The sequence below is a fragment of the Juglans regia genome, chromosome 6 (genome assembly GCF_001411555.2).
Source record: "Juglans regia cultivar Chandler chromosome 6, Walnut 2.0, whole genome shotgun sequence".
Classification (NCBI taxonomy): Eukaryota; Viridiplantae; Streptophyta; class Magnoliopsida; order Fagales; family Juglandaceae; genus Juglans; species Juglans regia.
The window spans coordinates 16608276-16679753 of NC_049906.1; the positions used below are offsets into that span (position 1 = coordinate 16608276).

Below are 71478 nucleotides of genomic sequence, written 5' to 3' on the forward strand. Positions count from 1 at the left end.
AGGGGCCATGGAGATTGTCTCCACAAAACTCTTGAAAAAGTACAATTTAGAAACAAATGATTTAGAGTTTCTTCTTCAAAATCACACATCGGGCAGTTTAACTAATCATCATTCAATGAGATGCAGTTTTTCAGCAAGGATCTTATGGGAAGAATATTGTTAATGATTTTCCAGGTGAGCATCTTAAGCCTATCTTGGATTTTGAGTTTCCATATTTTTCCTCCAAGTTTCTGGACTGGTGGTGGGTTGATGATGATCAGAGAACAAGTTTAGAGCAGCATGAGCAAACTTAACCAAAAACTTTCCTGAAGCATGTTGGGTCCAAATCACCTTATTCCTCCTCGAATGGTAGTTATACTGGGCCAAAGTAATTTTTAAGATATCATTGGCAGTGTCCTGATGGAAGAGTGTTTGGAGTAGAAGGACATTCCATCTTCTGGATTCTTCTAGAGTCAACTCAGAAACCAAAAAGCCAGGATCTTTGTAAATAGATTCCATTTGAGGGGTGAGGAGGAAAGTACTTAGATTAGGGATCCAAGGGTCTCTCCACACTCTGGTATTGGTTCCATTGTTAATTTGGTGACATATGCTTCTCTTTATAAGGTTTCTTTGTTTTAGAATTCCTTTCCAAATCCAAGACTCATACATTTTAGGAGATTTTTCGAGGAAATAGAGGTTTTTTAGGTATTTATGCTCAATAATTGTTTACCAAATAGAATTGCTCCCATTTATCATCTGCCAACTTAGCTTGCAAAGGAGGGCTTTATTAAAGTTTGATGTCAACCTTAACCCAAGGCCTCCCATAGACTTTGGTTGGCAGATTGATTTCCAAGACTTTGATGTGAAATTGTGTGACTTGTTTGGATTGAAGCCCCACCAAAAATTCTTAAAGGATATGTCAATGTTTTTTAAAACTAATTGTGGGATCCATATGGTTGACATGAGGTATGAGGGTATGGCACTTGCATCAGATCTAATCAAGGTAGTTCTACCCGCTTGAAAAATGAGTTTTGCTTTCCACCCAGCAAGCTTTTGAGTGATCTTTTCTTGAATCTCATTAAAATAAGTCTTTTTTAAGGTGGTGAGTGTCAAATGGATTCCTAGATACTTTATTCTGGAATTGGAATATTTGAACCCCAACAAATCTTTGATGTTTCTATTTTCTTGTGGAGAATGTTTTGGCTAAATTGAATGGAAAATTTTCCAGTGTGGATTTTCTGACCAGGCTAGTTTGAGTATTTTTCAATGCATCTTTGGAAAATTTGCGCATTTTGCGTGGTGGCTTTACCAAACAAAATTAAGTCATCAACAAAGAGTAAGTGAGTAAGACTAGGGCCAGTTCTACTGATGTTTATACCATTAATGAGATGATGACTTTCTTCTCTAGCAATAAGTCTAGAGAGTGCCCATGATAAACAAGAAGGGTGATAGTGGCTCACCCTGTCTCAAACCTCTAGTGTAATAGTGGTTCACCCTGTCTCAGACCTCTTGAGGGAAGGAAGAGATGCATTCCTTTATCCAATTGATCCAAATAGAATGGAATCATAAACAGATGATAGTTTTAATGACAAAAACTCGTTCCATGAAATCAAAAGCATTTTCCATATCAATTTTAATAGCCATTAGACCTTGTTTTTCTTTTTTCCTTTTTAGGTGGTGGAAAACCTCTTGAACAACAATGGTATTCTCTTGAATCACCCTACCAAGAACAAAGCATGTTTGGTGAGGTGAGATGACCTTGGAAAGAATTGCTTTGAGTATGTTTGCTAGACTTTTTGAGATGATTTTGTAGCAAACATTTGAGAGATTGATGGGTCTGAATTGATGGACAATATTTGGATTGCTTGTCTTTGGGATAAGGGCTTTGTGGGTATGATTTATTTCCTTTAAAAGTTTCCCATCAGTGAAAAAGTTCCTTATACCAGAATTCACTTCGTCTTTAACAATGTTCCATAAATTCTTGTAGAGCAATCCAATGAAACCATCTGGACCAGGGGCTTTAAATTGGGAGTTTTCCTGACAGTATTTGAAATTTCTTCTTCACTTGTTGTGTCCGAGGTCCACTGATTGTTTGCCTATTTTCAAACTCTCAATCGAGTTCTTTTTCCTTTTCATGGTGGCAGTCATGTGGAAGAATTTTTTGTTGAGATCTATGGTGGTAAGCCATTAGAGTCTGGATTTCTAGTGCCAAAAGATCTCTTCCCTTTTTAATTGCTCATTTAAGTTACCTTTTAACTCATCTTCCAACAGAATGGACTGGCTAGTAAGATTTTTGGGTTGTATGAGATTGAGAGATTGGGTCATATTTTTTATTGAAGTTGGGATGTGTCGAAAGTAGCTTTTGTTCCAAGTTTTTAAAGCTTTTTTTAGCTCTTTTAATTTTTTTGTTAGAATTGTAGCACCCCGCCTAGTTACTCTTATAGATTAACTTTTAGACCAACACTAGAATTTAGAAGACTAGCTCATTAGAATAGTCCACGACCCTAAGAGCTTTAGAAAGAATCAAATTAAGTATAGAATTTTGGTTAAGAGCATTGATCGATTACCACACGATTAGTGATTTTGAAACCATGTTTTAAGCTTGATTTTTATTCTTATCATTTCTCATCCTTTTGTTCTAAAACTTCCTTGTTTGGGTATCCATTTCCATTATTCTTAGATCATATTAGAATTTTAGATAAACCCTTACACATGTCATTTAGGGTAATGACATGTCAAACTCGAAAATTGGCATCCATTTGTACTTTTGTGTGCAACGGACTAATGTGTCTCTAGCTTGAATATTTTTTTATACCAATTTTTATCAAGGACATTTCTGTCATTGGCCCCTCATTTATTCATAAAATTTTCCTACCAAGCTTAATTTCAAGAACCCTAGCCGAAATCCCAAAATTTGAACCAATCTGAATGCACCTTTGAGTATCTCAGCAACCACCTTAAAACACCTTATTTATTGGGCTGCCATTTTTTCATCATTCGACAACCATCCCCCACCATCTACCGCCTATGTAGGGCACTTAAGAGTGCCTTTAAGCTAGCCATAACAACCATAGAGATGTGTCCAAATGAATAAGACAAAAATAGTTGGCCTTAGGACTGCACCTTACCTGGCGGCATGATGGCTTGCCTTCATGCCATGCATTTACTTCTCCTCCCTTTTTCCACTCCCCCACGGCAACTCTCCCTCTTCCCCTAGTCATTTCAGCCCTACATAGATGCAATGATGATGAGAAATCAACCAACCACACATGGCAAGAGGTTTACAGGCGACATCATCACCCACTGCCCAAAACAACCAATGGCAAGCCTTCTTGGCTACGCCTCACCACCCCTTGGAGCCCTATATAAACTCATCTTTCCTTCACTAGTTCCTCATTTCATTTCCTCAAGTCTTCTTTAAGTGTTCTTGAGAGCGTCCCTTCCCTTGTTCTTTGAGTGTTCTTAAAGTTCTAAGTGAGTTCTTGAGTTTGAGTGAGAAGCTTAGGTGGGCCACGAAATCATTGTAAGTCTTTCTCCCTAGATCTTAATTTATGTGTTAAGTTGTGTTTTTGAGTGTTAGTATTAATCTTGGGTGAGTATAGCATGAGATACCATGTTTAGCTAGAAGCTGAAATATTGGTGGATAAGTTTAGTGTTTAAATTATTTTTGGTAAAGATATTAGTTATGGCATGCCTTGATAATTCTTGATATGATTCGAGTATGTCTTAGAATAATTTCTGAAGGTTTAGTTTGAGGTTAGAAACATGTCATAATAGGTTTTAATTTCTATCTTGTATTGACCACAAAGCATGTATAGTTTGACTTTTAATCATGCTTCATTTGAGGAAATTAGCTTATTTTACTTAGGCTCGAAATATGAGCATTTTAGAAAGCCTCCTGATTGGGATAAGAAGAATGCATTATTTAATTCTCGCATATCATTGATAGAGATGTCATATCATGCATCATTTGAGGTTTAGTTAAAATTTAAAGATTTTAATAGGCATGATTAAGTGTTGGGATAAACTTGCTCAATGTTAAGCTTTTATTTCTTCATTAAGGATTTCTAGTGATCATCTTTTTATTGGATGAATTTTTCATGCATGCATAAGGATCAATAGTCAAGATTTCATATAGGCATCAACAATGCCACGATTGAGAATGAATAGGCTAAGATCCTTTTGATTTTTAAGGCATAAACAATCTTAGAACGTGCAAAATATAAGGGCTATGGATTCTAGTTAAGGTTGGAGAGCATTTGCATTTGTAGTAGTATTTGGAAGTTAGGGGTATTTTCATAATTTCCCTTTATCTAGAAGATTTTATTCTTCTTTGAAGTTTAGATTCTAACTTAGTCCAATTTTTATCATAACCACTACCTCACTTCCAACTTCGACAGTCAATAAGTTGGCCTCTAACTTATCCTTTGATGATTATTTTTAATTTATTGATAAATATCGCATTTATTTTATAACTGTCATTTTGAGCATGAAATGTCATATCTAATGTTCCATTTTTGTCATTTCAAAGACAACTATCATTTTTTAACTGTGCCACATACATGCATATCATGAAAAATCATTTTAAAAAAAAAAAAACATTGCATGAAAAAACATTTTTATCATGACCCTAAAGGTTAGGATGGGAAAGTATCCTGGTGGAACTCTTTTGTTCACTCTAAAGTGACTAAATATGGAGTGATAAGCTCTGGATTGATGAAAAACAGTCAACAAGTTTCAAATGGGTTCATTTTAAAAATGTTTGCAACGCATATTCATTTTAGAAGTCCTAAATTCTTAAATATAGAAAATCTTAAAATCTTAAATTTTTCTAATACACACACAAATACATATATGATATACACCTACATACACATTTTTTTTTATTAATTATCAATTTATATATATATAGCTAATCTCGAAATGGTACATTGTAACACACCAATACCTAAATTTTTCATTCTAGTACTTGTATAGGAATGATCACCAAAACAAAACTTAAAATATTGGTTGCAAGCCCTCAACCTCAATGGTACCCAATTCTTGGTCATGCACAACTACCTCACGTACAAGCACCCACTTCCTCCATGCATTAGGGTTGTTGCAAGTGTCATTGTGCCTTTCGCTTGTTCACTCCAAACCAAAGGAGTCTGTCTTCTTGGTACCATAAATCCCAATGCACCTGACAACCACCAACAATTAGGGATAAAGTCATGATTATAAGTTAGGAGGGACCACGTACTTTTAGATTTGGAATAATTAGTTGAATTAGAATTTTTTAAGAATACCTAAAAAACAAGTAAGAAATAAAAAAGGAAAAAAGAAATCAAACTTGCATTCTTCCATAGATACTAGTAATTTTACATCTAAGCTTTTCTTACGTTGCAATTAAGAGAATGGTTAAACTATGAAAACGATCAAAGAATTATAAAAATAGGTAATATATAAACTACAAACTAAGTTTTTTATTTTACTGAATAATATATAGTAGTAACGTCATATATTTAAAAGTTTTAAAGTAGCGTAATTACATTCCGCATAGTCATCTATCTAAAACGTGAGTTTTTTGTTAAATATGTTTCACCTAGATAATTAAAAACTTTAAAAGAGAATAATCTAATATGAATATTATATTTTAATTTAATTTCTCGAAATAAAACAAGAAAAGAAAAAAATATATATAATTACCATAAACTTTAAGTGAGACCAAATTCTAATTTGAAGTATGTAAGAAAGACCTATTAAGAAATTGTTGATTATTTGCAAGGTACCCCTTAAGATTGACCATTTAGGAGCATTAGCCAGGCTAGTTATGAGTTGTCGATGAGAGCAAAAATAAAAGTATTGTCAAGAATTAAGGGAGATATATAAACTGCCAAGAACGACGCCTCATGACCTTCAACAGCAGCCCCTTGGTTCTCTTCCTCACCAGTAAACTGATACACAGCTTTGAGCACCTCCCTCCTCTACAAACAACCTCCAGCTAACTGCAACCATTTGAATAGTGAGCTGAGATTAGATGAGTTGAAATGGTTTGTAAATAATAGTGAGATTATTAGTTGAGATTAGATGAGATGAGGTGAGGTTCATCTCACCTCTGTATCCAAATGTGCCCTTAATGTCTAGAAACCTTTTGGGACAAGTGATGGTTTCATAGAGTGAACCGAAGGTGGCTTATGTGCAAACTCAGAGGGATGAAGGAGAAACGGTATGTGCAAGCTTGCTGGGCAGTTCTGGCTCAGCTTGTGGCTAATGGTGGCTTGAGGCTGACCAGAAGGGAGTAGCAGAATAGAGGGGTGAGAGAGGCAGCGATTGTTGTCGTGCATTGGTGATGATGCTCTACTCTTGGTTGTAGAAAACATGGGGCTTCCAATGCACATGTGGTGGTGCTTGGGATGGTGTTCGCTTGAAGGCTTGCAGTGGAGCAGCATTGTTGTTGGTGTAATGGAGTGGACTTCACGCTGAAGGTGTGGAGAGGCAAACACAGGGGCTGCCGGAAAGCCTTGGTGGCTTACGATGCTAGGCTTTCGTGGTTTTTAACTTTCACCACCCCAAACCCCATATCTTATGAAAAACACTCTTATATCCTATGAAACATTACCCATATACCCTATGAAAAAACTATAGGTGTGGGATATATGAGTTAATAGTGGCTGATGCATAGTAAATCCCTAGTGCTGAAATACATATTTTGGCCGAAATTTTGGAAACCGGCCGAAACACCCAAAATAAACTAAAATAGACCGAAATTTAAGACAAAACGAAATATCAAGATGCCTTGTATCGGTTGTCGTTCTGGTATGATAAATTTTAGTTATATCGGTAGGTATAGAGCGATTTTAAAAATATTGATTTTTACACTATCTAATGAGTTACAAGTGCCATAATGATTCTAAAAGAGCCTTTGGATGAAACTGGAGAAAGTCTCTTTATAGTCAATGTATTTCTTTTTAGTAAGGCCTTTTACCACTAGAAGTATTTTATAACTCTTGACATTGCCTTTAGAGTCTCGCTTGGCTTTCAAGACTCATTTACAACCAAATGTTTCAATACCCTTAGGCAATTTGGCAAGGTACAAAACCTCATTGTCCTTCATAAAATTTTACTTTGTTTGGCTTGATTGAAAAAAATTGGACCATCTTTCCAACCCTATATCAAACTCATGCTCTTGGAGATAAACAATGTAATTATCCAGAATTTCTTATCACATTTCCCTATTTGGTCTCCTTACTGGAATTTCTTGCTGAGATTGTTCAGGTTCTTCCATATTAGTAAGAGGCAACTTAAGAATGATTTGGTGACTTGCATCCATGTACTATGACAAGTTTGACCACCTCGCCATTCACAGTATTTATCAAAGGAATTTCAATTCGTTTATCTTCAAATACAAGATCCTTGGGTTGCCCACTATCCTGAACATCCTCTATGAATTTGGTATTATCCGTATCAAATATAGTATTACATGAAGGGCATCTAAACTTGAAACTCTCGATCTCTCAAGTATCCAACAAAGTATTCGTTAATTGTTCTTGAGTCAAGTTTCCTTTCATTGGGCCTATAGTGCCTAGCCTTAACTAGACAGCCTTATAAATGAAAAGGCCTAACACTATGTCTTTTTCCAGTCCACAACTCATAGGAGATCTTAGCTACTGCTCTACTAGGTACTCGATTAAAGATGTAAAGTGCGTTTTTATGGCCTTCTTGACAATGACGTTAGTAAATAAGAATGAGTCATCATACCCCTAACTATATTCTTTAGGGTTCGATTCCGTGTCTCAACTACACCATTTTGGCTTAGAATTCCTGACGGGATGTATTAAGGAACGATATCATATTCTTCTATATACCTCACAAATGGTCAATGACGTTGTTCACCTGAATATCTCAAATAAATAATGTCTATAATAGAGATATTTAAAAAATGAAAAGAATTATTTTTTAAAATATTATTAATTGGTTGAACAGGGTCAGAATCTTGAGTTTGGGTCAAATCGATCATCCCAGTCAACTTGGCGATCAGACCCAGTTGACTATAGACTTTAATACCAAATGGGTCAGTCAAACCGATTAGGGTCAACTGATATATTTGGGTATGGGTGTTAGGTTAGATGTGGCCAAATGAACTTAAACCTAATGGAGTTGAAAGTGGGATCCAAAATTGGCCTGACCAATACTAAAAGCCTGGCCAACCTAGCACCATTTTCAGTGCATCCTAGTGAGGGGACGCCAGTGAGGAGATTTTCGGCCTCCTCCCGATACCTCTGGTGGTTTTTTTAAAATGTCAAGAAATTTATTTTGGGCATCATAAGCGGCGGTTATGGAAAAACTATGTGAAATACACATCAGCGACCACAACAACAAATTGAGAAACGACTTTCCAGTCATCTCAATCACTCAAAAACCAAATCAAGATAATTTGAGTGGTAAAACGTAACATACAAATAACAAATCGTATTTTCATATAATAGAAACCTGTATTTTATAAATACGAAACTGTATTTCTACAATGATTTGACAAGGAGGCTCTAAAAGCACATGTTGAATTTGAATATGAATATTGCCAAGATCACATGTTAAACTATTGTAGGAATTTGGTAGAGAGAGCGTACTTGTATCCATTAGAGAGAAGAGTGTAGCAGTTCGGTCTTCCACGTCTAATATTTACTCTGTATAAACTCACATCGATGAGATGTAGAGTCGAGAATCAATCTGGAGTGGAGATCATAATTTATATATTACCTGAGTTTTAATTTTGATCATCATAAAATAATAGAATTCCATGGATTGTTAACGAGTTTCTACACATGAATTGAGCACATACCACTTTAATGTTCATGATCTGACTAATTAATATGATTAACTTCTAGAGATAAGTCTTTAGCGCCCCATTATTTCACTAATTTATTGATCACACTAAATAGGCCTTACAAACATTATCCAAACCTTATACTTGGCAATCGCATAATGTATGATTGATAATCTATGAAGGTCCACTAATTAAAATACTTCTAACAGTCTCTCAATTGGACCACATAGGTCATTGAAAAAATCAAACATAGTAAACTATATAAACTTAAATTGTAACTGCCAAATTTTATGGATGACATTTCAAAACAATTTAGTTCATTGAATAATATTATAAATATAGGATCTTAGTAGTCGTCACATTTATCATGACTGGTCCCGTCCATGGTCACAAATACTTATATCATAAATAATAAAGATCAAGTACTACATATGTACGTATAGGATGGGAATTTCATGTATTAATGTGATCCTAGCTTTGAAGCCAGGGTCCTGCATTCAATTAACCATTAGCTTGTCTCGGCAAACAATCAGCTACCGCATGATTGCATGTGTGAATGAGACGTTATAGCTGTGCGTTTGAGTCAAAATTCTTATGTTTCAAAGTTTACTTTACTTCCTTTATTTGCCCGCCATTTCCCTAGACTTCCTGTTTAGTCATAGATTGAAAATAAGATATGAAAGTAGTGGAAGACTCCATGCATGCAGTCAGTCAAGATGAAAAAATCCAATTTGACAAGCAACCCAAAAATAAATGGAAAATGCTTGTCATCCCTCCATTTTACCATCATTTGACCACTTTATTTTATTTTTTTTCAATTTTTTACTTTTCTAAAGAGGGCGCCTAGGAGCCGGATGTGGTGAGTATGGTGGTTTTAAATCAATCAATAAATTCAAATTGGTGTTACACGTCTGGGTTTTAACAAATGGAAAATAGAATTGCTTGTAGGGATTGATATATAATTAATTCATTACAATAAAATTATTTATTTGCGACCAGTTAATTCTAACGAAATGACTACTTGTAATTAAAATTAGTTGTGAATAATCTTTTAGTTGCAATACAAAAGCCTATTTTTCTTGTAGCAGAATGAAATCATGTATACTCCCGTTTCTCCCCTCTCTCTCATCACCCCATTGATCTCTCTTTCTCCACTCTCTCTCTCCCCTCCAAATTCGAAGGTTTCTCACCCCACCCACTCTCTTATCTCTTATTTGGTTTTTCTCAAGAAATGCATATACTATAGTAGAAAAAAATGCATATAGATGGATGGGTTTGAAACTCAACAACAAATGATTTTTCCTTGAACCTTAAACTACAAATACATGAATCCGAAAGCATAACAATAAATGAATAACAATGAATAACTTGAATATCTTACGTGTTAGTTTTCTATTGAATAGTGTAAATTGCAACTTTAATTTACACTAAGTAAGCTTTTCTTTTTTCTAAATTGTTCATGAATAAAAAAGAGTAGTCAAGTTGTATATATAATAAATTAGTGAGGCGAGTATTCAAAACCTAAATGATGAAAATGCTCTCTCTTGACTGAAGGGAGAGCATTTTGGAAGATCCCAAAGTAAAACAGTAATCTTTTTTGCCTGCCACTTCCATAGCTATAATTAACTTTCAAAGTTGCATCTAGAAAATTTAGATAGTCATAGCCTTCTGAATTCCATGTCCACTTTGAAAAGGGAATCATTCGTTTCAAACATCTTTGGTGTCGTGGACTTCCGCTTTGCCGAGCTACGTGTTTAATGGGTTCTGACAACTTTTTTGGCTCTGATCTAAAAGAGATAAGGTTGAGACTTGAGGGGGATTTCGCAGTAGTTAAGATCAATTGTCAAACAAAAAATAGTGTTTACATTGATTTGTATAACCATCGAGACATTGACTAACTCTCTCTCTCTCTCTCTCTCTCTCTCTCTTATAGATATATATATATATATATAGGATGCTTTTCGTGCGTGTGCTGAATATTGTAGCTGCTAGAATAATGGCGATTGAGGGAGAGAAGAACGTGTACGAAGTAGAAATAGAAGCGTCGAGTCTGGTAAAGGAGATTAGGGAGAGCTATGCCACGGGTAAGACACGAAGCTACGAGTGGAGAATGTCGCAGTTGCAGCGACTTGTGCAGATGTTGGAGCATCACGAGCAAGAGATTGCTGAGGCAATTGTCGCTGACCTCTCCAAGCCTATGTTTGAAGCCTTAGCATACGAGGTTCCTCTCTCTCTCTCTCTCTCTCCCCATCAATCTTAAACCTTTTTATATTTTTCATTTCAAACTGTTAACACGAATATATACAGAAAGAAACGTGCATGTCTACAGATTAAGCTTACACAAAAACGTTCATACGTTGGTAACCTAATTTAATATAATCCATCAATATTGAAAAACTCTGTAAAGTATATATAGCGTATTATATTAGAAATGAGGTATTCTCAGATATTTTATGAATAGTAATAAAAAAAATAATAAAATATTAAATAATAGTGAAAAATAATAATAAAATAATAAATAATAATGAGATAATTTTAAAATATCTAAGATATTCTCAATATCCAAACTAGGCAAATTTACGTCAACGTATAAACTTTCTTATATGAGATTTATGTGTAGATCTAACACTTTATAAAAATATATATATATATATATTATAAATATTATAAACTGCACTATCCATTACCATTCATACTTTCCATCCATTATAATAGTTCAAATAAATAAAAATACTATTTTTAATCCTTGATGAGTATATGGTTTGTGGCTTTAGCAAGGGCTTACAATGAAAGCCTGTACTTAATTAAAATCCTAACCAGCCTGACCCAAACTTGGAGATGTAGCCAATATTTAAAAAGTGGGCTTACTGAATTCCTCGGCAAATAGTAGTCTAAGTCGAACGCATGACCAATTGCCTTGTTCAGTGGCGCCTCGGTCAGCACCTTTATACTGCATATACCTAGAAATATGGCCTCAATATGCAGGCTGCCAGTACTAAAACGAAGGCTACTAGTTTGATTCGTGGGTACCGTACCGTGTCTCCACTCCTCTCAGTGCCTTGCTCATGTAGTATTCTGGCCATTGACTCCTGCCTTCGTCCCTTACTAGTGCAACACTGATTACCTCGATCGTATGCGACTGATAGGTTGTACGGTGTTTCACAAGGTTGGGTTTGTCTGACGAGAGGTGGGCTAGACAAGCAAGTCTTTAGGTTCTCAGATGTTTCTAATTTGCATCCGTCGGCTCGTCACGTTATCTCTCTTGGAAACCCATGTATCATCATATTAGCTGTGAAAGTTTCTAGATCATGTTTTCCACAGGGTCTTTGAAAGTTGGTGTATAACTGTTCGATTCTAAAAAATGTCTAAAATTAGATTGAATCGAACCGGTTACATCCCTAACTGGGTTAATCCGTTTAAGTTTTCTTACATTTTCGAGAACCTCATATCCCCTCTATTGGCCATCTATCCATCCACTGCAATTGTATTTTGATTGCGAAGCATAAGGAAATGCGTGGTTGGAGGCATCTGGGTTTTAATCCTATAGATAACACCAACTATTGAAGCACTTTCCAATGCGATTAGCTACATTCTCTAATCCTTTTTTACCTACAAGAACAAAGAAAAGGTTTTGAGTGATCCCTTAGGGGATGCCTCTGATGCCTACCCAAGTCAAGAAGAGAAAAAAGAACTCTAGAAGGATATGATGTGTATGCCTAATTCAAGAAGAGACGGTACGTGTCTTAGGGAGGAGCTATCCCATTGGAGTACACTTCCAAATGCCCCTTCAAAGCAAACGTTTCAATTGATCCTATTTCAACGACCCAGGTCTCCCATAGAATGATCAATTCTGCTAGGATGCGAGTAAGTTGCATTGAGATGTTGAGCTAAGTTGAAATAAGTTAAGTTTTTTATGAATAATAGTGAGTTTAAATGGTGGATTGAGTTTTGTGAGATCCACTTAATATGAGTTTAGATGTGTTTAGATGTTAAGATGAGTGTAGATGTATTTATAAAAAATTTGTAGATCTCACGTATAAATAAATTTTGTATAAAGGGCTCTAGGGAAGCAATAGAATTAACTGTCAAGTTCAATACGGGGCGTTTGGAATTAGTGAAACAGGACATTGCAGGTATGATTCGGGGAGGGAAAATCATTAGCTAAACAATGTGTTTTGATTGATAGAATAAAACGTTGCCATTGTAAAGTTGTATATAACGCCTTAGGCAACTCGAAATCAGGTATGTTGACAGATGAAGTAAACTCTGGAGGTTGAAGAATCCTCGAAATTCTCTGTCAAGAATTACAGTTTCATTTCTTGATTCCTTTCTTGCGTATCTTCTTGTTTTTTCTTTTCATTAACCTTGTGAGAGAGTAGCAAACCCATTACATCTTGAAGTGAGTGATGTTTAGTAATTTGAGAGTTGTGTGTTTAGATGTTGAGCTAAACTTCATTTGATCTGGATGCTTGGTTTCGGAATCCGTATAACCAAGTTCCGTAAGCGGTTATCCAGTACATGCAACCCGGATTTATTTTTTAAAAAATTAAATTATGCCCAACCAAGTACAACTTGGGCACTCGAGTTTAAAAATAAAAATAAAAAATTTGAAAAAAAAAGTTATTTTTTTGCAAAATTTGGATTACAAAGATTTCCAAAACTTAAAAGAGTCTTCTGAGTATTGGCCCGAGTTAATTTGGGCTATTACACGGTCCACATTACACGCTGGGTCTAGGTCCGAGTATAATCGAAAGAAACTCAGATTTGTACCTGGGTGAACAGTCTAGATTGTAGCTCGTCATTCAACGACTACTTAGAAGGTTGCCCGGTACTATAATTAATTTTCTTTTTGAACTTTTCATCATCTTCAACAAGGAATACTCGCGGGTGAGGCTTGTTGGATAGAATTCGATGCCATAGATAAATATATTCATAATTTTAAAAAAGAAAAATACTGCAGATATAGAGAAATTATATAAATAAATTTATAAAATGACATGACTTTATATAACTTTTTAAATTTATTTTTCGATAAAAATAATTTTATAATATGACATATGAAGCAATTAATGGGCATATTCCCCAGCCACTTCCCACCTTAGGCGAGATGTTAGAACTTGGGGACCAAATTTCAAGCTTCTCGTCTTTCTCTAATTTGAATAATGTTAGAGAAAAGTCATTATAGCAGTACACACTTTACACTCACTACGTGGCTGCTTCTAGTTTATTATTTCCAATACTCACTTAGAGAGATGTGTGGTCTACATGATGTCACATCATATGTATAAAATGGATACTCCCAATAATAACTTCTATCTATATTTATTCAATTTGCCAATTCCCTCCAACGTTTCTGTAAATCTAATGACTTCTACGCTATTTCTACATAACGTGTGTGAGGAGAGAGAACCCAGTTTGTTGTACCACCTTGATCTGTCTCAACAACAACATTACCTAACTTCCAAACACCAACAATAAAAACAAATAGATCATGTGCACCTAACTGGACCATTTGGATACATAAGTAGTGAGTTGAAATCATCTCATTTTATTTAATTTTAATTAATAATTTAATTATTATTTATAAATTATCTTAATTCATTTTATCTTATCTTATTATTTAAATATATTTTTAATATTTCTTGTGGATTTCATTTTGGATATTTTTTTATTTTAATGTAGTTTTAAATTCTTATAGGAAAAGTCATTTTCATGAGAGAAAAAAAAATTGAAAAAAATAAAGAAGATAATCCTTTATTAATAATTCCGATTGTGACAATAAATGCCAATTTTCATTTTTCAAGTGCATCGATCGTTTTCTTTTATTTTATAGGACGAATGAATTAAAGCACGCGTGCGCATTACAATTAATGGAATTAGTATTCGTTCTGTGTGAAAAATATGTCACTCTAGAGGACGGTCCCATGTGTTTCGTACTTCTGACATAGTTTTTAACGTCAGAATGTGCCTCATTTTTAACGTCCATGTTGGTACTTTTGCCACGACTCTTTAAAGAAATGTTATTTTTCATTTAAAATTTTATCATTTCTATAGTATTACCTTAAATATTATATTTTAAGTAGGTTTATATTTTAAATGGTTAAAAAGCTATGTACTCAAGGTCTCATTTACTTTTATAATTTTTCTCCATTCATTTTATTTTTATTTTATTTAATCATTATAATTTTAATAAATTTTGATACAAAATAAAATAAATAATTAAATTTTTTCAAATTCTAAAACAAAAATAATATTAAAAAAAATATATTCTAACAATATTTTATTTAATTTTTAATTTTAAAACTAACTTATCTCATCTACAAAAACAAACTCGACTATTTAATTAATCACATCGATTTGTGTGAACGAATGTGATAAAGTTAACGATAGTGCTAGAGGACAGGTTTATATTTTAAGTCATCGTTGGGCATATCGTTAGTCTATTTTTTTTAGTAGTGTTACCTGTACTTACACTTTTATTTATAATTTTATTTACAAGGCTCATTTTGTTAGCTTTCTTTTAAAATTCAAATTTTAAATTTTAAATTTCATAATTTTCAGCATATCATTAACTGACATGTGGAGAAATAAATTTTTTTGTAAGTTTTTCGTTAATACATTTAGCATTTTTTTTCCTTTCATTTTTTTCAATGTTTTTTTAATATCCTTAATCATTAAGGAAAAAATTGAAAAAAAATACAATATTTCATTAATAGTTACTTCTTTAACCATTAAGTAAAAAAATTAAAAAATTAAAACAATTGAGCAATAACTTTGAGGGGCTCCTCTAGCATTTTTCTAAAATTAAAATGAAGTCTAGCATTATTCTACCTTGAGATATGTTTGGTAAGAGGAATTTTGGTCTTAATTCTTACATTCTATTCATTTTTATAAACTATATGTTTAAAGAAATCGGTCTAGAGTATGGTATGACACATTTGTGTTTTCTTTATATTTCTTTAAAATTCCAAATAAATTATGCTCTTATTAAGTTGTTTTGTTCTGATCGTTACTTAAATACAGTTTGCTCAATCATATAAAATGTGGTTTGATTTTATATTTGCGTTTCTCAAATTTCCAAATTTGATTGGATTGTGCTTATACATATTTTATGTTCTTTTTAATTAAATGCGGACATACTTATTACACTATGTTATGTAAAGTTGGAAAGAGAATATATAATTATTTTATTTTATTTTCCCACCCAAATGTAGTAGACCGTTATCTTTCTACTATTTTATTTTTGGATTTCACATGTGGTGATACATTGATTACACATATCAATCCATTTGGATATAGAAACAGTTTCATCTCATATAATATTATCTTATCTCAACAATTTTTTTAAATTTTTACATAAAATATAATAAATAATTTAATTTTTTCAAATCTCAAAACAATAATAATATTAAAAAAATAATATTACAACAATATTTATTTAACTTTCAACTTTTATCTAAAATTATTACATCTCATCTCATTATTCAAATAGAATCGAAAATCAGTTTAGATCCCAAATCTATCTCAATTTAATTTATTTAATTATTAAATTTTTTTCAAATTTTAACATAAAATATAATAAATAATTTAATTTTTTATAAATACTAAAATAATAATAATTAATATTATTTAATTTAATTTTTAATTTTTAAATTTCATCTCAACAAAATTAAATATCTCATCGTAGCCTAAATAGTTTCATGAATGTCGGTATCTTTATCGCAATCGTATGAAGGGATGCTGTACCATGAGTCCAAATCATTGGATCAACTTGTCAAGAGTAGGTCATTAATGTCAATAACAATATCTATCGGAAGGCAGGGAATAATAACCAACATCGACGTAAACAAAAACAAACGTCAAATCAAAAGAAAATGGGGACCACGGAGCCGTCTCAGAGGTTGTCCTTCGCAAGCAATACAAGCTCCTCCATCTCCATAATTCTCCACGCGCTTTTACCTCGCGTGGCCTATCCAAAACAGGACTGAGGACTCCAATCCCACTCCCAGGCAGGCACGGACCACGGTTCACATATATAATTTCAACGGGGGCTAGAGGCCCAGAACTGGGCAGGGCAGCGTAGGCCATTCTCAGGGTTTCCGTCAGCGATACACGACGCGAGGAGACGCCTTGATCCGACGTTGGTGTCTTCGCTTTCCTCTTCGTCTGCTTCGATTCGAAAGCCTCTCCGATTCCCCCATTTCAGTCTGTCTCTGTCTCGGGAAGCTAAACCTGTACTCCAATCCTTATCTCTCTGCCTTTACCTACCTACCTATCTATATATATCGATATCTACGTGAAGGAATCTTCGATGGCGGCCATGGAGGAAACCAAAGTTGGGGTCGACGCGGACGCGGCGTCTCGATTGGTGAAGGAGCTTCGGGACGGCTTTGCTACTGGTAAGACTCGGAGCTACCAGTGGAGAGTGTCCCAGTTGAAGAGCATTCTGAAGATGGCTGAGGATCACGAGCACGACGTCGTCGAAGCTCTTCGCTCCGACCTCTCCAAGCCCGAGCTCGAGTCCTGCCTCTACGAGGTCCTCTTTATCATCATCATCACTATCGTCTTTGCCTCTTTTTATTTTTATTTTTTATATGTTTTTTGCTCGTTGACTTTGGATTATAATTCCATGTTGCTTTACTCGATGTATCCATGTACCATCTTGCTGTTTTCTTCGTCCTTTCTTTTTCATTGCATATGTTGGGATATTGTTATTATTATGTGGTTGAATTTCACGAAGAACAGCCAATTACCAAGATGCTTAATTATTTCTAAATAAAAATTTGAATTAGAATTTTTAAAGGCTTTGGGAAAATATAGCGAGGTTAGTAGTACGTTAATATATAGTGTATAATCAATTATCTTGGCTCAATGATTTGAGGATTTTCAAGTAATGGAGCTGGTAGATCTATTACATTTGATGATAAGGACAGATTTTCATTTATCACGTCATGTATTTGATAGCAAATCATTCGTTACACGTTCTCATTTACACTATTTTGTTATTAATTCAACTCCTACGGGTTTCTGTTTTTGTTTTTGATTTGGCTTACTTCTTTTTTTTTTATATAAATTTCATGTGTTCTTTAAATGTAGCTTTAAGAGTCGAGCAAAGCGGGATAGGAAGATTTATATGTCAAATGCTTAGGATTTGGGTCCATTCTGTGGCACACATCAAAAGCTTTTTCTTTTGAACTTTACCGTATGGGTGGGTGGTGGAGTATTAATGGCATACATACTTAAAGCTTTTTCCATGCTATAAGAAGGCCGACCTTTAGATCCTTCTTGAAAGTACTAACTGTTACGTAGCTCAAGCTGTCATATTTATTGCAACAAGACTAGTCTTCTTTAACTACTCTCTTGTCATGTTGTGTAACTACTCATATGATCTCAAACTACAGAATTATTTAAATTCGAGGATTTGCTAGAATCTTGTTTTCTACTAGAATAGTTCAGAATATTTGGTTTATTCTTGCGCCTAATTACTTCAGAAGGTCTCAGTGATAATTTGTGCAAAGATGAGTATACCTGTAAACGAGAAAGTTATGCCTGCTTGGAAAGAAATTGAGTGTTAAATAAGACTCGCTGAAATTTATTGGGGAATAACGCTAAGCATTTGTAGCCCATTTTTTAAAATTTGGAGTTGGTTAAAATTTCAAAATCTGAGGAACGGTTGAAGAATTTGAGGTACATAAATCAAACTTTTGACAAGCTCTTTCTGGTCTTTGGGTCTTAGGCTTGCCCAAGGTTCAATTTAAACGAGATTCGGAGACGTTTGTATTCACAGCTCATCTCAACTCATCTCACTACTATTTATTACTATTCAGCAACTTTAACTCACAAATCTCACTACTATTCATAACTCATATCACTACTATTCACAATCCATCCCAACTCATCTAAAATCATTTTCGAATTCAAACATCTCCTAGTGAACTCTATGATTGGAATCCCACGGAATTCACAGAACTTAAATATTAATATGGATGTCAATTTTTATATACTGCTTTTTCCCCCTAAATTTGATTTATTTGGTTTATTATGCAGGTTGCTATGTTAAAGAACTCCTGCTCATTGGCAGTTAAGAAACTGAAACAATGGATGGTGCCAGAAAAGGTATTGTTTTGTCATTACCTGACAGTGAACTTAACTTCTATGTATGCATTTTTGTGAAATTTAATTATCCGAGTTTTGTTTGCTTCTTTGCCTCTAATTCAGGTTAAAACTTCAATAACAACTTTTCCTTCGTCAGCTGAAATAGTGCCGGAACCTCTGGGTGTTGTTTTGGTCATTTCACCTTGGAATTATCCTTTCTGTATGTTGATTCCATGTTAACATTTTTTTAGTATTTAATTTTAAATTTAGACCTGAACCTGAAAATAATTAATGAAATTAATTCCTCCATATAATAATTATAACAAACATTTGTTTATCTCTCTTCTCCAGTGTTGTCTCTTGACCCCGTTATTGGAGCTATTGCAGCCGGTAATGCAGTCGTTCTAAAACCATCAGAAGTTTCTCCAGCCACATCATCTTTGCTTGCAAAATTAGTTGGGGAATATATGGACAACTCTTTGATAAGGGTTGTTGAGGGGGGTGTTGCTGAAACAACTGCACTACTGGAGCAAAAGTGGGACAAAATATGTTATACAGGTTCTTAGTAATTTTCCATTAATTTGCCTTTTCTTCTAGGACAATATTAAAAAGTTGATATTGGATTGAGTGATATTCCTTTTGATGAAGAGTAAAATTACTGATTGACTGGCTAGAATTGTTGAATAAACTTACCGACCCAAATATTTGGTACGAGGAATTCTCATTTTGTGTGCATGGTTGCAAGTCCCTCACAAGCACTGAAAAACTTTGAAAAGAAAATAGTTCAAGGTGGTGATGGAATATCTACGACCTGTAAAACTGAAAATCTACTATTGGCGCAGAGATTGAGGTAGGTGGTAGATAAGGAGTTATCTATTAACACTACGAAGTTACAAATTATTTTGTTGACAGATCAACTCTAAAGCCTTAAATGTGTGTTGCTGTGTTCAAGGGTTGTTGCAGCACATATGAGTAGTTTAGGGATGGATGGTGAAATAGATGAGACTAGCGTTCTTGAATTAAAATTGGGATGCGTAGTGGGTAGCTTTTCTCTGTCTTGTATTCTTTCAAATCAAGGCAGTTTGATGGAGAAACTATGATTTTGAGATAAGTTTGACTGAGTGAAGGAAGTCCATTTCCGTGGAGGTGGTGAAATAGCCTCTGTCATGGGCACCTTAATCTCGTTTTGCTACATATCTAATGCTAATGTTTACAGCATTAGAAAATAAATGAAGAGACGAAGGTTGGAAACTGGTAGGAGTTCTAGTGTCACTTGGTGGGTTAAGTTCAAGCCTTCCCTTAATTTATGGTAATTTGACTATTTTGTTAGTGGGAATGCTATTTGACAAGGAGATGATGTGTTGTCTTAGGACAATATTTGTTGTAGGCTCTGCTTCTTTGATTTTCTCTTCAGATATAAAACATTGCATTGAATAATGGCTACGGACATTTATATATTTGGTTTAGGCAAGAGGAAGAACTATCCGTTAATGTTTAGTTAATTCAATCAGGACTTAATGATCGCAATAAACGCCTTCGTATCAAATCTTTATTGCGGATGTGGAAGGGGGATGTGGTTTGTTTTCACGAAACAAAGTTACAATTCATTGATAAAAGAATTGTACGAAGTTTATGGGGGTGCTCGTATGTGGGTTGGGCTTATTTGGCTTCTTTGGGAGCCTCAGAAGGAGTTCTAATAATGTGGGATAAAAGAGTGGTAGAGGTGATTGAGGAGTGTATTGGAGATTTCTCGGTTGCGACGCGGTTTAAAAATGTGGTTGATGGATGGGAATGGGCGTTTGCAGGTTCCTATGGTCCTAATGTGGACAGGGACAGGAGAAGGTTGTGGGAGGAGTTGGCGGGCGTATATTCACTATGGGAAGTGCCGTGGTGTTTGGGGGGTGATTTTAACATCACGAGGTTTCCTAGCGAACGTTCAGGGCATGTCCGAAATTCTGCGGCTATGGAGGATTTTTCTGAGTTTATCTTTGATCTAGACCACATGGATCTCCCTCTGGTAGGAGGAGAGTACACCTAGTCAAACGGGAGGGTTTGGTCGAGATTGGATAGATTCCTTGTCTCTCCCTCGTGGGAAGCCCATTATCCGGAAGTAAGCCAGAAACGGTTAGCTCGAGTTAGCTCAGATCATTTCCCTATTCTTCTAGACTGCGGGGGTATTCACAGGAGTCGCCGATATTTTAAATTCGAAAATATGTGGCTATCAGCGGATGGGTTTGTAGAGAAGGTGAGTGCTTGGTGGTCATCATATCAGTTTGTTGGTACTCTAAGTTTCATTCTTGCAAGCAAGTTAAAGGCGCTGAAACAAGACTTGAAGAAGTGGAACTTGGAAGTGTTTGGTCACATTGACGATCAGAAGTCTGCAATGTTGGAGGAATTGCAAGAGTTAGAGCGCAAAGAATTAGGGGGAGATACCTCGGAGGAGGTGGTTTTGAGGAAGGGTATAGTTATGGCAAACCTGGAAAGAGTTCTGTTGGAAGAAGAGATTTCATGGCGTCAAAAATCCAGGGCCCTTTGGTTGAAAGAAGGGGATAGATGCACTAAGTTCTTTCACAAAGTGGCTAATTCACACCGGCGTAACAATGATATTGAGTCGCTTCAAGTAGACTCTCAGGTGATTTCTTCTCCTCCCGAGCTAGAAAACTATATAGTACACTATTATGAGAACCTTCTCACGGAATCGGAATCTTGGAGGCCGAAGCTTGATGCCTTGCCTTTCGAGGCAATTGACTCACAGAGAGCGTGTGATATAGAGAGGCCTTTTGCAGAAGAAGAGATTTACAAGGTCATCTCTGGTATGAATAAGGATAAAGCACCGGGTCCGGATGGTTTCTCAATGGGTTTTTTCCAAACCTGTTGGGATATTGTGAAAGGTGATGTAATGCAGGTCTTTAATGAATTTCATGCTTCCCAAAAGTTTGAAAAATCTTTCAATGCGACTTTCATTGCTCTCATTCCCAAGAAACACGGGGCTTTGACTATTGAGGACTTCCGTCCAATAAGTCTGATCAGTAGCATGTATAAGATTATTGCGAAGGTTCTGGCCAACCGGCTTAGCCCGGTGTTAGAGCATATCATTTCCAAGTCTCAGAACGCATTTATTCGGGGGAGACAAATTCTTGATTCGGTACTTATTGCAAATGAGTGTTTGGACCACAGACTTCGGGAGGGAGGATCAGGTGTTGTGTGCAAGCTTGACATGGAGAAGGCGTATGATCATGTGAACTGGGAATTTCTCTTATACTTGCTTGAGAGGTGTGGTTTTGGGGTTAGATGGAATTCATGGATGTGTCATTGTATTTCCACGGCCCGATTCTCAGTTCTAGTCAACGGCACACCTGCTGGTTTTTTTGATAGTTCACGGGGTTTGCGGCAGGGAGATCCTCTATCCCTACTTTTATTTGTTATAGTTATGGAGGCACTAAGTAGGATGATGCAGGCTGTTGTTGGAGGAGGGTTTTTAGCTGGTTTTCAGGTGGGCAATGGCTCAGGTGGTCCTATTATCATTTCACATCTCCTTTTTGCAGATGATACTTTAGTCTTTTGTGAAGCGGACAATAGCCAAATTCAAACACTACGAGCATTGCTACTTTGCTTCGAAGCAGTGTCAGGGCTCAAAGTGAACCTAGGTAAGTCTGAAATGGTTCCTGTGGGTGCGGTGCCTAATATCCTCAGTTTAGCAAGCTTGCTGGAATGTAAAGTGTCTTCTTTCCCAATGAAATATCTGGGCCTTCCATTGGGAGCAACGTTTAAGAATAGAGCTATTTGGGATGGGGTGATGGAGAAGATAGAGAAAAGGTTAGCTGGATGGAAACGAGTATATTTATCAAAAGGGGGTCGCCTCACTCTTATTAAGAGTACACTCACTAACCTTCCCACATACTTTCTATCCTTATTTCCTATGCCTGCAGGGGTGGTAAATAGGATGGAGAAACTTTTTAGGGCATTCTTATGGGGAGGCATGGGGGAGGAGAAGAAATTTCATCTGGTTAGATGGAAAACAGTTTGTGTCTCAGTTGTGAATGGAGGGTTGGGAGTGTATAACTTGAGGACTTTTAATAAAGCTTTATTGGGAAAATGGCTTTGGAGATATCACTTGGAGGAGGGAGCATTGTGGAAGGAAACTGTTGATGCTAGATATGGAGTCGCTAGGGGAGGGTGGTGTTCTAACGAAGTAAGAGGGGGATATGGTGTGGGTTTATGGAAGTTTATAAGGAAGGGGTGGCCATGCTTTGCAAATCAAATCTGTTTTGTAATTGGTGAGGGCAATCGAATAAGTTTTTGGCGGGACATGTGGTGTGGAGATCAAACTTTGGAAAGGGCTTTTCCGGCACTATTTCGTATTGCAGTTAATAAGGAGGCGTCAGTAGCGGAAGTGCGACTATTTTCTCATGGTTCGTATCAGTGGAACATTCTTTTTAGTAGAGATCTACATGACTGGGAATTATCTATTGTTGCAGATTTTTTCAGATTACTATATTCTACACGGATCCCTATAGCACAACATGATCGTTTGAAATAGAGATCTAACAATCACAAGTTATGCACAGTGAAGGCGTATTATAACATCTTGACATCTCAAGATAATACTCCGTTTCCCTGGAAGAATATATGGAGGTCTCGTGTGCCTTCTAGAGTAGCCTTTTTTGTTTGGTGTGCCGCCCTTGAGAAGATATTGACCACGGATAACTTGAGAAAGAAAGGATGTGTAGTCATGGAGTGGTGCTACATGTGTAGAAAGAATGGAGAATTGGTGAACCATCTCTTACTACATTGTGAGGTAGCAAGGGCATTGTGGGATGAGATTTTTCAAAGGGTTGATTTAGCTTGGGTTATGCCTATGAGAGTGGTGGACCTGTTGGGTTGTTGGAGGAAGATGCAAGGTTGTCATCAAGTGGCAATGGTATGGAAGATGATTCCGTCGTGCATCATGTGGTGTATTTGGACGGAAAGGAATGCGCACTGCTTTGAAGATAAGGAACGCACACTGGCCGAGTTGAAGAAATATTTGTTTCACACATTATTGTCTTGGCTTTCCGCCATTGTATTACAGGGGGGCAATGTTCATGATTTTTTGTCTTTAATCTATCGCACGTAGAATGTAATTAGGTGTTCTTTCGTATACTTCCTGTGTACATGGGCTATACTTATTTCACTCATATATATAATATTGATCTTTTACTTATCAAAAAAAAAAAAATTCAATCAAGGCTAATCTTGGACTATTCTAGCACCTTTCATGGAGGATATGGGATAATTTTTGGCATTGGCTATGTCTGTATCTGCTATTTATTTACTGTTCTCTTGGTGTTAGCCTTATTGAATGACAAATTGAGCATGTCTCAAATGAACTGTTTTAGCATGTTAGGATAATTAGTGCTTTTCGATATTGGAATTCTCCATTATCAATTGGTACAAGCCTGTAACCCTGTTGCTGCTAAAATATTTTTTGGTCATTAGGTTCTGACAGTAGAATGATTTGATTGTTTGTAAACTCAAGTTATCCTCGAATTTTTAGGCAATGGAAGAGTTGGACGGATTGTGATGGCAGCTGCTGCGAAGCACCTTACACCGGTTCTTCTGGAACTTGGAGGAAAATCTCCGGTGGTTGTTGATTCGGGCATAAATCTACAGGTAAAAAGAACTGTTTTTTCTTTGCATAGCCTAATGGTTCCCCCTTTCCATTGTCCTGGAAAATATTTTGCCATATCCATTATCATTACTACAACATCTACCTTTGTGTCTCATGTGCTAACTTGTATTTGTTTGTACTTCCTAGGTTGCAACTAGAAGGATAATTGCAGGTAAGTGGGGGTGTAATAATGGTCAAACTTGCGTTGCTCCAGATTACATCTTAACAACAAAAGATTTTGCTCCGAAATTGGTAATTTGGCCAATATTATGCCATTAAATATGTTATTTCATAAGTTTCATAAGTTTTAAACATATTTAGTTTTACTATAATGCCTCTGATTCTCCAGGTGGATGCCCTGAAACATGAACTGGAGCATTTTTTTGGGGAGAATCCATTGGATTCAAAAGACTTGTCGCGCATTGTCAACTCAAACCACTTTGCTCGCTTGACCAAGTTATTGGATGAGGATCGGGTTTCTGGCACAATTGTCCATGGTGGCAAGAGTGAAAAATCAACCTTGTGAGTTGCATTGTGTGTCTGCGTGTTATTTGTTTTTATTAATTAGCGTATATTTGCTAAGTACAACAGACCTTTCATACTGTTTTTGTTTATTTCCCTCCATTACAGGAAGATTTCCCCAACCATCTTGCTGGATGCCCCCAGAGACTCTCTGATCATGAACGAGGAGATTTTTGGTCCCTTGCTTCCCATTCTAACGGTAGGAAACAAGAGATTTGATTGCACTGAGATACGTCTAAGTGTCTTTCATTTCTTTAGGATGTAACTTGAAAGAAATATCGAAGCATATGAAGTTACTTTGAAATAACACTGAACAGTACCACATGTCCTTCTCTCCAAGCTGAACAGAGTAGTAGAATTTACTTCGTATTTCTTGTAAACTAGCAGTTCTTGTCATATAATAGAAGCTATGACATAGTGTCCCAGAAAGATTACTTGGAGAAAATAGTTTAAGCTGCCTATGCCTCGTGCTTAAAATCTGCTGATTTTTGATTTAGCAATCTGTTCTTGAATTTTCTGCAGGCATATGGCATTTTATTAAAATAAAGAGACTAGTCACTATTGTAATTTAGAAGTGGGTGATCTTTGAAGAAAAATAGAGAATTTGGCCAGTAATTTTCTCTGTATTTCTATTTGAACCTCGGGCAGATCCATAATGATTTAGCTTTTTGGTTGGAACAGGTTGAGAAAGTGGAAGACAGCTTTGACATTATAAATTCGGGAACAAAACCCCTTGCTGCATATTTGTTTACCAGCAACAAGAAGCTCAAGGAGCAATTTGTGATGACTGTCTCTGCTGGGGGTGTGGTCATCAATGACACTGTTCTACATGTGATTATTCTTCCTTGAACTATTAGTATCCAGCTGCAAACACTTACCTCTTGCATGTACAGTTGTTCCATACACACATACATAGAGAGGAACTAATAGTTTGAGTGAGTTGGTATTCTTACACATCTGGGGTTAGACGTGAGAATATTGGTATTCTTACACAATGGTTGCATAGGTATTTTGAACGTCATTAAATGAAAGATAGTAGCTGTTTTTGTCAAATATTGGTTTTGCTAGAAAGTCGTGTTGCATGGGAATCCTAATTCTGGAAGTCTTTGGGCGAATATACTTACAAGGGAAGGAAGCCAATATCAGGTGATTGCTCAGTGAAAAAAAAATGTACGAATAAAAATATAGAAGCAGGAGAAAGTAATGCACGGTAGAAAGAGAGGCACATATACATATTTAGTTCAACTCAGTCTAATAATATGCAAACTGTACCTATAAAGTGGTAGCAACAGTGAGCACTTAGATTTTCAAAACTCTTGGCCTCAAATTTGATTTTCTGCACTCAAATGACAGAATGCTATGTGCTTGATTTTCATGAAAACTCACAGTATCTTTCATGTTTGCCCATATGGATTCTGAAATGAGTCTCAAAACTGAGGTAATATACATTTCCAGTAACTTCCATATACATGTTATTTTATGATAGTAAAACCCAACATTTATGTACGTGTGAACTAACAAATAGAAGCATGTGGTGTTCTTGTATGTACATGTTTGGATCCTCACAAATCTTTTTGCATTTTACAATTATATATAGGATCTAAATATGTAATATGTATTTGATGATGCAGCTTTCAGTTGCCGGTTTACCATTTGGAGGAGTTCAGGAGAGTGGAATGGGTGCCTATCATGGGAAATTCTCTTTTGATGCTTTTAGCCATAAGAAGGCAGTTCTGTATCGAAGTTTTGCTGGCGATGCACCTGTGAGGTACCCACCTTACACAAAAGGGAAGTTAAGATTGATGAAGGCTCTGATAGGTGGTAGTATACTTAGTGCAATCTTTGCTCTGTTTGGATTGTCCAAGGATTAAGAGATAATTTAATATAACTGTGTTGGGTGCAAGTTTCTTTGTTTCTTTGTATTTTGAAGCTACTCACTCGGCATAAATGGTCTCATTTCAATATGAACAAGATTTGATTTGTTGTGCAAATGAAAAATATGCAACATTGCTGATTCTTTTAGCAATGTGATGCTCATGTTACTTCAGCCTGAATGGGCACCTGTGTCCGGTAATGAGCCACTCTCCTTAGCACCGCCTCTTATGTTCATAAATCTGCATCACTTGATAAATTTTCTCGAATGCAAGATGAAGATAGACTCTAGATTTACTAATCTGTGCTGTTGTCTTTCTAAAATGATGCAAAAATAAGTCAGGTGACATTAGGAATATCTTGAAAGAAAGAGTTTGTTATTGACCTAAAAGAAGAGTTTTTCATACCTATATATGAGATTATAATGCAATACTCTAAACTAACCAGTCCATCCTTTTCCTTTTCTTTATTTTTATTTGTAAATTTGATTCAACCAGATTAGATTACATGTAATTAAATATATTCTGGCATATTATGAAATTCTGTTGTAATTTAAGCATACTATAAATGTTGAGGAAACCAAATCACTGCAACTTTTAACTGGAATTTATAAAACACTTGAAAGAACCTCTCTTTTGACAGAATTCTAGTTCAGTTCAAATCAAAATGCTTACATCCTTCAACCAACCACAAGTTTGGCTCTGTGAGATGCAAAACTGAACATCTAATTTGTGTTGAATTACTACATTGCAAAGCTTCATGTATACAGTATATTTGACAACGAAGTATTGTTGGTGGCCAACCTGAATCCCTCTTGAATTGCTGCTCAACAGAACACTTGTAGGGTAGGAAAAAACTATTAAGAGTTGATCAGCAAGTATCCTGTAGAATACTAAGAATATCTGATCTTTGTTCATCTGTCAGTTGTGTTGGAAAGTCAACTAGGAATGTGATTTTCAAATTCCCTCTGTTTCCTTGCTCTTTGGATCTTGGCATGCCCAGGTCAGCAATGATCTTTTCATAGCCAGGGTGTATGATATCCTCAATTGTCAAACTCATATTCTCCCCTCCCAATAGTGGGATTGAGAGTTTGCAGCCTGTAAGTGCCTTTACTAAAGGGATTTCTACAGCAAACTCCAAATCGTCGCCTGCTCTCCTGAACAAGGGGTGTCTTTTCTCTGCAATCACAAAGATTAGGTCGGCGGGATGAGCCCCTGGTCTCTCATTTCCCATCCCTTCAAATGTGATCTTTGTTCCTTGTTTCCATCCAGGTTTCACTTTTATATTCAGCAACTCCTCTTCTAGAATTATTTGCCTGCCAGTTAGGAGAAAATAATCAGTTTTATTGCACATACTTCAGTACTATTTTCTATAAGTGGTTTTATAAGCCAACTACTTGAATGAAAAGCTACTTGTATGATGTGACGAGGGATGACAAAATTCAGGACGAGGAATAATATTTCTTATTGGTAGATAACAAACCCGGTCTTTGTAACCACATCTCTTGTGATCTTGACCTTCTTCCTGCAACCAAAGCACAGCTCCTCAAGAGTGCACTCGAGTTTCCACTCCACTGGTGGGGGCTTTAACATCCCAGATGAGTTGGAAAACATGATGGGGGCCGAGCTTCTTCCACTCATGCTTTTCGAGATGAAGGAAGCTGAAGAAGAGGATTTTGAGTCTTGGCTTTGCCATGATCCCTTGCTTGAAGGTGAGGGCATTGCAGCATCAGTGCCCTTTCTGCTGCTGCTGCTTCTGAAGAAAGAACATCCTCTTTTGCTTACTGTAGTCCTTCTCCGACTTGCACTTCTCGACAGAGGAGAAGGTATGGAGGGAAAGCAGTTATCCATGCTTCGATGCTTGATGAAACCCCTCGAACCCGTTGGATTATCGCCTGCCATAGTCTCACTGTCATATCTAAAGCTGTGAGCTCCATTCATAGTTTGTTCTTCTTCCTAGTACTTCTCTCTCTATGATCATCAATGGGGTCTTGAAAATGAAAGATGTCCTGAATGCATTATATATAGACATTGCTAAATCATTTTTGGATGCATGAATCTACATCTGATCAAGTGCTAATTATGATTATGATATGTATTGCAGATCTCAAGAACTCTTACAAATTTAGGATATTTTGTTTACATATTGCTCAATATATTTAAAGGAGTTGATATTTATATAAGCGCAAAGATTGAACTTTGCAGGATTTGGGATTTTGGGATGATGTTCTTGATTATTAGATCATTCTTGTCAAAACTGAAAATATTTATGGAATTATAAAATTTCTTGCACATGAATATATAATAAATACCTACCTGATCTTGCGCTTCGTTTTTGGATTCAAAATTGGCTTTCGCTTCAACTTTGGGGCTGTATTTCTTTTCAGAGGAAAGATTCTTAGGCTTTGCAAATGTTTTGAAACAAGGCTATGCGAAGAACGTGAGGAACATTCACCATGTGAGAAGATATGAGAGGAGAGAGAAGAGTTTGTGATCCATATCCACACATGAAGAAGAATGCATTGTAAACCAGACGTGAAGCGCTTAATAAGGGTCTTTTTATTTTTATTTTTACTTTTTTTAAAAAGTTACTTTAGCACAAATATCACTTAAAAAAAGGGCAGTTATTTTGTTGGGAAAATTATTAAGTTTTTGGAGTTTTCATTTTTTCAAAACAAATGATAATTCTATTTGAAAATCTTTACACCATACATACAATCTATGTGTTATAATTTGATTTAGAAGATAAATTTTAAAATTTAAACATAATTATTTGTGTGCAGTCGAATGTTAAATTAAATAGTTTTAATATTAATTTAAAAATGCAAAAAGAATGGATTTAAAAGTATAAATTGCCTAAAAATATTTTATAAAAAGTCTTAATTATTATATTATTTTTTTGTTATTTTATAAAAGGCTGCCTTTATTAATACTCTTTAGAGCAAAGAATGAATATAAGGAGGATAGTCCTCTAAATGAAATATTCTCCTTAGAGAGTCCAAGAGCACCCTTTGCTAAGACGTGCAATATTATTGACACTCCCGTGGACATGCCTAACAGACCAATGGTTCACCTTGTCTACCAGTTCTTGACATCTCTAATTATCATTCCAATTGAACTCCAGTTCTCCTCAGCACTATTGATAGCTTTGACCATTGTCAATGCATCCCCTTCTAGAATAATATGTTGCAGATCCAACTCAGGGCAGAAAATAGTAGCTTTTAGAACTGCAATGTCTTCAACCAAGAGAGCATCAGGATAGATAGCCCGATTGGATCTCAATGTTGCTATGATTTTCCCTTCCCAGTTTCTAACTACAACTCATATACCCACCTTGCACTAAACTTTGTCTATTGCTGCATCCCAGTTGATTTTGTAGTAGTTCATTGGAGGACCTGTCCATTGGCCATCTATCATAGTGTTTCTGCCTACACTTTTAGGAATAAGTTGAGATCAGCTTTTGAAGTCACTAATAGCTTGTATAGATTGGTTCACTAGTATGCAAGGAGGTGTGATTTTTCCTTCAAAAACCCAGGTATTTCTTCATTTCCAAATCTGTTGAGTTGTCACTACTATCTCTGCAAGTTCCTCTTATAACGGAAGATCTCTCAAATCAAGCCAATGCCTCAAATCAAGCAAAAGATACTGCAAGCAGATTGTTAGCCACTAATCAAGGTTGTAATGGCCATAAAATCTCTAGTCAACACTCTTGTAATAATCTGCCATAACTCCAGGATTCTTTTTTAGAATAGACTCAATTTTTTGTGTATATGTTTCGGTACAAACCTCTGTAAATTGTGTGTAAAGTTTTTATATCTTTGAGTAGCAATAAAACTTTTCTGAAATTAACATTCAAATCTCATCATGGTATCAGGAGAGCCCTCCTCCCACGAGAATTCGATCCCACACTCTGAAAACACCCATAATCCGATTTCAACCTCACCTTCTCCAACAGATATCCCCCTCATTGCCCTCAATATTGCTGCCCAAATCAACGAGAAACTCACACCCTCAACCTTCCCTCAGTGGCGTGCCCAGTTTGAAGCCCTCCTTATTGGCTATAATCTACTTGATTACATCAATGGCAATAATCCATGCCCCTCCCCAAATGATTCCTCCATACCCATTCTTCAGAAAACCCATTGGATAAGACAAGATAAGCTTATCCTCAATGCCATCTTGGCATCCACCAACACCACCATCACTCCATTCATTTTCGCTACTAAAACATCACACGAAGCATGGCACAAGTTGCATACTCTGTATGCAAGCAAGTCCTGTACTCGTGCAATGCAACTCAAGGAGGAGCTTACAATGATTAAGAAAGGCAATCAATCGGTTCAAGAAGACCTGCACACTGTCAAGGCTCTTGCAGACGAAATCTCTCTCATTGATCAACCTATTTCCAATGATGATCTAACTCTTTACATCTTAAATGGACTTGGCGCTGATTTTCACGAAATCGCAGCACCGATTCGCGCACGGGAACGACCATTAATGTTCGAAGAGCTTCACGACCTCCTCGTCAGACATGATGCATATCTGCATCGTCTTGATGCAAGCACCCAACAGCTAGTTGCTTCGGCTAACTATACCCATCGTCGATGTGGTTCTTCACAAGGAAGTCAAAACTTCAAGGGTTTCTCTAAGCAAAATGGGTCTGGCCGAAATGGGGCTTCCTCAAAAAATGATTCCAAATCTGCCCCTTACTGACAGTCTAGTGGCTCAAAGGACCACAAGAAGCACAAGAAGTCTACTGGTCAGCACAGATATACACCCAAATGTCAAATATGTGATGAACTGTGGTATATTGCAAAACATTGTCCCCGTCTACATTTATCTGAAGCGAACTGAACTTCTAAGAACCAAGATTGGCCTTGCTGATGGCAGCCCCATCTTGCGGGGGCGTATAACGGAAGATCTCTCAAATCAAGCCAATGCCTCAAATCAAGCAAAAGATACTGCAAGCAGATTGTTAGCCACTAATCAAGGTTGTAACGACCATAAAATCTCAAGTCAACACTCTTGTAATAATCTGTCATAACTCCAGGATTCTTTCTTAGAATAGACTCAATTTTTTGTATATATGTTTCGGTACAAACCTCTGTAAATTGTGTGTAAAGTTTTTCTATCTTTGAGTAGCAATAAAACTTTTCTGAAGTTAACATTCAAATCTCATCACCTCTTTAGTCATATATGAGTAAAGATGAGCAAGAACGTCTGAAAGATGTCTCCTCAATTATGCACTTATGCATTCTCCTTGAGCTAAGTCCCCAAACATCTTGTACTGATCTGCGAGTCCAAATAACATATGCCACAGTTTCAAGACTTTCCATACATATAGGACAACTTGGAGATTCCACCACCTTTCTTTTGTATAGATTGAATTTAGTAGGAAGAGCCTCATGGGCCCATGGCTAGCTCTTCACAGAAACATTTTGACAACATTAGTCACCTTGAGTTTTCAAATCTTGGTCCAAATCTCTAATTAAGTCTGTTACTTGATGACTGTCCACTCCTTCTATCCAAAATTTTCCCTTGAAGATGATATGCACTTTCAACAGAGAATTTACCATTTGCTATACACCTCCATGTTATTATGTTTGAACTATTGCAAGGGCTTATAGGAATCTTGCTAAGAGTTTCAGACGATGTTTGAAAACATGTTTCATCCCATTATATCCCATCTCATCTCATCTTATCCAATCTTATTTCATTTCCAAATATCATTAAAATACAAACACTTTCAAACTAATAACTACAACTTCTTCAAACTAATCATTTAACTTTCCCAAATTTTCAAATAAAAAACAAAAAAAAAAGATCAACCTTTTTAAATTCTAAAACAAAAATAATATTAAAAAAATTATATGTTAACAATATTTGAATTTTATAATATTTTTTATTTAACTTTTTCTCTCTCTTTTTCCAAAACCCAATAAATACTTAACTCAAACTATCTCACTACTATTTACAAAATTCTCATCGCATCTCATTCTCCAAGCATCCTCAGCCTTAGATAATTCAGAGAAGATGTCTTTCAACAATGATATGTTCCAGTGCTTAGTATCATTATCAATAAGTTCTTTAGCCCTTGCATCTTCATCTAATATATTCACTGGTGTTTGAATTCTGAAAGTGGATGGTTTTTGGATCCATTTATCTCTCCATATTTTCATTGATTCTTCATTGCCGATTTTCCATATCATGCCTTCTTCTAGAAGTTGTCTTGCTGCCATTAGACTTCTCCAAATAAATGAAGCATTACTCCTGATTTTAACATTAAAAAAATCTGATCTAGGGTAATATTTGGCTTTCTAAATCTGTGCTGCCAGGGAGTTTGGGTTCCGCAAACTCATAAATATTATTAATGATTATTTTCAAACATGAGAGAATTGATTGAGATCATGAACCTCATTTTTTTTTTCGAGCGGTGCAGTCTTGCCGCAATGATATTACATGTTCCATTTGCGCCATCATCTTTATTTGAGTTTGTTCTTACACTTCCAAACACATTCTTTGCTCCTTTGATGTTCTTGCAAACGCATCTCCATTTTAGGTTGACGAGATAATAAATCCTCCAACTCTAGTTACCATGACTTTCACTTGGTTAATTTCCTTGCGTGCAGCGTCCAAGTCTCTTGTGAGGTGGAAGCATATATAATTTTTAAATGAATACTCAAGACCTTCACAAAATCACACTTCGAAAAACATCTCAATGTTTAGAATATAATTTTGTGAATAGTATGATGATTTGTGAATAGTAATGAGATAATTTGAGTTAAGTATTTATTGGATTTTGGAAATGAGAGAAAAAAAGTTGAATAAAAAATATTATAAAGTTATAATATTATTAGAATATAATTTTTGTTTTGAGATTTAAAAATGTTGAATTATTTTTTATTTGAAAGTTTGTGAAAGTTGTAATGATTAGTTTGAAAATATTTGTATTTGAATGATATTTGGGAATAAAATGAAATGAGATGAGATGTAAATTATTTCTGAGCATAGTGTGTAAATGAATATCCAGCATAGTTTCTTGAACTTAGAAAAACATCTCAATGCCACTGAGAGTTTAACGGGCTTTTCCCCCCTCTGTCTTAGTAGGCCTAAGAGGGGCAACTAAGGAAATAAGAAACGAATGCCCAGCCCAAAACGAATAGAATCTTCGGCCTGGCCCACAGGTAGGCCCCCCTTGGATGCAACTTTATTGAGGGAATGTGCTGCAGGGGGATGAGACTTCCAACTTGAAGACCCCTCGAATACCATCCAACCATTAAGTACCTGTCCGTGTAACGGGTGGGAAGTAAGGGGAACTCTCGATCCTCTAACATGGAGACATCGACGGACTACCAAGGATGCCAGTAGGGTAAGGCAAATCGGAGAACCACACCGCATTAATGGTACCACTACCCGAGCTACATGCCACATCAAAGACGCCATTGCAGAGGCACGCCGCATTAAATGACTTTGATAGAAGGAACAATAAAAGGACATAGACTCCATGGGGGCAGACATGATTTGTCCCCCCAAACACCTGGTATAAATAGCAACTCCCAAGTATGAGAAACTCTCTCTGATCCCTAGGCTCTCTCACTTATTTACAAACTTTCAAAAGACGATACTAACTTTGGCATCGGAGACTCCCGGCCCCAAGGACACATTATCCCAGTTGCATTCTTATCTATTTTCGTAAGTCTAGTTATCAAGACCTGAGTTGCTGGAACCTGGCCCAAAAGCGTACGAAATACGACATTAACAATGGTGCCGTCTGTGGAATGTTAATAGATCTTGCATGTACTTCGTATGCTTGGGACAACCCGTTCCAAACAACTCGGAAGTTCACTAATAGTGCTGATGAGCATGGAAGCTAACCAATGAGAAAGCCAAACTCCTAGGATCGAAGGAGACGCCGCAAAAGAGAAAGGGAAACATACCCAGGAAGAGATGCCTTCGAGTGGCAGGGTGAGCTCGGTGTGCCCTATGGTGGATGACTAAACCTTTCCACCGCCTCCTGTTTGTGCCCCAGCTGAAGGCAAAATCCGAGATGAGCAGAGGCTTAGAAATGTGGAACCAAAAGAGCTGTTGGAATTTGTTCCCCTAAACCCAGATTGACCAGAAGCCATGGCAAGGATTGGTAGTGAACTAACACCGGAGGCGCAGAGCGTCATGCAACAACTCCCTGTCAAGAAACAGGACGTATTTGCTTGGAGCCATGAAGACATGCTCATAATTGCCCTTGAAGTCATACAGCACAACCTTAGCATAGACCCAAAGGCCAAAAGATTGAGGCAGAAACGCCGAAGTGTCAGTGCGGAAAAGAATGTCACCATAGCTAAGGAAGTGGACCGCCTATTAGTTACTGGATTCATCTGAGAAGCCCACTATCCAGTATGGTTGTCCAACATGGTGCTCTTAAAAAAGCCAAGCTGCAAATGGAGAATGTGCATCGACTTCACCAACCTCAACAAAACCTGCCCGAAGAATAGCTTCCCACTTCCCCGCATCAATCTAATCATTGACTCCACGACAGGTCCTCATATGCTCAACTTCATGGATGCTTACTCTGGGGTATAACCAGATTCGTATGAACCTCAAGGATGAGGAGAAGACCTCCTTCATCACCGACCAAGGCCTGTATTGTTACACGATAATGCCTTTTAGGCTAAAGAACGCGAGTGCCATCTACCAGCGGTTGGTCAACCGTATGTTCAAAAATCAAGTAAGAAGAAACATGGAGGTCTACGTGGATTACCTGAGAGGGGGACTTCAGAATAGCACTTGAATGATCTGAGGGTGGCTTTCGCAATACTGAGGCAGTACCAAAGGAAGTTAAACCTGGCAAAGTGCGCCTTACCATTTTGAACCATACCCCTCTATAGCACCATTCTACCATTAGGCACCGCCACCACTCATCCAAGCACCACTACAAATTTGGTAAGGATGCTCTCTCTATCTCTCTCTCTCTCCCATACACATGTTTAACTACGACCAACCTGTGAAGTGGAGTAACCTGAAAATTCTAGAATTTTTGTGGAGTCTTGTGTTGTACGGTGGGTTAATGGTTTGTTGTGGTAATCTTTCACTAAGGTTGGATGAAATATGGTTGTTGATTTGGTGATGGAAGTAAGCAGGTTGGGAGGAAGTATTAGTTAAATCAATTGGAGTATTTATGAGTTGATTGGTATAAAAATATGGATTTGAAATCTGGTTGGTTGGGTGTGTTACTAGAAAAGTGCGAAAATGAGTTTTCTATAGGGAGGTTTGACTTGCTATGTCTCGAGTGTGAAAGTTGGATCATTAGGTCTCGGGTTGATAGTTAATGGGGACTTACTTGGAGAGTTTTTATGCAACTTATCAACTATTTGGAATGGGAGTTGCTTGGGTTGGAAATATAATGACGGGAGGGCTTGGTTTGTACAAGGGCTAGTGCCATCTTTGGATTAAGGGAAGATACTTGAAAGAGATAGAATTGGAAACATGGAATTATTGTCACGGAACCATTTAGTATGTTTAGTCTTATTTTAGAGGAGCTAATTTAGTTTTATTAACTTCTAGTTTGTTTTAATTATGTTTAGGTGTCAGTTGATTTTGCTTGAAATTATTGTGAGCATAGTTTTTAAATTTTGTTCCGTTCTAGCCAGAATTTCCCTTACCGGTATAGCACCCAATACACTATACATTTTCATTTCGTTTCATTCCAAATTTTGGCCTATTCTGGTCCATTCCAGTCTATTTTGTGACGCTCCCAAAATTTGCTTGGAATTTAACGGAGATTACAGTATCAGGACATGCAACACAATATTACATACCCCCATTCATGACAAATAAGATGCAATGCACCAAACATGGTTATAATAATATGTAGTAAACACAATGATTTTTTTCTTTTTTATAACATACGTTGTACGAGAATAATTAAATCCTAAAAATAACTTTTCGTTTCATTTATACTTAATCAAAATCATCATTTGTCCATACAGTCTTCATAACAAAATAAACATTGTACTAGTATAAGAACTCCTTAGTTACAGACATAATGAAACATGAACTATACGCCATGCTGCTCACATAACTAGGCTATTAATGCCAGGATAATGCTCAAAAGCTGGAGTATAATCCCAGTAGCTCGTCTATGCTTGTCCCCGATGTACTCCACCTCATCCAATCTGGGGTGCGATACTCCATCAATTCCTTACATAGTTGTTACCATTCAAGGAAATGATAGTTCGAATTACCACGGTGAGATTTTTCAATCTCAACAAATTATATGTCTAAACTACCAACAATATATCAAGCATGGACGATAATAAATTTGGCATATATGTATGACAAACATGGACTTGCTTTTGTAAAAAACATAACTTTAATGACATCAAAGCTTATCATACTTCATGACGTGCTTGCTTTCATAAATAGATTTCATTCATTCTTATTCTGAAGTTACAGAGAAATGGACACTCCACGATTCCCCATAGACCGTGTGCTCCTGCTGGTAGCGCATCACAACACAAATTCGTATATCAGCTATGAGTACGTCATCAAGGGTTTACCTCATGTAGTTCAAATTAACCATTACCATGAGTCTTAGCAACACCCTCCAGTGTTAGATGCCTTTGACTTCACTATGAAACCTTTTGGTTCCATTTGAAGTCTTGTTGACTGTTCTTTTTCAATCCAAAGGACTCCACTCCACTTTCTTTACTCCAAAGTGGACAATGGAGTTCTACTAAGATAATTCTCCATCATAGTATTTGGGTTTGTAATAAAATGTAACATTTTATGCTTGACTAAAAAATGTTTTATGATAAACTCTTATGATCCATGACAAGTGTTCGTCGTGCTTTATGACAGATGTCCATGTTTGATACATATGACAACATAGTATGGCATAAACATTATGAATATAACAAATATATAATTATAACATGTTTACCTTGCTTGAATCTTACCATCTTAGATACTATAATACGCTAGGAATAAGTTAGAAGTTAACTTACAAATTTCTCCATGCATAAAAGTAGAATAGGCTAAAATGAGAGGTATTATAAAGTTATGAAGTCTCATTTATCTTAGAAAAACCAAAATTACAAATCCTAGAGTAGTGTTTACAAAATTTCCCCTTAACTTTAGGAATTTTACAAATAAGCTCCTAAACTTTCAAAAATTACAAACAAGCCTCAAATTTTACCAAACCTCATGTATTTTCCATTCTAAGTCCATCTATGAACCTAGAATTTGCAAATACACACATCTAATATGATAAGCCTACCATGGCCAAAACCTTTAAACCTCACATGGTGTAATTTTGGTCCTCCTTGCATACTATTTATGCTATAATCCGAATTCTATGTATGACCAAATCTTAATTCTTAGTTTAGTGACATGTTAAGACACCATTCATATAATCATCATGGTCATATACTTGTCATGTCAATCAAACAACTCAAAACATAAAAAATCATGCAACCCCAAACCTTAGTATAGAATCTCTAGCATTTCTCTTGCAAATGACTTCAATAGCTTTAATAAATCACCAGTCATATCTTCTATCATGCTAAATACTCATTCCTAGTTTGATAACACATAACACCAAGCAATAAAATTCAAGATAACCAAAGATAGAAATTGGTTTTGTGCTGTAAACCCAATGCCAATTCATACATGCTTTGTTATAGGCTATCTTGACTTGATCCTTAGGTAGCATGCAAGTTCTCAAGAACTAAATCATTCATACACTTCATATACATGTCCTAGTTAGGCCTTAGCGCCATTTTACAACATAGCACAACAAACTTCACCATTAAAACAAGCAACATGCCAAGATCCTCAAAACTTGCATCAAACCATATATCCTTGCTTGCATGTTTTTCAAAACTCAACCTAAAAACCTAATCACAAGGCTCAAAATTAAACTGAAAACATAGATTAAAATCTCATTAGCAAGAGTTTATAGGATCCAATCATTAATACAAGATTCTAGAGTTCAAAGAATAAAGTTAAACAAAAGACTTCAAGCTTAAAGATTTCCATTTTCATAATCCTAGTGGAGCATGCAAACTTTTCTAATAAAACCTCTTGTGCTGTATGCTTTGTTTGTTTTCAGAAAATATTTCATTTGATTTCATCTAATCATTATAATTTTTTCAATTTTTAATATAAAATAAAATAAATAATTTAATTTTTTTAAATTTTAAAATAAAAATAATATTAAAAAATATATTTTAATAATAATTTATTTAATTATTATAGTACTTCCACACCTGCGACTCCAAGTTCTGAATACTTCGAGCATGAGCTATTTTTTAGGGATTCAAATATATATCTCTCAAATCTGCTAAAAAAGAGTTCTTTGACGTGTCTGTGGAAATCATTGGCGAGTATATATGATAATCACTTTGAAATGACAATTGAGAGTTCCAGATACTTCCTAGATCAAAACATTAAGGGTGAGTTTGGATGTTGAAGTGAGTTGAGTTGAGTTGAGTTGAGATGATAAAATATTATTAGAATATTATTTTTTAATATTATTATTATTTTGAGATTTGAAAAAGTTGAATTGTTTATTATATTTTGTGTTGGAATTTGAAAAAATTATAATAATGAGTTGAGATGAGTTGAGAGTATTTTATGTGCCAAACGCACCCTAAATTCTCTATGATGAAAGTGTGTTAGAGTACTTTATTGACCGACCTGAGCAAATTGCATATTGAAAACCTAATCATCATTTCTAAAAAGGAAAAAGCTTGTCTTCCCGTGGGCGCTACCGCTGGCAGCTCTCTCTGAAATTATTTATTTATTTTTTATTTAATAATTAAGGACATTTTTTCAATAATATTATAATTTTTTTTAAAAAAAATATTTAAAAATGTTAAAAAGTAAATGTAAAAAAAATAAAAAATTACTAATATAACTAACAATAGCTTTTAGCCAGAGTTAAAAGTGGTGACTGTAGAGTCATTCTTTTAAAAATATATAAAATTATGGGACTATTATTACTTTTTTTTTGGATGTAAAATCAAAGTTTTAAAGTTCAAATCGAATCGGTCTGTAAGATCGAAATATACCATTTTTGTAGTATTGTTGGTATATAGAAGGATATAGTTTCGTACTGGTTAGAATTTCGGTCGTTTCGGTTCGTACAAGTCGATATTTTGGCATTTACTTTTTTGTTTTTCATTTATTCAAACTGAAAGCTCATTTTTTTACCTCCAATTTAAATCAGATTATTTATAATTTTTATATATAATTTATTAATTAATAAATTATATATAGACTATTATTTTAAAATATAATTTATTCATATATAAATTATTTTGAAATAGTATCAGCAATGATATCAGTATTAAAATATCTTGTTTCACAATCTCGACGGAAATGATATTCAAAATATTGTGTAAAATCCATCAGTCAGTATATTACCCATGAATAAAGACAGAAAGAAAGAGGAAAAAACTAAAAGCACAAAAAGGGTGAAATGTTTCCCTTTAATCTTTCTCGTCGATTCATGGCAGTCGCTGAATAGAATAATATTTAGAAGCTTCTGTGGAGACTTTTGTACAACACCAACCACCCATAAGACGATGATTTCACCCCTTACTTAGGTTTTGGAATTGGTCCTACTTCATAATATCTATGCACAAAGAAGGAAATGTCTAGGTATTATCCTCTTTTCTTCCCACATCCTCCCTCTTTTAAATTCCTAAAAAAAAAAAAAAAACATACTCATGAGAAAAGTGCTCTTTTTAATTGCATTGATAAGAGTGAACATAGGAGCAATGGCCTTTGAGTAAATGATCATAGATGCATCGGATGCACGGGCGGAACCAGAAAATCTAATTTGAGGGACTAAGTTAAGAAAAAATAATTTTAGGAGAGCTAAATACTAATTTTTATATAATCTACTTTATTAAAATACATTCTAAAACCTAATTTTTATCAAATTTTAAAAATTTTGGGAAGCCAAACCTTAAGGTAGTTCCGCCCCTGATCAGATGGTTGTGTTTGTGTAAGATTATCTGTTCACTTCAATATTTAATGAAGTAGATAACCCTATTAATTAGGGTTTCTTACATGTCAAAGATGCCCCTATTAACAATTATAGAAAATGTTATCTATACTTACAACTTTATTTAGATAATCATCGTATTGATGTGTCAGCTATTAAAAATTGTGAAAAATTTTAAAATTTAAGATTTGAATTTCAAATTAAAAAATAAAGTTTTCACTCAGTACGTATAATATTATGCATAAAATTGTGCATATGTATAGCACACTACATTTAAAATCACCTAGCTCATAGAGAGAAATTTCTAAATGGAGCTCTCCCTCTGCTTCTTTATCTTTCCTTTATTAAATCCCCAATACATGCATTTAATTAGAAATGGTCTTTCTAAGTAGTCCACTTAAAATGGGAAGTTAATGTTCATGTCTGTCTGGGAAGTACTTATCTTTGAAAGTAGAAAACTCTATTACTCAGGTGGGTTTTCTCCAAATGCAAATATATATATATATATATATATATATATATGCCCATTATTTATAACTTGAATTAATATGGTAAAAGAGCCTTGTACAGACATTAGAAATAATTAAATATTTAATTAATTGATTAGGTAATATCGTCAATAAATACATATATGCATGATGATGAAGGAGAATTTCCATTTTCAAAATGTCACTTAGCTCTAATTAGTGGTGGCCGCTGGCCAAATGCTAGCTGAAGGCTTTTATTGCAATAAATATAGAACCTATTCATGCAGTTTGCTAGACAAATGTGGGGAAAACAATTATAGTTGAGAATATTTTATTAAAAAAGTCGAATTATTCATTAAAAATGTATTTATGACGGTTCGTTTAACAACACAATTATTCTCAAATATTCTCAAATATTTCCTTCACAAGTGTCACTCAAATATAAAATATTTTTTAATTTTAAATCTTCAATTGTTTTATCTGATTATTACTTATTCCTTACAATTTTTTCAAAACTCAATAAAAATATCTTAACCAAAATCATTTCACTTATATTTATAAATATACCGAAATATTCTAAATATCCAGAACCTAAGTTATCAAAGCGTTATAATTTACGTAAATTATTATGACTATCAAAATTGTGTCACGTCACTTATTTTTTTATAATTGATAACATATAAATTAATACAAATATTACATAATTAAGGTTAAATTTAGATAGTGAATTGAGATAAAATGAATTGAGATAAAAGTTAAAAGTTAAATAAAATATTATTAAAATATTATTTTTTAATATTATTATTATTTTAAATTTTAAAAAAATAAATTATTTATTATATTTTATATAAAAAATTATAAAAATTATAATAATACGATAAAATAGATTGAGAGTATTTTTCAATCAAACTCATTCCTAAAGGTGCAAAACTGCAAATATGTACTCGTCATGTATTATTAACGAGAATAACGTTAACAATAAAAAGTCAAAAGTCAAAGGAATCGACCTCGGAGTCCTTGGCTCACAAGTAATTACCTCGACCAAAGACTTTAGAAGTGGACCCATAATCTGTTGCCATTACACACGGTTGTTTCTGCACGTACGATGAAACTTCCGAAGGGCACAAATCCCTGTCAGCTTAACTTTCTCTCTTTTTTCTTTAAAAAATCTTTAAATAAATAAATAAATAAAATTTTTTACGAGTCCGTGTTTTAACATTCCCAATGTCTTATAAAAAAATTTCTATTATCATGAAATAATATTAAGTTCTATTTAGATACATAAATACTCTTAATTTATTTTATCTTATTTTATTATTATATATTTTTTAATATTTTTATTTAAATATAATAAATAATTTAAATTTTTAAAATTTTAAAATAATAATAATATAAAAAAATAATATTTTATTCAACTTATATAAAACTATTTTATATCATCTTATCTCACTATTTAAATGAGGCATGCACTTCATGTTATGACTATTTATAAGTTATTATGAAGAAGAATCATATTTAAAATTGTGTAAATTCTATACAATATTTTTTTATGCGAATTTTAAATTTATTTTTTTAATAATATATATCACTTTTTTATTAGAAATGTACAGCAATTTCAAACCTTAAAATTATATTTAGTATTAATTTTATTATTAATATTCTATTATTTTATTTGTAAAATTAAATATATAATTTTTATAATTAAAATTATGTGATCTCTATCTCATTTATTACTATCAACAAATAGAATTTTTGCCACTTAAATAATGTGTCCAAAATTTTAAAGTAGCAAAATTCTAGAAACCACGATCACAAAACCTCTCCAACTTTAGGTATTGTATTCGTAATTTATCTCAACTCACTTTAATTTATTTCATTTTATTATTATAATTTTTTTAAATTTTTATATAAAATATAATAAATAATTCAATTTTTTTAAATTTTAAAATAATTTTTTTAAATTTCTACACAAAATATAATAAATAATTTAATTTTTATTCTACTATTCACAAACTATCTCAATTCATCTCAACTCATCTATTTATCCAAACCACTCCGCCGACGGGAAAACGCGTGGGAGTCTGCTGCATATATATAAATGGCGAACCTTTTGATTCAGACACGCCAGTGGACTCCATGGACTTAACCCTCCAAATTCTCTAGCTTAGAACCTCTCCCCCTCTTTCATTCTCTCTCTCTCTCTCTCAACCTTTTACTGCAGAAAGGTAGGTTGTTATGGGTGACAAAAGGCAGAGAATGATGGCACTGACGGCCTTTTTGTTTCTGGGTCCGCTTGCAACTTTTCCTGCAGGCTGTTTCTCGGCAGCCAACCAGCCCTCTCAACTCAAGAAAAAGTCGCCCCAAACCACGGTCTCTAATCGCCTCGGTTCCTCGGTTGTTTTTCCTGTTCAAGGAAATGTTTATCCCATTGGGTAGGAATTTAGATACTTTATTTGGATTAATTACAAGTAGTCTTTGTTTAATAATGTTGTAGTTCTGAATTCTCTCTTGCTCAGTTTTATGACTGATCCATGTTTACATTATCTTCTTCTTCTTCTTCTTCTTCTTCTTCTTCTTCTTTTCTCTTGTTTCTTGGATGGGTGTGTTTGCTTGAGTCTTTGGAATTGTGTGATTTGTTATAAGGGTGCGTTTGGACCCCATTGTTTCATATAGCATTACTTTTTACTCAATTTGCAATGATTTTGTGCTGCTATGATTCCTGGTTTTTTGGGGTTGCCTTATCTGTTTCAGTACTTTAGCTTAATCTTTAAAGTTGTTCTTTCACAATTTCTCTGAGATTGAAAATATTTATGGAGTTTTCTTGTTCTTTCAATCTGGCAGGTACTACTATGTGAACATCAACATAGGTAATCCGCCGAAGCTGTATGACCTTGACATTGATACCGGCAGTGACGTGACTTGGGTCCAATGTGATGCACCTTGTACCGGTTGCACTAAGGTTAATTTCCTGTTTGATTATGAAAATAATTATACCATTTGATTTGAATAATGTCCTGACCTGTATCCCTCTGTGCTTATGCAGCCACGTGATCGTCTTTATAAACCGAAAAACAACCTTGTTCCTTGTGCAGACCCTGCTTGTATTGCCATGTACGCCCCGGAAATCCCCAAGTGCAAGGACCCTAATGACCAGTGTGACTATGAGGTCAACTACGCAGATCATGGTTCTTCTTTTGGTGTGCTGGTCAAGGACAACTTCCCCATTCGCCTGTACAATGGCTCTTCTTTCAGTCCTCGATTGGCGTTTGGGTAGGTAACAGTTTCTCTTCATCAAAATGGGCACTTGATGTTTTGATTGGGTTATTATTTTGAATTTGACATGAATCATAAAAGCTATTTTTACTTTTTTATATTGAAATGCAAGGGGATTAGCCTTTTGAATGGGTTGAGCTTGACGTGAAATTTTTATATATGTAATCCAAGTTTTGAGATTAAACTATCATGCTCTGTTCCTCCCGTCTGCAGGTGTGGATATGACCAAAAATATTCTGGATCACACCCTCCACCATCTACAGCAGGAGTTTTGGGCCTTGGCAACGGCAAAGGAAGCATAGTGTCACAATTGCATGCTTTGGGTTTAACGCAGAATGTGGTTGGCCACTGTTTAAGTGGGCGAGGGGGAGGATTCTTATTCATTGGAGATGATCTTGTACCTTCTTCAGGGATTATATGGACACCAATTTCACACAATTCCTTGGAGTAAGCACACCCTCCAAGTTCATTGTTTCCCTTCACATATAGCATTTTTTTCTGCAATGTGTATAATTTTCATTCCACTTTCGAAAAATTAATGCTAGATGATCTATTTCAGGTACCACTACTCATCGGGACCGGCCGAACTTCTGTTTGGTGGGAAGCCTACTGGTGTAAAGGGCCTCTTCATTGTCTTTGACAGTGGAAGCTCTTATACTTACTTCAATGCCCAAGCTTACCAAACAACAGTCAATCTGGTGAGAATGTAACAGAGGAGTTCAATCTTCTACAAATTTCCATATATGCATATACTGACACCATTAATCCGCCTTTCAGCTGAGGAAAGATTTAACTGGAAAGCCATTAAAGGATGCGCCAGAGGATAAATCCCTCCCAATCTGCTGGAAAGGCCCAAAGTCTTTCAAATCCGTTGGTGATGTCAAGGACTACTTCAAGCCTTTAGTGCTGAGCTTTACAAATGCCAGGAGTGTTCAGCTACAATTACCACCTGAAGCTTATCTCATTGTCACAGTAAGCACTTACTGATAACCTTCATTGTTACTCAATTTTCTTTCGGTTTCCTGCAACAGAGCTAGTTATTAATAAAGAAATATGGCTAACGAGTTCCCTTTCAGAAACAAGGCAATGTGTGCTTGGGAATTTTGAACAGCGCCGAGGTAGGACTTGAAAATCGTAACATAATTGGAGGTAAGAAGAGTCCTCTGAGCAAAAAACCTTCTGGATGAGTATTATTATCAGACACTGCTACAATTTGCACTGATTTTGTTTTCTCGTTCTGCAGACATTTCTATGCAAGATAAAATGGTGATTTATAACAATGAAAAGCAGCTGATTGGATGGACTCCTGCTAATTGTGATAGGCTTCCCAAGTTCTGAATCACACTCATGCTTCTTGAGAAGATGAATAAGCTCTTTGGTCCTCCCAAAAAATAACAAAATAACTCCAAGGCAGAGGCAATGGCAAAGGAAACGACAATATAATCCACATACGTTGGACACACATTTGTTTAGTCATTGAATGTTTACAAAAGAGTTCACTGTCTGTGGTATAATTTACAAGTAGGAACTGTAGATGGGATATAACTTATAAAAATCTCCATACTTGCACTGAGAAATACAAATGTTTGGTTGGTTAGCAAAGAAATTTTTGGAATATCAATGTGTTGATCAATCTCTGCCTATTTGCATGCATCTCCATTAATTGCTGCTTTCAAGTTTCATGACAGTAACAGAACACATTATGCCGCTTGGCAACCTTTACTAAAGGATCCGGAACTGACCCCTGCGCCATTTTGTCCTCCGGATTTTTCCCCTCACCAACCTACCTTTGAAATGACCTCCCTTAACCCGAAACAAAAAGAAAACCAAAAAAAAAAAGGCGCAAATCTGGAAAGGATGAATAAAATGAAAATGAGAACGATCCCATCGGTTTCCTCCACAATTGTGAATTTTTCAGCAACTGGAAAAGCAGGAAAGCGGTCAGGAACTCCCAGCCCCAGTAGTAGAAACCTGATCAGAGAAAGAATCGAGAGTGAACTGGATTGTTTCTCCGATTAGATTCCATTGGTCATGAGCAACGAATCCGGTTATTGGGGTTGATGATTAGTTGAGAAAAATACAATAACTCCTGAAAAAGCCCGAAGGTATTATCCTATTATCCTCCTTTAAAGTTATGAGGGAGCTACACTTTTATAATAGGAGAGAGAAGGAAAAGAAGACGTGGGGTTCTACCGTTCTAGACATCTTGAGAAACGGCATTCGAAGAAAGACAAAAAGCACGCTGTTGTTCAGTCTTTTCAAAGAAATTGAAAGAGAGAGAAGGGAATTCTGAAATGGGAATTGGTTGAATTCTGAAATGTGAAATGGGAATTGGTTGCATTTTCTAGTCGCGAGGAAAGATTCCAATACATTTCTCAAAGGGATTTGGGGACGACTGTTAGGATAAATCTTCTTATCCGTTTGTTCTTAATCACACACCACACACCCAAACCGGATTCATCCATTAAAAATAAAATAAAAACAACGAACCGGTTGTCCTCTTCTCCCTAGCTCCTTCTCTCCCTTCTCGAAGGTTCTCTCCTCACCTCTTCTCTATCTTCATCCTCTCCTCTCTTCTGTTTTCTTGTAACCTCTTTACCATCTTCATCAACTCTCACCGAACAGAAGCTCTCAATGCTGGCTCTCGTGGTGCCCTTTCTCTCCCTTCCTCCCTCTCTCACTTCCTCCCGTGTTACTCTCTCTCCCTCTTTACTCCTCTGTCTCGTCTCTCTTGGGTTATGGGTCATGGGTTTGTGACTTTCGTACTTGGATCTGAGGAAGAGAATCCGTCCTCGTGGAGATCTAAATGTTACTGCATGGAGATCTGGGGAATACTTTGTTTGGAAACTGTGTTGGCTATGGTATATATTTTTCAATTTCCATTAATAGTCTATTTTGCTTGATTACAAGATGGAAGAAATCAAATGGTTTTTTTTTTTTTCTAATTATCTTGCAGTCTAGAAAAGTGATCATGGTAATGGTTTCTTTTTGGTTTTTTTAGCCACGTGCGACCTAAAACGAAAGCATTTTTAGAAAAATTTTCTCCTGCACCTACATAGACGAACTATACATTTTCAGCCATTGGAAATCATCCATCCATCAAGAAATCTGGGCATCTCCTTGCTCTCAATCAAATCATTCTGTTCGTTTCCAGATTAAAGAGTTTAAATCATTAGCTAAAATCTTGTATCCCTTATTTGGTTTTGGTTAAATAATGGTTGGGACAATGTTTTTTTTTTTTGGGGGAAAAAAAGAAAAGAAAAGGGATGTGCGGAGCATGTATGAATAGTGGGCGGTTAGAGTAGTTTAACTTTGAGTGTTATTTGCATTTTGAACGCTTGGATTGCACCGTTTTTACTTTTTCGTGAAGAAGAAGAAAGAGCGTCTGGTCGGGTCATACGGATCCAACCCGGTTTTATTTTGATTAGGTTGGGTCTAGTTGGCATCTGCCATCTTGCGTTTCAGGTCGGTTCGGCCATAAACCCAATGATTTCAAGTTGGGTTCTTTAGGATTATTTACAACATCAGCATTTTATCTGATATGAATTTAATTTCAAAACACTGATAATCCTATAACAAAATTCTTTCATAAGAAATCGCAAGTTGTTAGTACCTATTCCTTCTCAAGGTGTTGACAAGGAACTCAAAGAACAAGACAAATTTTACAAATGCTGCATTCGAGAATTGCTATAAACACAGAAATTACACAAAGTAAACTTAAAAATTGATGTGTTTTTATAGAATCTGTTAGATCTACTTTATAATGAAAGTAACTTTACAATCTGACGTATCACAATAAGTCACATCAATTTGTATGTTTACTTTATATAATCTCTTTATATCTGTAGCAATTCTCTTACAAATAGGCTGCATTTAGTCATCACCGGTGCTCATAAAATAGCCACATGCATCAACAATAGTTTGGAAATAAGATATACAGTAAACACTAGTTGTTATTTATTCAAAATAATTATGACTCATTTTGGAGTAATTTTTGGCATTTGTCCAATACTTCTCATTGCATTTGAAACACAATCTTTTATTTTTTTCTTCTTGTTCCCCAAGTTTTATTGGGGTTGGATGTTTGACAGGCATTGACATTCTAATTTCTACAGTACCACAGAATGGCTTTCTCCGAAATTCTTCTTATGCTCTCCCAATGTCGACCTCCGCAATCAATGTTCTTGGCTTCATCAATTATGACTGGCCCGACTTCCATTGACAAATCTTGTGGCCTTGTCGTCATTAAGATCTGCTTTAATGGATTCCTTGAGGATATTTACAAAAAGCGCTGACGCAGCCTCTCAGGTGAAAGAGCCCAGCTTATCTTCTTCGAGTCAAATTTTCCTTCCTCAACTTCGTGAATTCTCCAAACGTATTGTAAAACAAAAGTTTCGTTCGAATGAACATCAAACAAAGTTTTCAAATCATATCTACCACAACAAATGCAGGCTTCTTTGTATGTTTTATCTAAAGAGTAGTATTACGTATACTTACAATTTTTACTTATACTTTTATTTGCAAGACTTAAATTTCATAATTTCTAGCATATACATATAGAGAAGCAAGTTTTTTGTATGTTTTTCTTCTTAAGTTCAATAGCATTTTTCTTATTTAAATGCTCACGATCAGCTCGTGAAAATCAATCCTTTTTCAAAAGCATCCATACATAGCTTATTTCAAGCTTATTTCATGGCATATTAATATGGGTGGTCTTATTTCATAAGTTCAAGAATTTTGGTTTCTAAGTCGTTTATTGATTATGTGCATCTTAATGGGTGTAATTTGTTTTGATAGCCTTTACACTACACACCATCCATGTGGCATAGTTTGATTCTTAAGATTTAAATTTTAAAATTTATGTTCTGTATCAAATTATATTCACATGGATGGTGTATGTGGTAAAACCCTTTAAATAGAATTATTCATTTCATTTATTTCGGAGCTATTGGAACGGGATGTTCTCTTTGGAGAATATGAGTTTGAAGCAATTACAAGAATGTTTTCAGTGATACACCTTTTACAATTTCTAGAAGAGACCGTTCATTAATATATATATAAGTAATTGACTCATTCGCATCTAGATCATAAATGTTAGGAATCTACGTTATGCAAGTAGACATTACTCTCTCTCCGAGATTCGCTAGAGTGGAATGTCGAGCGATTTATCGAGTGAGTGTCGAACAAATTTTCTGCTCAGCATTTTTTTGATCGCTTTGACTTGAGCCTATTGGCCCAAGCCTACGTTCCATGACACAAACCTCTTTGAAAATCCACTCAAAAAGTTGTAACAAATCATTGTCGGTTCGAGTCATCAAGTCTGGCCGCCACAACAATAAACCAAACTCTACAAATCCAACAAGTTACAGTTATAAATGCGAGATTAGATTACGTAAAAGTAAGAGACTTGGCTTGAAGATCATGAAGAAATGAGATAGGAGAAAGGGAAAGGAACGAGTAGAAAAAGGATCTATATTTTATTTTCTGCATTTTATTTATTTTTACAGCTATGGATGAGCATCCAAATATCATACAATTGTCCAAACACCACCGTGGACCAATATGCTCGATCCCCAAAGTTGAAGTTTCCAGTTCCTCCCCTGCATATGAACCTAGCTATTGAAACCACTACCCATGCCTCTTTACTAACTAGCCATGAGCATTGACTGTCTCAAACCATACTTTTTACTAGTTTTACTCCACCTTAAAGCCCTTTATCCACCACAAATTCCACCGGGTAAAATAAATATGCAAATCCTTCAAAGCACTCACAACAAAAAGTGAATGCTTTCAAGTGGATCCCACTTTTTATGTTTTTGTAGACAAGATTTACATGGTGTCATGAGCTGCACGTAATATCATTTTTCAATAAATTATGTGACAGCTTTATGTCCCGCGCAAGACGTTGTCGATGGAATTTTCCAAATGCAAAACTAGTTATGGTTAGCTCATTTATTTTAGGACATTGATCATTAAAATGAAAAACCATGCACGGCCATTGCATTCTGAAATGTTTCTGGGACAACAAAAAGTAGCAGTCCATCTATTATTGCGTTATAATATTCTAGGAAGATCTGTGTATCTTCATAATTTCTAAAGTTGATGATATGTTTGATTGTATATGAGCAAAAGATCATAGTACAAGCTATGGCCCAGCAGCACTGCCACTCACTCAGCTGTAGATCGAACCTCGACAAGAGTGCCCTTATAACATCAACAACGAAGGTTGCAATTAAGGAAGTAAATCAAAACGTTTAGTAGTAGTGACTGGTTGTACCATGTCCTGTACAATGTGCAGCACTACTACATTTACATAGTAATTTACTAAAACGAGCTTTGGTGGTTATGGACGCCTTCGTACGTTGTTATCACGTATTTTGGATCATCTTTATCCCTCTCAACTCTCTTCTTCACAGGGCATCCGTCCACCGAACATCTATAGTAATTCCTGTAATCACACATCACATATTATATGGTGACTCGTACTCCCAAACTTTGTAAATGTATGACTAAAGTAGAATGTGAAGATAACAAGAAAAAAGAAAAACATATCCTGAATAATAGTTTTCTTTATCCTAATTTTGTCATTGAGTAATACTACATGTAGTCGTAGAGTACGCAAGTACCGTGTAAAAGCTTGTAAGGGCACTCTTTGAAATTATGTGATATTCTAAGTGCAACTGACCATAACAAAATTAGAATGAAAAAGATCATCCATATGAAATCACTGTGATTTGGTTCTTAGCATTGAAAGCTTAAGCCTGATATAAAACTCAAAAGGAGATGATGTACCATAAACATTAATGGAACAATGATATTGGTCTTTATTTCTTCTTCAAAAATATAAGATACCATAAAACATTCCTCAAGTACCCTATGGTAAAAAAACTACCATTGATTTCATTATTGTAGTTCTTACCTTGGATTTGGGCTGTTCTTCACCATCTTCTTGCCATACTTCCTCCACTTGAACCCATCATCAAGTATTTCGACCTCTGATATTGTTTTGAAAGCAACTCTTTCTCTCCTCTCCCGCCCACTGCCATCGTCTCCTAATAATGCACAACCAAAGACATTTTTAGAGAGAGAGAGAGAGATGCTACAAATGCTATGCAGATATCCCAAAAATGCATTATATTTGTACTAATTGAAGTGTTTTTTATTTTTTTTTTCTCTATCAATAATTTTGCTTACTGCTATCAGACCCTTCTTCAATGTGGCTGCCACTCCGAGAACCAGACTCACCCAACACTACTTCATTTGCTTGATTAACCGGGTTCTGATCAACAGGCCCCACAGAAGCATTATACGCATCATCCTCCTCCGGCCACCCCTCAAACATCAAGAACTCCGAAAGCTCGAAATTAGGCTGCTCGATAGCATAGTAGTGTCTGTCGTTCGAGTCCGATGGTCGGGAATTGGTATCAGACATTTTGGGGAATGGATGATGATGATGATGATGATATTGTTTGTACGTACTAGACTGAGTAGTGTTAATGGCACATATATAAACACCGGTTCCATGACGCGAGAGGCGGCTTCATCCTGACCTTCCTGTGAAAGAGCACGAAGCTTCAATGTTAATGCTAATCAGAACAGAGAGGGTTGGACAGAACCGGAAGTGGGGCATGCCGGGGATGACTTGGGTAGACTTCAAACAAGCTCAAAAAAAAAAAAAAAAAAAAGTAATAATCGTCTCGTGTGAATATGGGTATAGCCCTATAAGTCTCGCAAAAAATCTACTCAACTTTTTACTATTTATACAACCTCTATATTCTACATTATTTTTAATTTTTATTATTTTTTTCTTTTATTAAATATTTATTATATGAATAATGAATAAAAAATTTAAAATAATTTAAAAAGAATAAACTCAAAAAAAATTTAAAAAAATTTTAAAAATTTTAAAAATTTAAAAAAGTGTGGAGTGTGGAGTGTGATAGAGGTTGTGTAGCAAAACTCGTAAATCTCGCAAAATTTAAAAGTCTCGTGCTTGGACCAACCCCTTCACAACGGAGAAGAGTACGAGTCAAACGTGAAAGTGACAGTCGTTTTGAGCTGCAATGGGTTGTTTCCCTGCGCAAAAATCTTACACGTGTGAAGACGGTGCATAATATCTTGTACATGTATTTTTCTAGTTCTTTTGAAACCAATATTAAGTAATATTTGATCCGTTTGAATGTTAAAAATATCTCTAATCATCGGTTAATATTAATAAAATAATTTAAAAAATTCTAAAAACAGTTATATTTCCGAATATAACTTAAATTAAAGTTATTTATGGTCACACGAAAACATGGTTAAAATTATTTTTTATTCTAATATAATTTGTAACAGTATAAAGAAGATCCAAATCACATCTAGACTCGTAATCTAAAAAATATTAATTACTATTATTTCTAACGCTAGTTAAAATTATTATAAAATCTAATCAAGAAGATTGCATGCTACTAACAACATCATCAGCATTTTGGACTCTTTTGTTTTATCACATCTAAGAAGTTGATCGTCTCAATTTAAGTTACCTTCTAACAAATGGGATCTGAATTATTCGGGGGAGTCCACCACACATAAATAAATAAATAAATAAATAAAATAGTTAAGACTGATGAAGAAGAGTCACTTGGGTCAACATCGGATGATCAAGAAGGGCCCCATGCCTTTCACTCAGAAATTTTTAGGTAATTTCCTCCTTTTATTTATTTTTATTTACCTGTTGACTGATGACTGGGTCCCTCTCCTCCACCGCCGACAACTAATTCACCTTTGAATGTTAAAAGTAATTGAGTAATATTATGTTTAATTATAATTATAGAGTGTGTAATTATTATATAATTATTTTTTTAAAAAATTAAATTTATTATTACAAAATTAATTTTTTTATATAAATTTTATATTTATTTATTTTTTTAAAAATGATTGTAAGATATTTATATATTCACGACTGTAAATATCATTTTTTTAAAACATTTTACGTAATTTAATTTTACTATTCTTTTCGTTTGATTGATTTATCTTATTTTATTTAATTATTATTATAATTTTTTAAATTTTTATTTAAAGAAAATAAATAATTTAATTTTTTTAAATCTTAAAATAAAAATAATATTAAAAATATATATTCTAATAATATTTTATTTAATTTTTAAATTTAATTTTAATTCATCTTATCTCTTCTATAAAAATAAAAAAGATTATTCTGAAAAATAATTCTGTTAGATTTTTATTTATAATTATAAAATAAGTAACTGTCGCATTTTTTTTTATAAAAATAAATAAATAATAGATTAATAAAAAAATTAATTTTTAAATAATAAATTATATATTTCTTTTAAAAGAAGAGTACGCAACTCTTGCCCAATAGCAGGAGCAGTAGTGTTTCCAACTCCAAGCGCAGCAACTTGTATAAACTTCCTGCCGTCATGCCTCCAAGATTAGGCATCTGTCAAATCAGACTCCATTCTGTCTAAAATCCAACAGTGAAAAGCTTTTCTTCTGGGAAGCCTCCTCGTCTCCAGATTTTCAGATTTCTAGATCACTTTCCTGGGCTTGCCCAGTAGGGGGAAGGAAGGAAAGCTGAAGGGGATCTTTTGGGCCCACCATGAAGGCTGAGGTTTCCTCACCAACACAGCAATCAGGGTTTCGAGGAATATGTGCACCAGATAGCTACATATTTAAGATGGATTATTTTATTTTATTTTACTCGTAAAAGTCGCTGTTCTTTTGTTTGATGAATGTCAAGGGTCATGGTCGTGCGGCTTTACTTTTGTCATAAATTAATTATAATGATGCTTTGAAGTTCCAATATGGCTAATGTACGAAAAGTAAGTCGATTTGAATTATTATTTATAAATTTTATTATTATTTATAAATTATTTAAACTTATCTTATCTTATCTTTTAATTTAAATGAGAATCTTATCTTTTAATTCAAATGAGACTTGAAAATGATCAAAAAATGAAAATGAAAATAAAAATGAAACTCGAGCCAAGTGAAAAAAGAAATAATATATTTATACAGGTTGGTCTTTAATTCCCAATCTTGATATTTTTGCTCGAGTAATGATATGAACAAGTTTTAGATGTATAAATTTTACGATTTTTTTTGTAAAAAAATAATTTCATTAAAAAATAGAATAAAATTTTTAGATTTTTTTTATAATAAGTAATTTTATATACAACTGTGAAGTACATAAACATCGCGTAATCGCTTTGAAAAAAAGTAAGATTCACTATTAAAAAATTAATTTTTTTCATGTGAATTTTATATTTTATTCATTTTTTTCAAAACGATTACGCGACGGTTGTACAATTCATAGTTCTAAATATATTTTCTCTTTTATGATAAGATCTGTATTTTTATAAAAGATCCATACAAAATTTGTATATTTGAAACTTATATATATAATTATTTTTTTTCTTTTGAGTCTAAAAATATGGGACTGTAGAACTCTCCCTTATTTTTTATTTTAAAATTTAATTACGTAAAAGGTTATGAAAATGGTTGTCTGCATTATTATACTTGTTAATAATAATGCTACTAGAAACGCCACCTTGGTAATATACGCACGCAATACAATTGATGTAGCAAATTTGCACTGGACATAAAGAAAATTTTGAAATTCAGAAATCAAACCATAGCCTCCAATATATGCTTGCTCGTTTGGTACTTATATCATTCAGGGACAGGGAATATCCCTGTATGTCAGCGAGTAATAGGGTCAGACTGTCCTGTCTTTCGTCCTTTTGTCAGCGTGCTTTGCCCGATTGCTTCTTTTCTTGGGCCGACTTGACCCAACCCAGGCCTTGTCCTTGAGCCCTGCAGACCGGGCCTTCTCCCCGGGCTCGGCCTAGGGGATTACTCCCCTCACAGTATCCTGCGAATTCCTAGCACATATATGTGGTGGGAATTTAAAACATAGCCTCTCCCCATCGTTAGTGTGTGAGGGCACATAGGCTTTTGTTGTCTTTCCAACTTCCTGACCGTTGAATTCGGGAGGTGTCTTCTTTGTCCTAGGTTGTGCATTCACCCGTGTTCCCCACGTGCCTGACGTGATTTCCCACTTTCGTGTAGCCCTGTGTCATTTGGGCTTTCCAATGCCACCTACCCACGTCATTCAATGTGGGCGTCGCCACGATTTCTGCAGCTCCCACATCTCCCAACGGTTGGAACGGGTGGGGCGCATCTGCCCACTTTCCGGGCCATTCATTGGCCTGTGCTCTCCAAGCACCCAACGTGACTTCCCACGTCTGCGTAACCTTGAGCCGTTTGGGCTTCCTGAGGCCACCTACCCACGTCATTCAATGCGAGCGTCGTCTCGATTTCTGCAGTTTCCACATCTCCCGATAGTTGGATATGGTGGGGCACACTGCCCATGTCCCTGGCTGTTCATTGGCCCAACGTGACCCCCCACATCTGTGCAGCCTTGCGCTGTTTGGACTTCCCTAGGTCACTTACCGACAATGTCAGCAGCAACTCGCTTTTTGTCCGGCCCTATAAAAGGCCTCCCCTTTCTCACTTTTTCACCATTTTTCTCATTCCTTCTTCTTCATTCTCAGTTCTCACTCGAGTCTGTCGTTTCCTTCGTCTTCTTCTTGGTTATATGTTCTTAGTTCCTCTGTCATGCCTCACTCGTGTCCTTCGTCTCCTTTGTCTTCTTCTCAGTTCTCTATTCTCAGTTCCTCCGCCGTGCCTCACTCGAGGCCTTTGTCATCTCCCTCATCTTTTTCTTGGTTCTCTCTACCTCTTCGATGGCCCCAAGAGTTCCTCAAGTTCCAAGCCATTGTACTTCGTTGGGAAGAGCTAGGAGTCGTCGATTTCTGCCGACAACCTTCGGTCGTTTAGGGCAAAGTACAACATTCCTTCGAAGGTGATTCTGGAGGTCCCTAGGATGGCGAGCCATGTGGTGCTCTACCCTCTCATGTTCGAGAACTAGCTCCAACTCCTATTCTACCATCTTGCTCGCGACGTTCTCCACTATTTGGGGTTGGCCCTCGCACAGCTTCATCCCAATGCCTAGTGCCTCCTAGTGTCCAGTTGCATCATCTACTAGAGGGTGTTTAGCGCCGGTTCGGTGGAGTACCCCGACTTAACAGCTTGGGAATTTCTATCGGTGTACCATGTCCTGTGCCTGGATGAGAGCCTATGCAGCTTTCAGGCGTGTTAGCTCGGGAGGCGTATCACCAGCCTTGAGTTGCGTCATTCGCACATCAAGGACTGGTCCTAGAAGTTTTTCTTCGTCTCGAGCTTTGGATGGGAGTACCCCTAGGGAGAGAAAGACCACAAGGAGTTCTCCATTTAGGCTGTCTGGTCCTATGTCCCCCTATCCAAGAGTATGATCATGGATTTGACCTAGAGAGAGGAGGCCAGGCTAGCGGCAGTGCTATCCTGGGTATCAATCCACCCTTACGATGCAGAGACCGACGCGGTGCTATTTGACATCAACATTAGGAGCTACTTAACTTCTCCCGACTGCTCGTTTGTGCTCGGGTGGGACTTCTTGATGGACCCCGCTTCGTCTTAGGATCATAAGCATCCCTTAAGCTCTCTCGCGGCCAGTGGCAAGGGAAAACGACTGAAGGTAGCACATGATGAATAGGGTAGGGCTCCTTGAGGCGAGGCAGGCAAGGCCCCCTGAGGTGACACCGGGTTTTCTCGGAGTAGAGAGGGCTCATCACGGAAAAGAGCCTGAGGGACTAGGCCACCCTCTCCTAACAAGGCTTCGAGGAGTGATGCCGGGGGGTCTCAAAGTGTGCGTCCCAAGGTCCTGACTCCTTCTGCTCGGGGGTCCTCCAGGAGCGAGGTCGGGGGATCCCAAAGCATGCCCCAGTGCCTAGAGGCCCCTGTTCCTTCTACTTGGGGATCAATTTATTTTCCCGAGGTGAATCTTTCAAGATTTCCCTCGACATCCATTCCGCCGACATCTGTTATACCAGTGTTCCTTATCAATGAGGAGGAAGATGAAGAATTCTTCCGTCTCCTTCGAGGAGTGTCTTGCTCGAGAGGCTGTTCTGCCCGTGGTCGCGGCTGAGTTACCAATCTCTCCTTCTCTCTCGAAGGTTGTTGTTCGGGAAGATGTTTTCCCTTCAATCTTCACAGATGTTGTTCTGGAGGAGGCGGGCCCGAGCTCCCCCTTCGTCGTGGAGCTTAGCAATGATCGAGTGTTGATCCTGTCTCCCCCCTTGCGATCTTCCCTGGAGCCAGAGGTGGACTCCTATTTTGCTTCTCTGACGAAGGCATCCATGCCAAGCCCTCCAACATACAAGCCGTGTTGAGCCGAGGAGGGGGTTTGGCCGACAATCGACAGGGGGCAATTACAAATCGAAGAAACCTCCTTGGAGCACTCCGAAAGCCCCCGGCGCAGGCCCTTCCTTGGAGCCCATTAAGGACGTGCTACGATCCTTGCAGTCGTTGGCAAGTGGGTCCTCATCTTCCCGCACCAGTTCAGGGGTGGGCTAGACCACTGGCTCGAGCTTTGAGCAAGCCCAGGCCAAGGAGATTGAGCGAGAGGCTTAGAAATTGAGGCCTTTCTTTGCCTAGGTATGTCTCGCATTTTACTTAGTCCATCCCATGGGGGATTCCCTTCCTTATTCTAATACTATCTTCTTTTGCAGGCCGTAGAACAATTGGCTGGCATCATCATCGAGGAGTGCGGGGAGCTCAAGGAGGAGACCCTGGCGCTTCGATCCCTAGCTCTCCTCACCCGCTTGGAGGTTCACAAGGCTTAACAGGAAGTCGAGATCCTCTCCATAGAGCACGATGGGCTAATAGAGGACCTTGAGTCCTTAAAGAAGCGCCATGAGAACCTGTGGGACAAGGTCCAAAAGGTGAAGAAGAAGAAGTCCAGGCTGAAGGTGAGTTGGCCAATGTCAAAGTGGACTTCACCCGAGTCTCTATGGAGATTCGGCGTCTCCAGGATGCTCAAAAAGACTCAGAGAAGAAAGAAGAGGATCTTCGGAAGGGGATCCTAAAGCTTCATGAGGAGAAGAACCAACTAGCCCGGGAGCTGGCCTCAGCCGTCAGGCGACGTACTCGACTTTTGTTCAAGCACTTCTCACTCGTCCGGGAAGTCCAACATCAAAGGGCTAAGGTGCAATGGAAGGAGGCTTAGATCCATGGTCTCGAAGTTAGGTTGCTGCTTGCGACGAACATTATCTTGGCAAGGGAGATGCAAATCTCGACCGTGGAGTTTGACCTGGTGCGTAGCGCTCAGTACATGGAGGAGATCAAGTCCCAGATTCAGTGCATCGGGCCATACGAAACCCTGCTTGGGGGTATGGTTACAAGGAAGGCCTTGACTAGCCACGGGACCATCTATAAGAACATCCTGAGATGGACCTCAACTCCTTGAGGCTGGAATCCTTAGAGCCGAACCCTTAAGCTTACGCGTTCATCAGGAACCTTGGGAAGCGAAGGATGCCCCCTTTCCCCCCGGGCACTTCTTCTTCATCTTCTTAATGGCTTTTGTACGAGCCTCGTGCCCCCTCTGTTTTGCTTTCCTTCCTTTTGTAACTGGTTTCTTATGTAAATTTGACATACATATATATGGATCAGGCTTTCCTTATTGCTTCTAGTGTACTTGTGCTTATTTTTCATCTTGTGCTTGTTTTTCCTTTTACGTTTTACTCCTTTTCCTTTTGTTTTCATCTTGTGCTTGCTCAAGGCCTCAACCCTGCAGTGAGCTCAGGGGGTGGACTTTGTCATCCATGGGGCTCAGCAAGTTTAAGGACTTGTTTCTGAGGGGCTGTGTGGATAGGGCTCGGGATGCTCTAGCCCGGCCTCACCCCAGGGCAAATCTGTGGACTCGGCTTGTAGCACGATGGTCAGCAACTCAAGGGACTTGTATCCTACTGGCTGTGAGTGGGGCATAGCTCGGGAGGCTCTGGCCCTTAGCCAAGGCATCATGGCGAGTCCAGGGACTCGGCTTGTAGCATGAGGGTCGACAAGTCAAGAGACTTGTGTCTGACTGGCTGTTGATGGGGCAGAGCTTAGGATGCTCTGGCCCTTAGCCAATGCATCATGGCGAGTCCAAGGACTCGGCTTATAGCAGGAAGGTCGGCAAGTCAAGGGACTTGTGTCCGACTGGTTGTTGATGGGGCAGAACTCGGGAGGCTCTGGCCTTTAGCCAATGCATCGTGGCGAGTCCAGAGACTTGGTTTGTAGCACGATGGTCGACAAGTCAAGGGAATTGTGTCCGATTGGCTGTTGATGGGCAGAGCTCGGTAGACTCTAACCCTTAGCCAATGCATCGTGGCGAGTCCAAAGACTTGGCTTATGGCACGAAGGTCGGTAAGTCAAGGAACTTGTGCCCGACTGGCTATTGGTGGGGCAGAGCTCGGGAGGCTCTAGCCATTACCAATGCATTGTGGTAGGTCCAGAGACTTGACTTGTAGCCCAAAGGTCGGCAAGTCAAGGGACTTATGTCCGACTGGCGGTTGGTGGGGCAGAGCTCGGAAGGCTTTACTCTTTAGCCAATGCATCGTGACAAGTCCAGAGACTTGGCTTGTATGACTGGAGCTTTTAGATAAAGGTGAATGGAGATAAAATTATATTTTCTCATTCATGAGTTGCTGATTACATAGTTGGGTGAGCCTGTGGTCTCTAAACAAAATACTTTCTCAAGTGCTCGGCGTTCCATGGATGGGGCAGTTCGCGACCTTCCTGGTCCTTCAATTGGGAAGAACTGGGTCTGCTGCTGGCTGTCACCACAAAGGGCCCTTCCCATCGAGGATCTAACTTTCCTTCTTCTTGGGCGGTGACCCCTGTATCCTTCAGAACCAAGTCTCCTACCTTGAAGGCTTTTAGTCAGACTCGCTTGTTAAAGTACTGTTCTACTTTTCTTTTGTTGCTTACTGTCCGACTTGCTGCCTCCTCTCGCCTTTCTTTCAAGAGATCTAGGGTTTCTTTTAATCCTTCTTCGTTGTGATCTGAGTTGAAGTGTTAAATTCAGTACATGGGCATCCCCACCTGTATTGGAATCACAACTTTGGTCCCGTAAACAAGCGCAAAGGGTGTTTCTCCCCTGGGGGTCTTGACGAACGTTCGGTAGGCCCATAACACACCGGAAAGCTCTTAAGCTCATCTCCCCTTCTAATCTCCCAGCTTCTTCTTCAGAATGTTCAGCAAGGTCTAGTTGGTTGCCTCTACCTGTCCGTTGGCTTGAGGGTGCCCCAAAGATACGTACTTGTCTTTGATTCTTAGCTCGGCATACCACTCCTGGTAGTTCGAGCAGTCGAACTGCCTGCCATTGTTTGGTATGGGGCTCTGAGGAATGCCGAATCGACAGACCATGCACCTTCAGAGGAATCTTGTGATGACCTGGGTCGTGATGGTTGTCAGTGCTTCTGCTTCCACCTACTTTGTGAAGTAGTCAACTGCAACTACTACAAACTTGTCAGAACCCCTAGGAAAGTGGCCCCGGGCCACGCCTCGAAACTGCCCTTGACAGGCAAGGACAGCCCCACGGCCAGCCTACATGCATGCCTTGGTCCGTGCTTTGACACACATGGGGCGCCCAAAATGCTTGCATGCCTTAGCTCATACCTTGACATGCACGGGGCACCCAACATGCAGGCCAGCATGTGCACGTCCATGCGCATGCCTGGCCACAGGCCCAGGCCCAGTGAGGTTAGATGTCGTGCACACCCTAATGCACGCCCTGGCATTTGCACACCCATGCGCATGCCCCTGCGCCGCACTCCCATCCGCACCCCCATGTGCACGCCCATCCGCATGTTACTGCCCCACACAACCAGGTGCCGCACAGCCCAGCACTCATGCAGCACGCCAGCGAGGTTAGTGGCATGCCTTAACATGCATGCCATCCAGCGCACGGCTCTAACCCGTGCCTTGCAAGCAAGACTAGTGGCATGCCCACCAGGCATGCCATCCAATGCATGACCCCAGCCCATGCCTTGCAACACCAAAGCCCAGGCCACCTGCTTAGGACATGCAGAACCAACGCCCTAGCCACCTGCCTAGGCCATGTTGCACACACGCATGGCTCACTGCCAAGACCATCAACAGGCCTTGCATGGCACCATGCCATGCCCACCAGCAGGCCCTTACTTGGCACTATGCCATGACCATCAACAAGCCATGTCGTGCCCACCAGCCATGGAGTAGACCAGCCCAACCGAAGACCATGCACCATCCTAGCCCACCCATTGGCCAATGCATGCCACAAGCCAACTTGGCCCGTGCCACCTATGTTATTGCTTTTTTATTTATTTTTATTTAATTATTTTCTAAGGGATCTTTTGGGGATTTCCACTTTGTAACCTTTATAAATAGGACCCTTAGTCATATCACTTACATCTTTTGACAAACTCCTTTGTGGACGGTATTTGTTCTTGAGATCATTTTTCAATACTTAGCACTTGAGCTCTTTAGGGTGCAATTCGTGAATCCACTAAGAGAGAATCACACTTTACAATTGATGAATAAGTGTGATTCATTTATCAATATATTAGGTTTCCTTTCATATTGGTGCAATTCGTGAATTAAAGTTGATTGGTTTATTTTTGTGTTTATCTTTGTGTTCATTCAAGTTCTTGAGTGTTCATACTTTGCATTGTGTTCATCCATTCCATTGCCTCATTCAATCCATCCATACACTATATTTCGACCACTATAGTGTTTGCCCTAGTCCACTTACCATAATTAGCCCTGCCTCCATCCTCCATAAAACCCTAGCCGAAATCCTCAAGTCCTAATAAGGTAACTTTTACCTCTTAGGTGTTCTTGACTTCAACCAATTCAAATCCCTTAATTTAAGGAATTGCCAATCATCTTCAATTCCTTAAATCTCTTCTTTCCTATTTTGCCTCAAGTCAACTTTTGACTTTCCTTAATAGCCAAAACCAAATCCCCTTATTCCCTAAAAGATTCCTTCCATTTTAGAATCTTTCCTTAATATTTAAGGACAAGATCGGGGTCCCTAACAAACTTCACTCCTCCCTTGCCCTTGAGAAATGGGCCGATGAGGTCGAGCCCTCATCGTGCGAAGCGCCAAGGGGACATGATGGATGTCAGCTCTTCAGGTGGGTAGTGGGGGACGTGCACATGTTCTTGGCACTTGGGGCATTTCTTCATGAAGTCCTCTGCATCTCAGAGGGAGTGGGGCCTGTAGTACCCTGTGCACGTGATCTGAGCAGAAAGTGCTCTTCCACCGAAGTGATTTCTGTATATTCCTTCGTGTATTTCAACCAGGACTTATTGGACTTCCTCGGGCGAGATGCATCTCAGGAGGGGCTCGGAGAAACCTTTCTTATATAGGACTCCTTCCAACATCGTGAAACATGCCACTCTGTTTTTGATCTTCCGTGCTTCCTCCTCATTGTTCGGGACCAGGCCCTCGTCGAGGTACTTTATGATGTCGATGGCCCACTCTGGCGGTGCTGGCTGGATGCAGATATGGTGATTCTGATAGCCGATGTGTCCACCGTTCGGGCTTCCGTGTGATCCGAAAGAGGGGCTTTTTCTTGGCCTGAGGCAGCCCTTGCCAAAAGGTTTGCGTTGTGGTTCTCTCCCCTTGGATTTGCTAGATATGAAAGTACTTGAAAAGGTTGCGCGCCTCCCCCACTTGTTGAAGGTACTTCTTCAGTTTTTCCCCCTTGGTGGCAAACTGCCCCGTTACTTAACCAACCACCACCTACGAGTTGGCCCTTACTTCAATCTCGATGGCTCCCAACAACCTGGCTACCAACATTCCTGCTAGTAGTGCTTCGTACTCGGGCCTCGTTGTTGGTAGTTTTGAAACCAAGTTTGATTGCGTAGTTATGCTCCTCCCCGAGCTCTGTGATGATGTGCACCCCTGCACCCCTAACCTAGCAGGATGAGCCGTAGAGGAAATCTGAGAACTCAGCTATGAAATCTGCCAGCACTTGCCCCTTGATTGCCATGAGAGGGGGGTACTCGATGTCAAATTCGCTCAGCTCAATCGCTGCATTATTTTCTTAAGGGGAACATTAGTGAGTACCTTCATCGGGTGGGTTTGAAGTATGGCCTCAGTCGCGTTGCTACGATGATTAATGCAAATGCCAGCATGTCCATTCAAGGGTATCTAGCCTCGGCTCCTCGAAGGTCATGACTCTTGTAATAGATGGGTCGTTGGTCTCCTCCCTTGCTACGGACTAGGACATCAGACACGGCGTTTAAGGTCACTGACAGGTATATAGTCAAGTTTTCCCCCAGCTCGGTTTGACTGAGAAGTGGTGGGTAGGCCAAACACTGCTTCAGTTCGCTGAAGGCTCGGTCACACTCAGCATTCGACTCCCACGCCTCTCTTAGGACCTTGAAAAAAGGAAGACAGCGATCGATCGATCTTGTGATGAAGCGGCTAAGCATGGCATACTCACTATCACCTTAACCTTTTCGGGATTGGCCTCAATCCCTCGCTTCGAGACCGTGAAGCTCAAGAACTTCCTTGACTTGAAGTTGAAGGCACACTTCAGAAGGTTGAGCTTCATCCGGTCTCCTCAGTACCTCGAAAGCTTCTCGAAGGTCGATGATATGCTACTCGGATTTCCTGCTCTTGACCAAGAGATCATCCACATATACCTCCATGTTTCGTCCAATCTACTCCTTGAACATCTGATTGACTAGCCGTTGATAAGTTGCACCGGCATTCTTTAGACCGAACGACATAGCTTTGTAGCTGTAGAATCCTTGGTCAGTGATGAAGGCCGTCTTCTCCTCGTCATCTGGGTTTATCCTGATCTGATGTACCTGGAGTATGCATCCATGAAACTGAGCAGGGGGTGCTCGGCCATTGAATCCACTATTAGGTCTATTCGCGGTAGTGGAAGGTTGTCATTTGGGTAGGCTTTGTTCAGGTCGATGAAGTCAACACACATCCTCCACTTTTCACTTGCCTTCTTCACCAGGACCACGTTGGAAAGCCACTCGGGATAGTGGGCTTTCCTGCCCGCAGCTAGGAGACGGTTCACCTCCTCGGCGATGGTTACGTACTTCTTCGCACTGAAGGTATGATAATTTTGCTTGACCTTGTTTGCCTTGGGGTCCACACTCAAGCGATGCTCGATGACTGATGTGTCGATTCTGGCCATTTCTTTATGGCTCCAGGCGAACACTTCTTGGTGCTCAATGAGTAGTCTTACAAATCTTCTTAGCTCAGGAGCCATCTTGGCTCCCACCTAGACAGTCCGTTCGGGTCTCTGCAGATCCACTGACACCAATTCCATAGGCTCGTTGGGTTCTGCCTGCCATAGTGTCAACTCATCCTTCACTTCCTCGTCCAGCTCTGTTAAGGTTGGAGGTGGGGCCAGGCTAGCTCCCACTTGCACTCCTTCAAGAGCTCAGACCTCCCTGGCCTCAAGTTTTAGTTCCCAAGCGTAGCATTCCCGTTCAAGAACTTGCTCACCACGAATCTCACCCACCCCCCGTAGGAGTTATAAATTTCATCCTCAGGTGGAATGTGGAGGTCACCGCCCTCAGGTTGTTCAGGGTTGGTCGCCCCAGGATTACATTATAAGAGGAGGAGGCCTTTACCATGAGGAAATCCACCATGGTAACTTCCGTTCTCGAGGCCTTCCTTGTCAGGATGGACATGGTGAGAACACCAATTGGCTAGACTATGTCTCCAGTGAAGCCCTTAAGAGGCGTTAGGGCCCAATGCAATCAATCAGGCGTGATTCCCATCCGGACGAAGGCTTCCGAGAATAGGATATCGGCTGAACTGCCATTGTCGATCAAGACCCGTCTTGTCATGTAGTTGGCGACCTTCACGATCACCACTAAGGCATTGTCGTGAGGGTGGAGAATGCCCTCCTGATCCTTCTCACTGAAGGTTATGACAGTCCCCCTTAAGTGGCTCATCGTGCCTGCCTTGTTGGTGGTGAATACTTCTTTATATATGGCTCTTCTAGCATGGGCCCTTTGTGCCAAGGAGGTGGTCCCTCCCCCGGTGTATCCTCCTACAATTGTGCAAATTTTACCCATGAGGCTGTTTTTTTTGGCTGGGCTTCTTCGGCATGGGCTCAATCTAAGCTGCCCTCCAGCCCTTCACCTTGCTGGACTTTCACTCCTCCGGGGCCGCGTGCGACCATTGGGTCGTCGGCAGCCCGATCATCAACCCGCTGGTCTATCAGAGCTTCCAATTCTTCCATCTTTCATTTTCAAGTGAGGCAATCTTCAGTTCGGTGGCTGTCGGTTCGGTGGTAGGTGCAATACTTAGGGCGGGATGGACCTTGTTGCTATTCGCCCTATGGGCTTGAATTTCTTTCAGCCTCCACGGCCATGCTAGAGTATTTGTGTGGTTCGACACCCCCACGAGTAGGTTGCTTTTCCTTACACTTGGTCTTACGCGCTTTCTTCCAGTTACCTTCCCGGCTCACACAACTGCTCTGGCCAACGACTCTCTTGTATGCCCTTTCCAACTGAGTCTTCCAGGGAGCCATCAGCGCCCGAAGCATATCTTCAATGTTGATGAACTGTTAGCTCAGTCCATGAACTCCCTCAACGAAGTTCGGGTCTTCCTTGCGATTTCGGTCATGAAGGGGTTATGGGGCAGACCCCCCCCCCCCCTTTAGCAAAGCTGCCAACGTGATCTTTTCATCCTAGTCTTTTGTCGTCATGCGCTCTTTGTTGAACCGAGAGAGGTATGACTTCAAGCTTTCATCGTTCTGTTACTTCTCAATCAGGTGGTAGGCGGCAGGACACCTCATCTTCTTGCTTGCCATGAACTACGTCAGGAAGATTCGGGGCGGCAGGGACCCGAACCATGCTCTTGTTGTCCCCTTCAAAGTGAGAGGAAAGATCAGGCATGCAACTTCCCCTAGGAACCCGTGCAGGGTCATATGGGGCTTGAATGTTTCCAGGGAACCCGTCATACTCATCTATCTGTGGGAATTTGAATCTTAGGGGAAGAGAGACTGCCATAACTTTAGCGCTATACGATAAGTCAGTGCTAGTGGGTAGCTAATCCATCGTGGACGTCGTGCCCATCCGCTTAGCCATCTCAGCGTATTTGCCCCAAGTTCTCAAAGCTGGAGATGCATTCTCCACCGCTCTTTTTCTGCTGCAGCTACTTCTGGGGCTGGATGGGACTGAGAGTGGTGGCTGTGCTCGCCTCCCTCCAATTCCCCTCTGGCCCTCAGTAGGGAGGCATTCTCCTGGCCGAGGGTCGTAACTTCCTCCATCAGCTTCCATATCATCTCAGCTTGTTCATTGGCTCTTGTTTCCATTGCTTCAGGTTGTTCTTCTTGATGACACGAGGCCTGGGAGTGAGTTGTTGCCGAGATGCGAAGGACATGCTACTATAGGAAAGAAAAATATCTCACAGACGGCACCATTGTTGATGTCATGTTTCACGGCTTAGGCCGCAACTGGGCTCGGTCTGCTTCCTATTGAAATGGGGAATGGGGGGGCTTGGAGGCCATGGTAGCTCCGATGCTTAAGTTAGTAATTGAGATCAAGAGAAAAAGAAATATTCAATGCAGGAAAATGAAAGTTGAAGTATCAAAGAGTGTGAACCCCTTCCCTGGCTAAGGGTGGGGGTATATATACCTGGCCAGGGCGATCCTCGAGACGAAGGTAGTGGGTGTGCCGTACTGAGGTAGGGTGTCCCTGCCAACTCCTTGTTGTGTTGTAGACTTGCTAGACTTGGTAGTCGGCAGTTACTGACACCCCAATATGCATTAAATGCGACGTGGCTCTAGTCAGGCACGTCCATCCCTTTGACCTGTCCAGTCGCCAGGATTCAGGGACATGTGATGTCCTTGTATGTCGGCGAGTAGCGGTGTCAGACTATCTTGCCTTTCATCCTTTTGTCAGCGTGCTTTGCCCGATTGCTTCTCTTCCTAGGCCTACAGGGCCAACTCAACCCAAACCAGGCCTTGTCCTCAAGCCCTGCAGACCAGGCCTTCTCCCTGAGCCCGGCCCAGGGTATTACTTCCTTGACAAATATATAGGCAATCACATATATCAAACAAAAATTGAAGAAAGTAATAAAAACAACTAATACAAGATTTTGGTGATGAAGGACAATGTTTTGAAAAATTCTTCGAAAAAAATCCACTCTATAAGTGCTCAATCACCACCTTTAAATTTATCCTAGAAAAAACCTTTACCGACTTTAAACCTGACTTGCAATCTCACAAGTGACCCACTATATCTTTACAACAATGGAAACTCCGGAACTCTGGTTTTTCTATAGTTTCACATGTGTCGACTCGATCTCTACAACAATGACAGATCCGAAACATATTTTAGCCAAAAACGTCCACATCAATGGACTCAATGACATCAACCTAAGAACAAACTGATCAAAAGATCTACAAAGTAAAGATATGTATATGGAGAGAAAACTATTTGGCTTTTAGGCTGAGTATTTTTCTCTCATAGGGAACAAATATTAGATCTTTGAAAATATGCCCATGTTCCTTAAAAAAAACTCGTGCATCCTTATGCTTGAGTAGATAGGGTTAAGATTGGGTCAAATTTGGATTGCATAAGCATGATGCAACACAAACTCTGTTGTGTTCACTTGATGGGTCGTGACCTAGTAAATATGAGAATTTCAAAATCTTTGTGAAATGTCAAGTTCTAGAGCTTTGACTCAGCTTTTCAATGCCACCAATATCAAGAATAAAAATTTATGATTGTTTTATTTTGATTAAGTTGCGTTTGGGTAGTGAGAAATGTTGAGAAGAGTTGTGAGAAGAGATTGGAGTGGGTTTGTCGGTCCCATTAAGAGTTGTTTGAGTTGTTTTGAATGTATGAAATATGTTGAGTTGTTGACTTTTGCATAGAAATTTGAAAAAAGTGTGAGTCTCATCAATGATTGATTTTATTTATAATGATGGTGAAATAATGATTTTATTTATATGTTGTAAGGATACATACAATTATTATGAGAAATAATTTCCAACACCTTTAAAAATGAATTTTGCACAATTTTTTAGGCAAATTTTTTTAAATCAAAATTGGTAAAAATCAATTTTGGCTATATATTATGATGAAAACCCTTAGGTGCGTTATTTCTCATTTTGTTTGCACTCTGAAACTAATTTAATTCAACCCATTCGAAGTTGTAACAAAAATTAGAAATTATAAAATAAGGTTTGCTGGTTTAAAATTATTCGAGAACGAAAATTATTTAATTCCAAACTTGTCAAAAAATTATTTTTTATCAATTTTTAATACGACATCCTCATGCTGCCCCCAATATAATATATATTCATTTTTTACTATGAGTGTGCTCATAAAAGCGATAAAAGCCAATATTCGATATTCTGCATCTATTTCCACCCAACTTCAACATTAGTTGCATTTCTCATTTAACAAGTTTGTTAATAAAAAATATTTATATTTATATAGCCTCCTATTTCCAAAATTTGTTCTAAACGTACAATTATGGTCATGTAATACCATGGAATGTAAGGCAAGTATCAATTCGCAGTCCTATGTGCCCACATGTTTAGTGCGATAGAGTCTTTAGTTGCAGCCATGGCTTGTGCCGACACAGATGACATATTAGGAACACGAATAGATTATCCAAGTTATCTTCAGTTGTCTATCCCTCATAACGATCAAGATTGGTAAAACGACTTCATATATGATCATTCGGTGTAATGGTACAAATAATGTTATGTATGACACAACATGCAACGACAATATATCATTGCTTGTTAGCCTGTATGGGTTCATTAATCATGAAATTTGAAACTCTTTTTTTTAGCACACCGAGTGTGCACTCATTAGCATTCCAAAGGGAAGAATGTTGATAATTGAAATAATCTTGATATTCATTGAATGAATTATGCTATAATGTTCAGACCTACGATACCGCACCCTATGATACAAGGGCATGAATCTCTGAGTGCACAGGAAGAAGAAATCTACTTAGTAATAAGAACCTAAAAAATATTAAAAACATTAATAATGTTTGTTTCAAACATTACGAATAAGGTGGGCAAAATTTTCGAGCTCCGAACTTCGTATGAGTTTTGATAAGGTTCTTGACTCTGATAGAGTCAAAGTTTGTGAAATTTGAAGTCAGAGTCGAAGTTACTCCAACTTCGATAGTCAGAGTTCAGAGTCGGAGTCAGAGTCCATGTGGGCTTCGAACTCTAACTCCATATTTCGACTTTTTTGTAAAAATCAATTTTTTTTTCCAGGTGATGTTCACTTGAGTGGCACTCGAGTGTGGCTCAAGCGAACGTCACAAGATTGTTCACTAAGTGTGGCTTGAGCGAAATTCACATAGATTGTTCGCTCGAGCCTTCGCTCGAGTGTGGCTCGTGCAAACGTCACACATATTATTTGCTCGAGCCTTCAGTCGAGTGTGGCTCGAGCCTTCAGTCGAGTGTGGCTCGAGCGAACATTACACAAATTGTTCCCTTGAGCCGAAAGTGGCTCAAGCGAACGTCACACAAATTGTTCACTCGAGCCCATTTTCTACTTCGATCGGAGCTCCTAGCTCCGACTCCGAGCATCGATCAGAGTCAAACTTTGACTCCAATTGGAGTCGGAGTCGGAATCCGAGAGGGGTTTCGACCTCAAACCCCATTCAGAGTCGGAGGTGGGCATTCTAACTCCGTCGGAGTCGGAGCCCACCCTTAATTACAAAATACCACTAGTCCAAAAATTATTTAATATATAATACTTACCCTCAGGAGCTCATAGGAAATTGATCCCTGGACGACTCAACGCATCCATAAATATGTGAGCATCATGGACAGTGCCCTCCCACCCAATGTATATGAACGTGAATTTCATATCGAAATCACAGGCTAGCAGCACATTTTGGCTAACTTAATGATGCCGAGATAGATACGCGCTAGTTGCCTCGGCCATAACATTTTGGCTAAAAGTCTCGTCGATTGCACCATAACATTTTTACAATCGTATAACGAAATTGTGAGTTCTCTAATTTTTAATAAATGGGACCAACTAGAATAAGAAATTGTTACCTCGAACCATGGATAATGTCTGGGCCCTCAATATAAGGTGCCACCCCAGCAACATGTGTATGTGCAATCACCTGAGGTGAAAGGTGACATAGTGCACGCATGACGGCATAGACATGCCAATTAACGGTTTCACTCAAATGTTAAAACCAGTCGCCTGTGATTTGTTGAACTTGGCCATGTCTGACGGTGTATGCAAATATTGTAACGACTTCCTCCACAGAAACCTCTCTTGTCGATTCAAGAATGGCATCCGTGCGTAAAGTGTTGCATAAAGCTTCGAATTCATATACTTCCATTCGGAACATGTTATAACAAATATTTGGATGTCCATTGAGAATTGCAAGTATATAGTCTTGTCCGCGTAAGCCAATATTATGCTGCGACATTCGCTCAACCAGTGGCTCCGCAGATTCCTCTTCTGTGGCGGCCATAAGAATGGCTATGTGTTCCCACCTTGAGGCATCACGCCTCCTCCAATCTTGGTATCCATCCCACGTTGGATACATGTTACTACTCGAAGCTTGTTCGGTCGTGTTGCTTGCCTCCACCTAGGGCTCATCCTTTGACCCACTTCCTCCGTCCATTCTTTGATTTCAAAAACAATTAGCCCAACAACACTTCGCTACGTGAACGAATAACACATAATAAGCGTGTATAGGATGACAGTGAACATCCAAAGAGTATAAATTATGTCATATATGACTTGCCTCAAATATGCCACTAAATAATAGAGACAAATAAATTATAATAATGGAAAGGCAAATTTGTTTAGGTGTTCAAACAAACCGTTACCAAATTATGCAAATCATAAAAATCCCAAATTTCATAAACTCAGTAAATAAAACATTATCATATGATGCATCATATGCAACT

The 71478-nt window shown here is 37.8% G+C and overlaps 5 protein-coding genes across 9 annotated transcripts; 3 read left to right on the forward strand and 2 right to left on the reverse strand.

Moving 5' to 3' along the window:
* Window positions 1–10648: 10648 nt before the first annotated feature.
* Window positions 10649–27106, forward strand: LOC108994687 (aldehyde dehydrogenase family 3 member H1). 2 transcript variants are annotated; one of them, XM_035690970.1, is made up of 10 exons: window positions 10649–11006; window positions 18833–18901; window positions 19004–19100; window positions 19232–19438; window positions 24417–24532; window positions 24678–24782; window positions 24880–25052; window positions 25161–25251; window positions 25734–25883; window positions 26684–27089. In XM_035690970.1, exons 1-10 carry the CDS (start codon window positions 10740–10742, stop codon window positions 26921–26923), a joined length of 1515 nt encoding a protein of 504 aa, XP_035546863.1. In that variant the 5' UTR covers window positions 10649–10739; the 3' UTR covers window positions 26924–27089. The 2 variants fall into 2 exon arrangements, with proteins under 2 accessions (XP_035546863.1, XP_018825543.1); XM_018969998.2 differs by lacking the exon at window positions 10649–11006 and adding an exon at window positions 16740–17321 and having other exon boundaries at window positions 26684–27106.
* Window positions 27107–27454: 348 nt separating this feature from the next.
* LOC108994688 (dnaJ homolog subfamily B member 13-like) lies at window positions 27455–29432 on the reverse strand. Of its 3 annotated transcripts, none has more exons than XM_018970000.2 (3): window positions 29240–29432; window positions 28407–28932; window positions 27455–28239 (listed from the first exon to the last, which is right to left on the reverse strand). In XM_018970000.2, exons 2-3 carry the CDS (start codon window positions 28862–28864, stop codon window positions 27795–27797), a joined length of 903 nt encoding a protein of 300 aa, XP_018825545.1. In that variant the 5' UTR covers window positions 28865–28932; window positions 29240–29432; the 3' UTR covers window positions 27455–27794. The 3 variants fall into 3 exon arrangements, with proteins under 3 accessions (XP_018825545.1, XP_035546864.1, XP_018825544.1); XM_035690971.1 differs by having other exon boundaries at window positions 28407–28818; window positions 29240–29393; XM_018969999.2 differs by lacking the exon at window positions 29240–29432 and having other exon boundaries at window positions 28407–29119.
* Window positions 29433–30787: 1355 nt separating this feature from the next.
* On the forward strand, window positions 30788–31636 carry LOC108994684. The gene has a single exon (XM_018969994.1). It carries the CDS (start codon window positions 30788–30790, stop codon window positions 31634–31636), a length of 849 nt encoding a protein of 282 aa, XP_018825539.1.
* An 11877-nt stretch (window positions 31637–43513) lies between these two features.
* LOC108994690 (aspartic proteinase Asp1-like) lies at window positions 43514–46510 on the forward strand. The gene is made up of 8 exons (XM_018970002.2): window positions 43514–43830; window positions 44240–44357; window positions 44442–44668; window positions 44885–45118; window positions 45231–45369; window positions 45449–45643; window positions 45748–45820; window positions 45915–46510. Exons 1-8 carry the CDS (start codon window positions 43634–43636, stop codon window positions 46007–46009), a joined length of 1278 nt encoding a protein of 425 aa, XP_018825547.2. The 5' UTR covers window positions 43514–43633; the 3' UTR covers window positions 46010–46510.
* Window positions 46511–50761: 4251 nt separating this feature from the next.
* Window positions 50762–52235, reverse strand: LOC108994675 (probable WRKY transcription factor 50). 2 transcript variants are annotated; one of them, XM_018969984.2, is made up of 3 exons: window positions 51917–52235; window positions 51591–51723; window positions 50762–51119 (listed from the first exon to the last, which is right to left on the reverse strand). In XM_018969984.2, the coding sequence occupies exons 1-3, from the start codon at window positions 52101–52103 to the stop codon at window positions 50996–50998; spliced, it is 444 nt and encodes a 147-aa protein (XP_018825529.1). In that variant the 5' UTR covers window positions 52104–52235; the 3' UTR covers window positions 50762–50995. The 2 variants fall into 2 exon arrangements, with proteins under 2 accessions (XP_018825529.1, XP_018825528.1); XM_018969983.2 differs by having other exon boundaries at window positions 51866–52231.
* Between the last annotated feature and the right edge of the window lie 19243 nt (window positions 52236–71478).

Excerpts from the sequence above, each read along its gene's own strand:
- LOC108994688 (XM_018970000.2), bottom strand. The coding sequence starts at position 28,864 with ATGAATGGAGCTCACAGCTTTAGATATGACAGTGAGACTATGGCAGGC. Across the intron at positions 28,240-28,406 it reads GATGTGGTTACAAAGACCGG|GCAAATAATTCTAGAAGAGG; the intron begins GTTTGTTATCTA and ends CCTAACTGGCAG.
- LOC108994684 (XM_018969994.1), top strand. The coding sequence starts at position 30,788 with ATGGTATCAGGAGAGCCCTCCTCCCACGAGAATTCGATCCCACACTCT.
- LOC108994687 (XM_035690970.1), top strand. The coding sequence starts at position 10,740 with ATGCTTTTCGTGCGTGTGCTGAATATTGTAGCTGCTAGAATAATGGCG. Across the intron at positions 19,101-19,231 it reads ACCTTGGAATTATCCTTTCT|TGTTGTCTCTTGACCCCGTT; the intron begins GTATGTTGATTC and ends TCTCTTCTCCAG. Across the intron at positions 19,439-24,416 it reads GGACAAAATATGTTATACAG|GCAATGGAAGAGTTGGACGG; the intron begins GTTCTTAGTAAT and ends TCGAATTTTTAG.
- LOC108994690 (XM_018970002.2), top strand. The coding sequence starts at position 43,634 with ATGGGTGACAAAAGGCAGAGAATGATGGCACTGACGGCCTTTTTGTTT. Across the intron at positions 45,370-45,448 it reads ACCAAACAACAGTCAATCTG|CTGAGGAAAGATTTAACTGG; the intron begins GTGAGAATGTAA and ends TCCGCCTTTCAG. Across the intron at positions 45,644-45,747 it reads AAGCTTATCTCATTGTCACA|AAACAAGGCAATGTGTGCTT; the intron begins GTAAGCACTTAC and ends GTTCCCTTTCAG.
- LOC108994675 (XM_018969983.2), bottom strand. The coding sequence starts at position 52,103 with ATGTCTGATACCAATTCCCGACCATCGGACTCGAACGACAGACACTAC. Across the intron at positions 51,724-51,865 it reads TGAAGAAGGGTCTGATAGCA|GAGACGATGGCAGTGGGCGG; the intron begins GTAAGCAAAATT and ends GTGCATTATTAG. Across the intron at positions 51,120-51,590 it reads AAGAACAGCCCAAATCCAAG|GAATTACTATAGATGTTCGG; the intron begins GTAAGAACTACA and ends GTGTGATTACAG.